General features: G+C 40.8%; 8 protein-coding genes across 10 annotated transcripts; 2 read left to right on the top strand and 6 right to left on the bottom strand.

Annotated features, from left to right (window-relative positions):
* Positions 1–18041: 18041 nt before the first annotated feature.
* On the bottom strand, positions 18042–21131 carry LOC147858667 (cytochrome P450 703A2-like). Its single transcript, XM_087326246.1, has 2 exons — positions 19998–21131; positions 18042–18849 (listed from the first exon to the last, which is right to left on the bottom strand). The coding sequence occupies exons 1-2, from the start codon at positions 21120–21122 to the stop codon at positions 18238–18240; spliced, it is 1737 nt and encodes a 578-aa protein (XP_087182372.1). The 5' UTR covers positions 21123–21131; the 3' UTR covers positions 18042–18237.
* Positions 21132–27240: 6109 nt separating this feature from the next.
* LOC147858666 (pentatricopeptide repeat-containing protein CRR2, chloroplastic-like) lies at positions 27241–29088 on the bottom strand. Its single transcript, XM_087326188.1, has 2 exons — positions 28602–29088; positions 27241–28427 (listed from the first exon to the last, which is right to left on the bottom strand). The coding sequence occupies exons 1-2, from the start codon at positions 29029–29031 to the stop codon at positions 27340–27342; spliced, it is 1518 nt and encodes a 505-aa protein (XP_087182314.1). The 5' UTR covers positions 29032–29088; the 3' UTR covers positions 27241–27339.
* A 1914-nt stretch (positions 29089–31002) lies between these two features.
* LOC147858665 (UBP1-associated protein 2C-like) lies at positions 31003–34293 on the bottom strand. Its single transcript, XM_087326172.1, has 6 exons — positions 34010–34293; positions 32798–32918; positions 32383–32526; positions 32068–32264; positions 31916–31991; positions 31003–31832 (listed from the first exon to the last, which is right to left on the bottom strand). The coding sequence occupies exons 1-6, from the start codon at positions 34186–34188 to the stop codon at positions 31410–31412; spliced, it is 1140 nt and encodes a 379-aa protein (XP_087182298.1). The 5' UTR covers positions 34189–34293; the 3' UTR covers positions 31003–31409.
* A 2824-nt stretch (positions 34294–37117) lies between these two features.
* LOC147858664 (Pyridoxal phosphate (PLP)-dependent transferases superfamily protein) lies at positions 37118–39643 on the bottom strand. Its single transcript, XM_087325915.1, has 2 exons — positions 39425–39643; positions 37118–38508 (listed from the first exon to the last, which is right to left on the bottom strand). The coding sequence occupies exons 1-2, from the start codon at positions 39569–39571 to the stop codon at positions 37345–37347; spliced, it is 1311 nt and encodes a 436-aa protein (XP_087182041.1). The 5' UTR covers positions 39572–39643; the 3' UTR covers positions 37118–37344.
* A 1816-nt stretch (positions 39644–41459) lies between these two features.
* Positions 41460–43817, top strand: LOC147858663 (uncharacterized). Of its 2 annotated transcripts, none has more exons than XM_087325251.1 (4): positions 41460–41610; positions 42025–42647; positions 42766–43000; positions 43155–43817. In XM_087325251.1, exons 2-4 carry the CDS (start codon positions 42102–42104, stop codon positions 43538–43540), a joined length of 1167 nt encoding a protein of 388 aa, XP_087181377.1. In that variant the 5' UTR covers positions 41460–41610; positions 42025–42101; the 3' UTR covers positions 43541–43817. The 2 variants fall into 2 exon arrangements, with proteins under 2 accessions (XP_087181377.1, XP_087181378.1); XM_087325252.1 differs by having other exon boundaries at positions 41470–41610; positions 42033–42647.
* A 1126-nt stretch (positions 43818–44943) lies between these two features.
* Positions 44944–48921, top strand: LOC147858662 (cytochrome P450 CYP72A616-like). Its single transcript, XM_087325560.1, has 5 exons — positions 44944–45323; positions 46039–46262; positions 46353–46597; positions 46719–47076; positions 48265–48921. The coding sequence occupies exons 1-5, from the start codon at positions 45032–45034 to the stop codon at positions 48688–48690; spliced, it is 1545 nt and encodes a 514-aa protein (XP_087181686.1). The 5' UTR covers positions 44944–45031; the 3' UTR covers positions 48691–48921.
* A 466-nt stretch (positions 48922–49387) lies between these two features.
* On the bottom strand, positions 49388–51754 carry LOC147858661 (putative xyloglucan 6-xylosyltransferase 3). 2 transcript variants are annotated; one of them, XM_087325561.1, is made up of 3 exons: positions 50956–51754; positions 50161–50732; positions 49388–50128 (listed from the first exon to the last, which is right to left on the bottom strand). In XM_087325561.1, the coding sequence occupies exons 1-3, from the start codon at positions 51733–51735 to the stop codon at positions 50098–50100; spliced, it is 1383 nt and encodes a 460-aa protein (XP_087181687.1). In that variant the 5' UTR covers positions 51736–51754; the 3' UTR covers positions 49388–50097. The 2 variants fall into 2 exon arrangements, with proteins under 2 accessions (XP_087181687.1, XP_087181688.1); XM_087325562.1 differs by having other exon boundaries at positions 49388–50732.
* A 7530-nt stretch (positions 51755–59284) lies between these two features.
* LOC147858660 (putative N-acetyltransferase HLS1) lies at positions 59285–61512 on the bottom strand. Its single transcript, XM_087326506.1, has 3 exons — positions 61055–61512; positions 60730–60917; positions 59285–60572 (listed from the first exon to the last, which is right to left on the bottom strand). Exons 1-3 carry the CDS (start codon positions 61484–61486, stop codon positions 59630–59632), a joined length of 1563 nt encoding a protein of 520 aa, XP_087182632.1. The 5' UTR covers positions 61487–61512; the 3' UTR covers positions 59285–59629.
* Between the last annotated feature and the right edge of the window lie 8579 nt (positions 61513–70091).

Raw genomic sequence — 70091 nt, 5'->3', positions numbered from 1 at the left:
GCCAGTATGGCAAACAAGCAGCCGCATCACACCCGACATCAGCACCAAGAGAAACGAGACCTCTCGATTTGGTCCACTCGGACGTCTGTGGCCCAATGCCGCATCAGTCTCTTGGCGGTGCCTCTTACTTCGTCAGTTTTATTGACGATTCGACTCGAAAGGTGTGGGCTTATCCAATTCGCACCAAAGATCGTGTCTTCTCGATCTTCACCGATTGGCTCGCTATGGTGGAAAATCAAACCGACCGAAAGCTGAAATGCTTTCGAACCGACAACGGGGGAGAGTTTAAATCCGAAGAATTCGTCAAATTCTGCCGACAACGCGGCATCCGACGTGAACTTACGGCACCACACAGTCCGGAGCAAAACGGGATTGCAGAACGAATGAATCGGACAATCCAAGAACGGACAGTTTCCATGCTCCAACACTCCGGACTGTCGGATGGCTTCTGGGCAGAGGCTCTACTCACGGCAGTACACATAATCAATATGTCGCCAAGTAGACCTCTAGGACTTCAAATTCCTCAGGAACTATGGATCGGCAGTAAGCCGAATTACGACAAGCTGAGGATCTTCGGATGCGAGGCGTACGCCCTCATTCCGAAAGATGATCGCCGAAAACTTGCACCTCGGTCCAGGAAATGCATTTTCCTCGGATATGGATCCGACGGCGAAATGGGATACTGACTCTGGGACCCCGAACGCAGACAAATCGTTCGAAGTTCGGACGTTGTGTTCAACGAGTCGGCTATGAATCCATCAGTCGAAAAACCGATCGAAGTCCGAAGGGTAACATTTTCCGATGTGCCGACCCTTCAAGAAGGCCCTGCTCTCAACACACGGTCAGCTTCACGGGTAGCTGAACCTTACACTACCGACTCGGCACAACAGAACAATCCGCTTTCGGACCATCCGGCCTTGATACCCGATGCGACCAGTCCAATCTTACCTCGCCGATCCGAGAGACTGTCGCAACCTCCGGAGAGGTATTCTCCTGGAATTTTCTTCACCGACGCCGGCGAACCGACGTCTTACGAAGAAGCATCGACATCTGTCGATTCCGCCACCTGGCATCTGGCGATGGAGTCGGAAATGCACTCCATTCGGGCAAACAAGACTTGGGATCTGGTCGAATTACCTAGGAACCGACGTGCTCTTCCTTGCAAGTGGGTTTATCGACTAAAAGAGACGTCTGATTCGACCACCCCAAAGTACAAGGCCAGATTAGTTGCGAAGGGCTTCCGACAAGAATATGGCGTCGACTTCGACGAGATTTTTTCACCAGTGGTGAAAATGACAACCCTTCGTTTTCTACTCGGCGTAGTGGCAGCTGACAACTTGGAGCTGATTCAGCTAGATGTCAAAACAGCATTCCTCCATGGTGATCTTGACGAGGAAATTTATATGGAGCAGCCAAAAGGCTTCGTGGCAACCGGCCAAGAACATCTAGTCTGCCGACTCAGGAAGAGTCTATACGGCCTCAAACAGGCACCACGACAATGGTACAAGAAGTTCGACGACTTCATCCAATCGATCGGCTTCTCAAAAAGCGATGAGGACCATTGTCTCTTTACCAACACAGCTCAAGATGGATCACCCATCTTCCTCATCATTTACGTGGACGACATGCTAATTTCTGGACGCCACGCGGGCGAACTTGCCGATCTCATTCGGCAACTGCGGTTGAAGTTTGCCATGAAGGACCTCGGTCCGGCACGACACATCCTTGGCATGAAAATTAGTCGGCATCGCGATAAACGACATCTTTTTTTGTCTCAGACCGACTATATCGGACGTGTCTTAGAACGCTTCAACATGCAATCAGCCAAATCTGCTTCAACCCCGCTCCCTATGAATCTTCGGCTCTCTCAGCGAGACTGCCCGACATCCGGTCCGGAGGGGGAAGATATGAAGTCGGTACCGTATGCACCGGCAGTCGGCTCCCTTATGTACCTGATGGTCGCGACACGGCCTGATATTTCTCACGCCGTAGGAGTCGTTAGCAGATTTATGCACAATCCTGGCCGATCGCATTGGAACGCAGTCAAGCATGTGTTCAGATATCTGGCTGGCACAAAAGACCACGGCATTCTTTTCGGTCCGAACCGAACCTCAGGCGTAGTCGGTTACACCGACTCGGACTTCGCCGGCTGTATAGACAGTCGGAAATCAACAACCGGATACTGCTTCAAATTCGGCAATGGAGCAATCTCGTGGAAGTCGAAACTTCAGGAGTGCACAGCGACCTCAACGACCGAAGCAGAATATGTAGCTGCGTCCGACGCAGCAAAAGAAGCTTTGTGGCTCGGTCGGCTGGCGCACACGTTTCGACAAGTCGACCATGACTCGGCCCCAGTTGTCTACAGCGACAGTCAAGGTGCTGTTGCCTTGTCAAAAAATCCGGTTCACCACAACGCCTCCAAACATATCGACGTTCGATATCACTTCGTTCGGGACTGCGTCATTTCAGGGAAAATCGGTCTAGAGAAAATATCCACAACCGACAATGTCGCAGATGGAATGACCAAGTGTCTTTCGGCAGACCGCTTTCGGTCTCTTCGGCATCAGATGGGCGTAACGACAAACCAGTCCGGTTAGAGCCGGACACAGCGCAGGATGGTTTCCGACAACCGACATCAGTTCCTTAATGATCGGCTTCAACTGTTCCGACCCGACCAGTTCGGTCTTCTGCCTTCGGACCCTGCCGACTCGAACAAAGCAGATATGTCCGAGAACCTAAGTCTATACCTGTAATCTTAGATAACCCATGTATACGCCCATTACGGGGGAGTGTCGAATACATGTGTATAATGGACGTATTCACACTATCCCGTTTTGGCCATTTATGTAATTAGCATAAAGGGTAGTTGCCCTAAGTCGGTCACTATATATAGTGACCTTGTAACCTTTTTGTAAGGTTGGATGCTGTATTATTACTTTATGAAATAAGAAACTCTTTTGTGTCCCTCTCTCTCTCTCTCACTCTCTCTCTGTGCAACGACATAGAAACAGTCATACGCAGGTATTCGACAGCACTCGAATGCCCCTTGATCTTCCGCACTGACGACTTTGTCTCCAACATCGACAACCCACGTTGTCTCGTCGCCGGCAAGGTTCAACTCACTCTCCTCGGTGATGAGCATCAACTCCTCTTCACTTGCCGTCGTTCCCTTCTGGTCTGGTCCCCTCCGGTCTTTACCGTTCCAGTCCGGTGACCGCTTTGAATTGGTACTATCGGTTTCCTTTCCTTTTCAAAAATGCCGAGAGTTCTTCTGGAAGTGTCCCGACTTGCCGCAATAGAAGCAAGTAGGCCTCATCCTTGACTTTGACTGTGTCCCCGACTTTTCCCGGTTCTGGGGACTACGATTCCTTTGTCTTCCTCGTTCCGATTCAGTACGGAGCGCTTTGGGGTCGGAGATCACCTCTTTGTCTTTCCGACGTGCCTCCTCATCTAGCAAGCTCAAATTGACTATTGCTAGGGACAGTTGTTTTCCTTCCGGCCCAGCGTTGCCCAAGGTGACAACTAACGTTGTCGAGATATCATGCAAGTGCGTGTGGAAACGAGGCGGGACCGCGGGGGTCTCGAACCAAAGAGCAAGCGAGGGAGGAGAAAGAGAGAGAACCTGCTGCGCAGGACCGGGGATACACAGGGACACGGCCCTTCAGCACGGAGAACGCAAACAAACACCGACACAGACAGATGCGAATGACTAAATATGTATATTAAGAAAATGGCCAACACGACTACAACCCTCGATGGGGCACAGGTTGGTTACAACCGAACAGGCCGGCGAACAGATGCCGATGCTTGTTCGCTTCGACGCACAAAAAGGGGGGGGGTAGCAGGTCGGAGGTGCTGCCGGAAGCACTCGGGCGTTCCTCGAAACAGCGCGAGCCTCCTCGGAACCCTGCACAGAAAGCTATGGAGCTCAAGAAGGAAGGAAACAGAGAGAGAAGCGTCCAGAAACGGTCCGACAGCACTTCGTCCTCTCTGCGCGAGATCCCTGCAACAGCTCTTTCCTGCTCCTTATATAGGCCGACGAGCAGGCCGTCATGTCAGCTTTATTCCCTGTCCCTTTTGGACAGGGATCCGCTCCGTCCTTCACGCATCCGCGTAGTTACGCCGCCGACTCGTACAGTTCCTTCGCTCGCGCGCGCGACCGAAAAGACTGTTCGCGCGGTCTTTGTCTCCACTTGTGTTAGGGCCCGTTCCTGCCGATTATCCTCCTAATTCGCTTCTATGTACAACTTGGAGCGTGCGCGCGTGAAGAACCGGTTCCCACGCCTTGGTGCGCTGATTCCGCCTACGGACGGTTTTCTTCACGACATCCGCCCCCACCTAACCGCGCATCCTCCGGTATGCGCCAAGAGAGTTGGGACGGAGAAAACCGGCCCGTCTTCATTCCTCGCCCGTCGGTTCTTCCTCGTTTTCGGATCGTTCGTCACTGCTGACTAGGAGAGCCGGGTCTGGCTCGTCGTCGTGTCGCTTCTTGAACGCTTTGATCCGCTTCCCTGCAACCGGTATCGCCATTCTCGTGTCGTCTAGTTCCGCCAGGTGATATGTCCCGTTGTCATTGGCGCTCCGAACCACGTAAGGCCCGAACCACCTTCGTGCGAACTTCCGTGTAGCTCGGTGCTGGTTGTCGAGGCTGCTGTCGTAGACGAGCACCCAGTCACCTTCGTCGATTTTCTTTGGTCGGAGCCGGTGCGTTCGGTCGAACCTGGCTTTGTTCTTTGTCCTCGCCACCCGGAGCTTCTCCGCAGCCAGTTCCACGTCCTCCGGTCTCCGCTCGAGCTGTCGTATACGCGCGGCCAACAACTCCTCCCGGCTCATCTCGTCCCTCCAGTCGACCGTTGCCCACGAGGAGATCGCCCGTTCTATCGGCATGATCGGCTTCTGGCCGAACATGAGCTCCGTCGGCATGTACCCGGTTACCGAACTGTGCGTGGTCCGGTCTGCCCACAAAGCATAAGGTAGCAGCCGAGGCCAGTTACCGACTTGGCCTCCGCATGCTCGAACCAGCGCCTTGACGATCGGTCCGTGTCCGCGCTCCACCTTTCCATTCGCCTCCGGATTATAGGCAGTGGTGAGCGAGAGCTTGACTCCCAGCCGGTCGAACAGCTCCGCGGCTTCTTCGGCGTCCAACTCCCCTCGGTCAGCCACGATCTTCCCCGACGCACCCGTACCGGCATATCACGTCCTCGACTAGGAACCGACATACGGCCGCGGTCGTTTTGTTCGGAAGGGCCCGGCCTTCCACCTGGTTCGTCAGATCCTCCCGCGCTACGACCAGGTACCGCATCTGTCCTACCCCCATTGGCATCGTCACCAGATCTACCATCCATTTGAAGTGGATGGTCGGAGGGTACGTAGGGTGAAGCTCGTCCCGGTGTCGGACCACGGAGTGCATCTGACAGCTCTCGCAAGTTGTCACTAATCGATGCACGTCCCGGTACAGTCCCGGCCACCAGTACTTCTCCTTTATCTTCTCGAACGTGGCCCAAGTTCCACGGTGTCCGGCCCAAGGGCTGTCGTGGTAGGCCGTCAGCAGCTCCTCCTGTTCTTCCTTCATCGCCACCACCCGGAGCGGAGCGCCGTCCCTCTTCTTCGGGTGCTTCCATAGATAGCCATCTCGGAGAAAGAACCGGTACGCTTTCTTCCGGATCCGGTTGGCCTCGTCTTTCGTCCATGACGCATCCGGCGCCATTGTCCTCAAGAACCCGCCGATCTGCAGCCACTCCCCGTCGTACTTGCTCGCGTCGAAGTCGTTAAGCGCCGGAGTGCTCGTCCCGCCGGTTGTTACGTATGTTGCCTCGAAGAAGTCCACGCCGACCTCTTCGTCCTCCGAAACCATGCCGCCCTCGTCATCGAATCTCGCCCTTGAAAGCATGTCGGCCATGGCGTTGTCTTTCCCGGAAATGTGTCGTATTTCCGGGTCCAGGGACTTGATGTACGCTATCCACCTGAGCATTGCCAGGTCCGGCGTCGCGCATCCGGAAACCATGCCGAGAATCGGCATGCAATCCGTCTCTATGATTACCTCTGTCCCGATCAGATAGTCCTTGTCGGCCTTCACCGCCGAAACGATACCCCAGAGTTCGCGTTTAACCTGGGCGTATCCTCGCTGCCGCTCACTGAGGACCTTCGCGCCGAATCGGATCGGGAACCGATTGCCGTCCTCGTCTTCTTGGTTGGCGACCCACCCGATTCCGGTCGGACTCGTGTCAACCGTTATGTACACTGGGGTGCCCTTCCTGTAGACGGCCTTTCGGAGCGCCGGTGCTGCCGAAAGAGCCTCCTTCAGCTTTCGGACCGACTCCGTGTGCTTGTCTAGCCATTCGAATCTTCGCCCTTTCTTCAATAATCCGTACAACGGCTCCGCGACGTGCGCGTAATGCGGGATCCATATGTAGTAGAAGGCGCATGCCCCCAAGAATCTTCGTACTTCCGTGACCGAGCTGCAATCAGGCTTCATCGCGGAGATGGCTTCTACCTTTGCCGGAGACGGTTTCCGGCCATATGGTCCACATAAATGTCCGACCACCATGATTTCCGACTGCCCGAAGGCTGATTTCTCCCCCGAGAAGGTGAGCCTCGCAGCCTCTAGCCTTTGCAGCACCTTCTCGCAGTCGTCGGTGTGCGTCGCCACGAATCGCCGGCACCCGTCCGGCCCGATCGTCTCGTCCTTTTCTGCTACCGGGCATCCCTTGATCGGGATGTCGTCTAGAAACGGCATGGTGATGTCCGGGATGCAGTCCCTCAGAACCTTGTTCATCGCATTCACCATGTGGGCCACCGAGTTGGTCCCTCCTTGTGGTAGCGTACACATCCGCACTAGGCCGAGGGGAGTTCGCATCGTCGTAATGTCTCTGCTCTCCACGGCTAGCTGGAACTGGTCGTACCCTGAGTATAGATCACCGACCGAGTAAATCGACCTTCCGGCGAAGGCCTCCGCGAACTCGTCTATGGTCGGTCCAATCCCTGCGTTCCGAATGGTCACCCTATTGACCGGTTGCAGGTCCTGAATGAAGCGCAATGATCCGTTTTTCTTTGGTACGGTAAACCATCGGTTTGAATACGGGGCGCTCGACGGCTCGAGAATGCCCATATCAACTTTCTGCTTCAACAGCTCCATCAACTTCGGGATGTGAGCTCTCGGAACCGGAATTGGCTTGAGATTCCACGGTACATGCGGTACCGTGAATATCACCATCGGCTCTACGATCGTCGGGTTTACGCACCCGATTTCCTCCGGTGAGAATGCGAAGGCTTTCCCGTGCCTTCCGAGCATTCTCCGAAACCGGTCTTCCTCCGCCGGTAGTAGGAACCCGCCCCCACCGATTTTGAGCTCCCGGAGCGTCTCGTTGGTGAAGGTGTGTCCTATACAGGCCGGATCTCGTAAACTGGGGTCCGATGCAACCCCTTTGATTCGCGACTCGCTGCCCTCCGGTAACGGTACCGCGACTGGCCTTACCTTCCGGTCCACAGTCTTGTACTTGGTGCTTACTCGGGCCGTCCGATCCGACTCGAGCCCCCGACCGAAATCCGCGATGACTTCGTACATTTCTTCGGAACATACCGGTATCGTCCGGTCTTCGTTAAGGTCCTCTTCGACTACCTTCCCCAGCATTCCCAAGGTGTCGTCGAAGGAGACCGCCTCCACGGCGCCACTGATTTCTTCGTCAGGGCCGAGAACTCCGCACGCTCGAAGTCTCCCCTCCGTCTTTGTTTTCTCTCGGCCGGCGATGCCGACCACCGTACATGCTCCGCTGTCGGAGAAGCAAAATTTCCTACCTATTGTACACGGTTTTATCGTACAGATGTGGGGTTTTCCCGGAGCATCCGGACTGTCGCGGCCCCACGCCTTGGCAGTCCTCTCTAAAAATCCTCTCGGTTTTCGGAACCGAGGGAGTCGCGGTTACGTTCGTGGTTCGGCCGTACCGTCAGAAACTGGACCGAATGGCGCCCGTCTTGGCTTTTGACCCTCGCGTAGGCCGAACCATTGTCCAGCACCTTGGTCTCCATTCGCGCCGCCGTGATGTACGGCTCTCCCAGTATGACCGGATGCGAAGACGTCTCCTGCACGAAGAAGTGCTGGTCAATCTCGACGTCGCCGATCTTGACTCGCACATTCGGACAGGCCCCGTGCAGTTCCTCGGTGGCGCGCGTTGCTGCCCTTATTTTCCACCCGTGCTTGGTGTTGATCGGCCATTTGCCCTTCTTATAGAAGTCCATGGACATCAAATTGATCTCCGATCCGTGGTCCACCAAAGCTATCACCGGTTCCTGGACATCGCCGATCTTCACCGGGGTTTCCGTGGTCGCTCGGGCCCAGTGTGGTCTCGAATAGTGGCTTTCCGCCCACTCGTCTCCCAGCGCCATGTCGTCTAGGTGCGTCGTCCGCACTTCCACCGGTCTTTCCGGTTCTGTCTCCGTCGACAGCCTCTTCCGTTTCACCAAGTCCACGATGGAGTCGTGGAACTCCTTCTTGGCGATTCCCAGCACCTCTCGTAACGACAGCTCCACCTTGCTGTCGAGGATCCGTTCCTCCAGGACCTTTCGTAAGTCCGTGGTCCTTTCTATCTCCGTCCCCAGACGGTACCCGCCCTTCTGGGGTTTATCTTGCGTACCGGCCCCGCCGGCTTCGTCCCGTCGTGGCCCGGACCGGGTCTCGTATCGTTGTGAGGGCCCGGTCGTCCCGGGTTTCCCCACCCGCTTCTCTTCTACCAGAGCCTCGTAGTTCTGGCAAGCGGCTTCCACGAAGCCCGTCCTTTCCTCGACCGGGTCGCTCCACCCGGTCATCTCCCGTACCCGTTTCTCCGCACGGTCCGATTCCTCCCCTTTAAGCCTTGCACCGGCAAGGCCTTCCAGCATCGTCGGCCAGAATCCGGCTTTGCTTTCCCTTCGGGCCTCGCCGCCCCCGACTCGAATGTCGGCCGACGCCGAGTAGTGGACGGTTTCCGCGTGTCGGGCCGCCGCCTCTTCCATCAACCTTTTCATACCACCTCGCCCGTCGTTTCGGCTCAGGGCCCTTCGGGTGTCGCTGGCATGCACCCGTCCTTCCCACAGGTACACCACCCTGTTCCTCAGCGCCTCCGCGAAGTCGCCGCAGTCCTTCCGAATGTGGCCGACTTCATCGCACCACATGCACCTGTTTCCTGCCGCCGGCCGTCGGTCACGAGCCGGTTCGCCTCCTTCCCTTCGGGCCTGCGCGATTTGGAGGTCCTTTATCGCCTTCGTCAATTCCTCCAGCGCCGCTCCTCCGGTTGAGCCTCTGACTACGCCGGTCGAAGCCGAACCGGTTTCCAACCACTCTCGGGTCTCTTCCTTTCGCACCTGTGGCGCTGGTTCGAGCTTCCTTGCTGCGACCGAGCCCGACCCGGTTGCCCCGTTATCCGCCCATTCTCGCCGTTTGTCGAAACGGCCACAGACCTTCTTGACAGCCGCCCAGTCGGTAGTGAGCCCGTCTTCGGTTTCCAGCAAGAGGCCCACTTGCTCCCGATCCCGCTCGTCGACCGACTTGACAAACAGCAAGACCCGGCTCGTGTCCAGGATGGTTCGGTCGAGCGCCGAAAGGCGCGCAAAGTTTTCCTTGAACTCCCGGAGGAGTGCCGACGCGTTTCTTCCCTTCCCCGGGGACTCCACCCATTCCATGAACCTTCGCTTCGAAAGCCGGAGCGCGTCGTCCAGCCCGTATTTCTCTAGGAGCCGACCTTCGAACTCCTCCCAGGTACGGCTCTCCGTCCGCACCTCGAGCACCTCCGCATGGATGCTCGGCATCGCCACTCGGGGAAATCCGGCAAGACGCCTTTCTTCCGGAATGTCCCGCATCAGCATCTCTGCACCGTAGGACGCCAAATACTTCGTGGCATCCTTCCCATCGAACCGGCCGATCGTGTCGACGACCGCCTCAATAGCTCTGTCGAGGGCATCGGTGCCCTCGCGCGCGTTTACAATCTGATCCACAGCCGAAGCCATGGCCTCTGCAAGATCCGACCCCCTCATCTTCTGCTCTTCTGCCGCCTCCTTCACGTCGGGTTCACCAAAGATGTCGAGATATCATGCAAGTGCGTGTGGAAACGAGGCGGGACCGCGGGGGTCTCGAACCAAAGAGCAAGCGAGGGAGGAGAAAGAGAGAGAACCTGCTGCGCAGGACCGGGGATACACAGGGACACGGCCCTTCAGCACGGAGAACGCGAACAAACACCGACACAGACAGATGCGAATGACTAAATATGTATATTAAGAAAATGGCTAACACGACTACAACCCTCGATGGGGCACAGGTTGGTTACAACCGAACAGGCCGGCGAACAGATGCCGATGCTTGTTCGCTTCGACGCACAAAAAGGGGGGGGGTAGCAGGTCGGAGGTGCTGCCGGAAGCACTCGGGCGTTCCTCGAAACAACGCGAGCCTCCTCGGAACCCTGCACAGAAAGCTATGGAGCTCAAGAAGGAAGGAAACAGAGAGAGAAGCGTCCAGAAACGGTCCGACAGCACTTCGTCCTCTCTGCGCGAGATCCCTGCAACAGCTCTTTCCTGCTCCATATATAGGCCGACGAGCAGGCCGTCATGTCAGCTTTATTCCCTGTCCCTTTTGGACAGGGATCCGCTCCGTCCTTCACGCATCCGCGTAGTTACGCCGCCGACTCGTACAGTTCCTTCGCTCGCGCGCGCGACCGAAAAGACTGTTCGCGCGGTCTTTGTCTCCACTTGTGTTAGGGCCCGTTCCTGCCGATTATCCTCCTAATTCGCTTCTATGTACAACTTGGAGCGTGCGCGCGTGAAGAACCGGTTCCCACGCCTTGGTGCGCCGATTCCGCCTACGGACGGTTTTCTTCACGACAACGTCTCTCAGCTATCCGAGAGGGAACCGAGCAGGAGTAATGCTAGTACCTCATCGACGAGAGGTACTTCCAACGATGTTGCCTGGTAAATCAGCCTCTGGAAGGCATTCATGTGCTCTGCCATACTAGAGCCATCTTGGTACCGAAGCCGCACTAGCTTCCGGAATACCAAAACCCAATTAACGGCATTCTTGTTCTGAAACATAATGTCGATCTTCTCCCAGCGGTCATGAGCCTTACTCTCTTCATTGAAGTTGTTGTACAAGCTCATGTCGATGAAGCACCATATGTACGCCATTGTCTTCATGTGCATCACCTCCCATATCGTGGCATCGATCTTGTCCGGTCTCTTGTCCCCGAACTGAACCGGCAACCCCAAGATCTTTAACCATGAGCATGTCCCTCATCTTCGACTTCCACACCGAGTAGTTGGAGCCGATGAGCTTGAACATGCCGCCAAATGAATCTTCCATTTTCTGTGTTGTTTCGCTCTAATACCATATTGACAAGAATATGCGGAATATTTCTCGGCCACAACCGAGTCTTAGAATCAACCACGCAGAAAGATGGGAATAGGAAGAGATGCACGTATACACAAACAATATGAGAGAGAGAGAGAGAAAGTACACAGTATGTTAACGTGGAAAACCCTAAGAGGGAAAAACCACGGGAGTCCACAAACTCCAACTATCACTATATCGAGAGGAATACAAAAGGGAGCACAGAGGCAACAACCTCTTGCTCTCAACCTTCGCCTGGCAGCGGCTACAACAGAGACTCTCTCTCTCTCTCTCTCTCTCTCTCTCTCTTTCCCTCTCCTCCACTCTGTACAGTAGTTACACCAATAACTATATACAACAAAATGACAACACTCAATGATATGCACAAATACTATTTGCCCTAGGTCATATTTATACTAATATGACTTTCGGGTTATTTACAGATATAGCCCCAATGGGCTCTCTGGAACATATTTATATATGTGTCCCTTCATCCGGTGAGAGGTTCTCACCAGGCCTGCGTCCTCCGGTTCTCACCGGGCCTTCCTTGCCGGGTACACATATCCCATCCAGAGGGACCGAAATCCTAACAATTTCGTGCATACTGCTTTTGCTCCTTTCATTGTCTCACTCCTTTGTGATGATGCAGCCTCCCATGGTGTCACCTCCTCCAACAATGACTATGCAAAACCAAGTGCTCTAAGAGGAAGAGTTTACACTGTGTGCACGTCTTTCTCTTTGTTAGAGTTCCATCTCCTTACCAAGGTCATATGTAGAGTTTGAATCATTATTTACCCTTTCATTGGTGAAACAGATGAGAGTGAACATCAAGCACTCTCAAGCTATTAACACTCATATATTATGATGTAAGTGAACTCTTCCTCTCCTCTCTTGAATAGCTTTTTAATTAACTAAGAAGTAAATTAGTGACATAAAGTGGCTTAATCGTTTACCCTAGCTAGTTAATGATAAACGAAGCACACCAAGTCAACACTATGCACTTTCAGTCTTGGAATGGATGCATAGGGAAGAGGGAATCAAAACTTGCTCTTTTTGTGGGTTTCATTTGGAATCAATGCAACGTGCGTTATGGAACTGTATGGTTGCATGTTCTATTTGGAAGCGTATGTTGCGCCTCATTGATGTTGCATATGGACCTAATGTAGGGAAATGTCTTTTGGATGGATGTAAATGTGTATAAGCATAATTATGAAAGACAAAAGATATTATTTACCCTTCAAGCAAGGTGAAGGTAAGTTAAGGACATACCATATTCAAGCTCAAATCGGTTGAATGTGGATGCCACAATATGGGCTACGATATCATCGGCGGTTCTGTTGAATATTTGGATAGATCGATGCAAAAATGTGTTTCAGCAAACAAAGCAAAATCTTGTTCATTGTGTGAAGGAAATTTGGTCAATGCTTATTTCAATTTTAAAAGGTCAATATGACTCCTTCACTGGTAATGAAGATACCATTTTTCCGAAACAACAATCCTTTAAAGCAAAATGGAAGGATGTGTTCATCTTTGTGTAGAAAAATGACAAAATGGTTTGGCAATATGTACCCCTCGATGGTTGTGTCCTCCATAGGTGGAGTTTGATTTCAATTATGACTTAGTGGGGGATATATCTTTCTCTGTTATCTTACCCTCCACTAGATTGTATCATTATATGCTTTGTATACACTTATTGGATTGGTAATGAAAACTATGGTATAGATTTGTTTAAGAAAAAAACAAAAGTCACTTTATGTTCATGAGTTGTGAAACCATTTTCCATGACTTCACATAGGGTTAGATGCATTCAAATCAATGAACTACATGTCATCGCGGAAGTAATGTTTGTCGACATAGATTTGCGTTGAGATGAACAAAAAAAATCCAACATAATCTTTATGGTCAAAGTTAAAAATTAGCAACAATTTAGTTTTAGTCAAACCAAACCTCAAACTTTGGGTTGATGGCTTAACAATTTAACCATTTTGTCTAAGTCTAGAAATTTGTATATTGTTTGGTTTGGGGTTCAAAGGTTTAGTTTGAGCCTTTATTGGTTTAACAACTTAACAATTTGGGGGGACATTCTAGATATGTTTATTAAATAGATAATTTAACTTTACAAATTACATAATACAAACTATCATTATGAAGTTTTACCTTTGAACCCTAATAGAAAGAACAAAAAATAGTTTGTTTTGCTTTTAGTTTTCTTTCTTGAAAATTTGAGTGTATCCTAATAATTCAATTTGACCCGAAAATGAATGGTTTCATGGTTTGTGGATATCTTGAGTTGTTTGGTTTGAGTTTGGAATTTCCTCAAACGTTTCGGTTGAAAGCTTTCATGGTTCTAATCAGCTTTAGTTTCAAAACTTTAAAACCGTTTTGGTTTGGAATTATTTGAGTTCGAGCCGCCCAAACCAAACCCACCCATTGTTGATTAATAGTTAAAGTTTAATGTATCAATACACTTGGATGCAAGTGGGCTTGCCTCAATACCAACATTTTGGTTTCATGCAAAGTTACTCCCTTTAAGCTTCCCAATATGGAGGGAGCCACCTTTTGCATGTTTGTCTTGTTGCTAATGATTCTTCTCTTCATCTTCCTTTGATTTTTTTAAAATACATAAAATGTGGTGGAATTCTTCAACATACAAGCTATATAACTACAATACGAAAGTAGCAATAAATGTGTGTGATTTGGTTCTTCAACAAACAAATGTCCTCAAGAATAACACATAAGCAATAAAGATGTTATGTTGACAAATAACCCTCCCATGGTATTATCATTTGAGAGAGAGAGAATATACCAAAAAAGACTTATAACAAAACCTGGAGGAACTTTCATAATAATAATATTTTCCAAATAAAATATAATAAATTGATAATAACTCTTGTTCAAGTTGTGTTGGAATTGGTCAGCCCAATAACTCTTTGGATTCTCTGGAAACAACGTTATAAATTGGTCTTCTCCAATCAAATCGTGCATCAAGCAATAGTATTGCAAGAGATATAGAGTGAAGTTGTAGCTACCCTAAAAAGCCAATACAATGGCCTCATGGGTAGGTCCGATGGAGTTGAAAGACAACGATTAGCCTTCATTCAACAATGCTTGTCCTATCCCTTTCTTTGAGTCAATTGGACCTCCACATAAGATGGAACTATCGCGTCCCTACTGGGATTTGTATATAACATTATCATCTGTAAAATTTTATAATAAATTGAAGGAGTTTTTCCCGGGAAAAAAAAACTCTTTATTTAGGGGAAGGGCTTGGTTTATATAGCACTCACTATCTTCTAAATGTTGTCGTGATAGAAGTCGGTGAGGTATGGGATACCATTTACATTGTAGATGAGATCGGTTTCTTATATATATAGTAGGGGCCGTTATACACTTATGACCAAAGTATAGAAATGGAGGTGGTCTTTAATGCACACATATGCCCCACACATGTGTGATCACATATGATGTGAACAGTTGAGCCTGTTATCTCATTGGGAAGCAAAGGTTGCTTTACCTTGTAAAGAATATGGGTCGTTTCCATAATTTACGTCTTTTGGATAGAAAACATAAAGATGAAATGAATATGTACATAGACTTAAACGACATGTGCGTTTCAAAATCGTATCACAAAATACTTTGACATTCAATCACTATAAAGTTTAAATAACCATTATAGCTAGTTGTATGTGGAATTGCCAATTACAAAATGAGTATCCTCCATGTACAAGAATAACTTAGCAAGACCTCATAATGTACTTTCATTTCCTCAAGTCTTCTTTGAAACAATTTCTCTATAATTGTCTCAATATTTCCAAAAGTCCTTTAAAGATAATTTAGCTATATTTTAGTGCTTTCCAGCACTTTCTGTTAAATCTGATGCTTGCCTAAGTTTTTACGCATGTCATCATCCCAAATATAAAAAATATTATTATGATGGAAATGACCGCGCTAATTAGCACTAGCGTCATACTTTGGTAGTTTTATAAGAATCGGTTTCATCCATAAGTTGTTATATATTTCTATGTCCTTGTTGTGATAAGACACTTCACTATTGTGTGTGCATTGTAAAACACCGACATACCCCTTATTCAATGACCATCGTATAATGAGTGTCTTATTTAAACACACACATACAACCTTAGGTGGTGTCGGCTATCTAATAATATTATTTTGCACAATCAATTTCCATGTTCCTTTATAATATTGAACAAATTATGGTATCAAGACAACCAGGGAGGTGAAGGGAGTGTCACCATTCAATGGTAGTTTAGAATTTGTTTCTCGTAAATAACCCAAGCACCCAAAACTCATATTCCATAAGTCAATGTAGAGAAGATCTACATATACAAATAGCAACCATATGGGTCAAAGAGGATTTACACTACATTAAATCGGCTAGAAGACATAAATGCTCTTCTCCAACAAACCATCTCGATTCTCACATTTCCAAAGACACACCCATTCAAGGCACCAAAAGACTAAACATTTTCTTTATTTTTGTACATCTATCCGCCATCATTTTGTGCATATGAGAAATCTTGGTAGATGGAAGTTAAATCGGTCCTTTGCTTTACCTATGTGTTTACGTGGGGAGAGATGAGACAAGTGTAAAACAAACAAGAGTCAATATGCTACGACAAGAGAAGAAACATGATTATTTTAAGGAAATATGTCTTATTAGCTCAATTGGACAAAAGATGGAATAATTTGAAATGATTACGGATTTGAAATCATTGTGGGATTACCAGATAATTTGTTTTTGTTTGCAACTTTTGAACTTTGTAAAACTCTATCACAAATATAGAGTCTTCCTTCATGGGCATATTGTACGACAAGGTTTTTACCCTATGATATGTAAATTCAACATGTTTGCCATTATGATGGAAGATAATCAGTAGTAGTATTAACTTTCAATTTTCAAGCATGCTTTGTATGTTAAGGCTCCTACAACCTACCCATCACATGCTACTTTATTTTGCCAACCATCATGCTTGCCACGCCTCCATGTAATTATGATCAATGACATGCGTTCTTTTTTTGAATCTGTTTGAAATGTTGTCTTGCTCCCATGTTCATATATTTAATCTATGTATTGAAAGGGTTTATTCTTTCATAATATGTGACATGTTACAAATGTATACTTGTTAGCATTCACAAGTAGGTCAAGTAACTTTTCTTTAATTGAGAAGAGGGTTCACATTTTTAAGCACCGCCCACATGTTAGATATATTTCACACATTCAATTGACGTAGAAATAAATAAAAACATACATGTAATGGATTTTATTGGCATGTTGGTTGGTGCCAATATGTTTTGTTGAAATTCAGTTATCTAGTCTTTTTCCCACAACTTGTCTCGATGAATCACGTTGAGTTAGATTTACGCTTCATTTCTTATTACAAATGCCACCTAGCTTTTGACAAAGTGTTCATATCTTTTGTTCAGTTTTAGAGCCCAATCTTTAAGCCATGAGAAACCCAAGGTAGATTCTCAATAGTTTACTTTTAATATACTCGAAGTGTCATGTCAATTCAAGTGATGTGTTGCAAGTTTCGCTCTCAAATGCACTAAAAGCAAACTCGAAAAGCTCGTATCGCATTTAAGTACCAATCAGTACAAAAACTGTAGGGTTTATAAATGCGGAATCTTAATGCGCGAGAATCCCTGCCCGAATTTTAAAATCGAGCATAGTGCAATAATCGTCTCCTTTAATGTTAAATAGAAAACATTTGAAGCATTAAAGGTACAATCATACAAACCAAATCATTTCCATATTAATGTATTAGCCTTGCGATATTTTACAATGGCCAAAGTGGTCCTCACATTTTTCTACAAATTGTAAGTTGTGGCGACTGTATGAGAGAGTAAGTGCTTTAGAAATATGTGTGTGTGTGTGTGTGTGTGTGTGTGTGTGTGTGTGTGAGAGAGAGAGAGAGAGAGAGAGAGTAAGTGAATGGAGTTACTCGCCAACTAATTACTTTAAACATGACATGAATGAGTAATATTTAACATAACAATATGGCATCCTAACGATAACCTATCCAGGTTATCCTAGAAGATTTCCATGGCATGGCTAAATAATGGGAGAGAATTATGTCATAAGATGCAAAGTGGAAAGTGAAACACATTATTTGTCATGAGCCTCTTGTTAACCATAATGATCTTACATGGAGTACATACACAAGATGTGGTGTTTTGATTACCCACACGGTGCACATGTAGGTTGCACTCTTACTCCTATTTATTTGCATGTGGTAGCAAATTCAATGATAGAAACCCATAAGACATGTACATTGATTCACAATAGTCTATAAGTCGCGATTAGCGCTGTAGATAACAAATGTCATGCAACCTTTATAAGCTAACATACAAGAACAATTTCTCCATCCTCAACCAATTGATCTTTAATGTTAGAATGTACTTCCTCGATAGTAAATGTACACATGCAACTTTCCATTGGGGAGAGGGAAAAAAGCCTAGGCCATGTTAAAAGCCTCATGATTACCTAGTGAAAGGACAGACAAGCAAATCAATTTACGTCCAAAATCACTTACAACATCACCAGACTCATTCTGACAAGCAATCATCACTTTACTAAAACTAATATGATCAATGCTGCCGATTTCTTTGTTCGGTTACGCTGTTGAAACCAATAACTCTAACCAAATTATTCCGGAAACATGGATGGTAGCAGTAAGTAGACAAAGCCCATTAAGATGATTTGCTTTGAAGACTTTACACGATCCAACTCAATAAAAAAAAATGATAAGAAATCAATAGTGTATGTATATATACACGAGAGGTATCGTGTTAACAATAATAAGGGGGAAAAAAATAGGGTTTATTTTCGAAAATCCACTAGTAGTAGTAATATGAGGTTTAAAATTTCCTTAGTAATAAAAATGGGAAGGTAATCTAGGGGTAGCATAGGCTTGGAGGGGATTCTCAAGCACCATGAGCCCATAAGCTTCTTTGAGCTCCTCGTTGGGCCGTAGTGGGGTCCACTCGAAACATTGGATGAGTCTCGCAAGCCCCAACAGCACCATACTAGTCCCTAAAGTTGCCCCCGGACACCCTCTCCTCCCTGCCCCGAACGGAACTATCCGGAACTCGGGATCGTTCAACTCAACACTCTCCCCCATGAAGCGCTCCGGCACAAACTCGTCAGGACGGTCCCAAACCTTGGGGTTCCTCCCTAGGGAGTAAGTGTTAATCAATGCCCTTGTTCCCTTGGGCACGAAGTAGCCCGCAACGTAGGTGTCCTCCAAGGAGACATGTGGTATGAGGAACGCACCGACGGGGTGCAACCGGAATATCTCTTTTACGACGGCCTTGAGGTAATGAAGGGCGGGCAAATCCTTCTCGTCGACGAGTCGGTCAAGGCCAACAACACGTTCGATCTCGTCCCGGACCTTGGTCATGACATCGGGGTGCCGCATGAGCTCCGCCATGGTCCATTCGCTAGTGATGGAGGAAGTGTCGGTGCCAGCAGCAACCAAGTCCTAGGGAGGGGGGATAGACAGCAAAACTATCAAGAATGAGAGTGTGATATACATCCACATGAAAAGAGCCTAGTTATATAATAAGCACACATTTTGGGAGCCTAGTTATTTATATATAAGCACACATTTTGGGATCCTAGGTATATATATAGATGAACACATATTTTGGGTGGATGAGAATGTGTGAGCAAGCAATACGGGGCGAGCATTTTAGTTTTCCCTACTTTTTGAAAGGCAAGCACACATTTTGGGATCCTAGGTATATATATAGATGAACACATATTTTGGGTGGATGAGAATGTGTGAGCAAGCAATACGGGGCGAGCATTTTAGTTTTCCCTACTTTTTGAAAGGCAAGGAGGCTATAATCGATGCTGCTCTCTCATCAGAGAGCATAGACCAAATTTTAATGTGAAGTATTGTGGCAAGTAACCGATGTAAGCCAATTGTGATACTCCTTATTGGCATTTTCGACCTCCCAAATGGTTGTTTCCCCCAGCGATCACATAGAATTTAAAATCTTGTAAAAATGGTTACACTAATGACATGAACATATGAATAGTATGGAAGGAGGATGTATGGATGGATGCCATGTATGTATGCATGTATGTACATAATGATGGTGCGGGCTGTTATGATGTTCTCATTATGTACTTGATGGTGACTGGAGATCTATAGAACGAAAGCAATGTATGTATGCGTATGAATGTAATGTATGTATGTATGTGCGAGTGTAAATGCAATGTATGTATGTATGTATGTATGTATGTATGTATGTATGTGCGAGTGTAAATGCAATGTATGTATGTATGTGCGTGTGTAAATGCACTGTATGTCTATGGCTGTATGTAAGGAGAAATGCAATGTACGTACGTACGTACGTATGTATGTGTGTGTGTAAATATGTACTTGATGATGATGAGAGCTGTTTTTTTATGTTCTCATTGAATGGCGAGAGAATGGGGAGGGGACAAAAAAGCAAATTCCAGGAACTATCACACCTCTCTCTCTATCTCTTTGAAAAATATCGTGTACCATTTCAAAAGTATTATATTTTAAATGGTTTTTTTAATTTTTTGCTGAACGCAGGTCTATTGTAGTCATAAATGCACTTGAATGAATGAATGAATGAAGGCCACATGACTTACAATCATGATGGCTTTCAGGGTGCTCCGATCGAGGAGCGCCGCCTCCTCCTCCTCTCCTTCGCTCTCCGCTCCGCCGTTTCCGCCGCCGCTCCGGCGGAGCGAGAGCAGTTGGTGAAGGAAGCTGCAGCTGGTGGAGGAGGAGGAGGCGGAGGAGGTGGAGGCATCCTCCTCCTCTTCCTTATTTGTCTTCTTCAACCTTTTCCCTTCCTCCTTGTACTCGTCGATGATGGCATCGTAGAGCGCATCCACCCGCGCCATGATCCGGCGCATGTCGCGCTCCCTGGCCTGCAGGTCCAGCCACCGCAGCATCGGCACGTAGTCCCCGACGTTGAAGGAATTGGTGAGCGCGAAGCCGGCGTAGATGAGCGCCTTGTGCTCCGCCGCCTCGGCGGCGCCGGCGCCGGAGGGCCCGAAGAAGCGCTTTCCCAGCACCATCCTGGTCAGCGTGTTGGACGACAGCCCACCGAAAGTGTCTCTCAGGTTCACTAGGACCGGACCACCCGCCTCCGCCGCCCGGCTGGCGATGTCCGCCACCATGCAGACCACCTCCTCCCGCCGGCCCTTGGAGAACTCCTCCAGGCGGCGCGGCGTGAGGAGCTCCATGAGGCAGAGGCGGCGCATGCTCCGCCAGTGGGCGCCGTACGGCGCGAAGGCGATGTCGCGCCCGCCGTACGTGAAGTGCTCGGAGGCGATGTTGGATGGGCGGGAGGCGAAGACGTGGTCGTGCTTCTTCAGGATGTCCCGGACGATGGACGGCTCGTCGGTGACGATGGCGTGGACGGAGGAGCCGAGGCGGAGGTAGACCAGGGGCCCGTAGGCGGCATTGAGGCGGCGCATGCCCAAGTGTGGGATGGGCCCCACGTGGGGGAGGTTTCCCACCACCGGCCATGGGGAGGGCCCAGGCGGAAGCTGCTGCTGCTGCTGCTGCTGCTGCTGCTTCTTCTTCATCGCCACCTTCATAATGTTGGTGGAGGAGGAGGAGGATGGGCGGCGCCGCCATCGCCATCGCCAGCTGAGGAGGAGGAGAGCCAGCAATGGGAGCTGAGCCGCCCAGAGGAGGCACTCGTAGAAGCCCCAACGTTGTTGTTGAATGACGGCTTCCCACACCATCTCCGCGCCTCGCATGCCTTTTCCTTCCTCTTACCTCTTTCTTCTTCTTCTTCTGCTTCTTCTTCTTTCTTCTGCTTCTGATGCCTCTTCTTCTTCACTACTCTGTTGTTAGTGGAAACTTGAAAGAGTGAGAGAGACTGAGAATAAGAATGAGAATCCCAAATATGTAAAAGAGTTGGTGAGATCGCATTAACTGCACCTCCCCCCTGTTCTCTCTCTCTCTCTCTCTCTCTCTTCATAACAGACAAAACCTCTTGTTTCCTCCCTCACAGTCCCTCTCTCTCTCTCTCTCTCTCTCTCTTCCAATTTTGGCCTTAGAAGACGTTAATATTTCTTTCTTTCTCTTCCTATGCATACATGTATGTATGTATATATGTTCACGTATAATGTAATTGTATATACGTATGTATGTATAACTTGTAAGTATTATGAATATGTGTATACATAAATAACACTGTATGTATGTACATGATAATATTTTATGTGGATATGTCCCTTTCCTTTTATAGTTATTATTACCCTTTCTCCTCTTTGGGCTAGTGTGTTTTTTTTTTTTTTTTAACTATCCTTTTCCCATTGTCGCCCACAGTTCTCTCTCAGTTGGAGCCAGCCAGTCAGCCAGCACGCATAGAAACAACATCTTCCTCCTCAATGCTCATCACATCATATATGTATGTATGTATGTATGTATGTATGTATGTATGTATGTATGTATGTATGTATGTATGCTCCCAAACACCCCTTCCTCCCCAGGGAGCTAGCGAGCTCATATTCCATCCCATGCCTCACTCTCTCTCTCTCTCACTTCACGTGTTCGCTCGATGGACAACAAAAGAAATTCCCAACATTCTCACTCACTCAAGGTTGAATGCATTGTGGTGTCGCTTAGCTTGTTTTCTCTTTAGGAAATGCTAAACTTTTTGTCCATTCATTCCTTGACTTGCATAACCAACATTGTAGACATTATGCCCACCTTTGGCACCAACTACATTGCCACTAGTGTCATGTATTGGACTTTCTATCTGAATTAGCTTTTTCACTTATTGACCGTAGTCATTATGATATGTCATTTTCACAGTTTACTATTGTTACTCAACAAACCCTATTCTATTCATCAAACCATTTTTTGGAATTGCGATATTGCAATTCAATACCATTGTATGAGGGGCTTGTGATTTTTGAAATATATGATGTTACTAGATGTAATGCACCAATCCATCATTTTTTTTCTATCAAATGGTTCTACTTCAGTGGATTTCCATTGAGGAACTAATGTGAATCATGATATTATCTCTAGGCATAAAGGCCAATCTGTGTGTGTGTGTGTGTGTGATCGAGGGAGTACTTTGTCTTACAATTCCTTGGACAACCTTGTTCAATGATCCTGGATCATTGAGGGCTTTTGGCATCATCATGTTATTCTAATAAATAAGCTACTTTCTCTATGTAGAGGCTTGAAATTGTTCTCAAGTGAGAAACTCTAAATTTGGTAATTCATGCCTTAGCAAGGAAACCAACAATGTTAAATTGACTTGGAAAGGCAAATACAACCATGGACGAAGATGTGGGCAAGAAAAGAAAATACGACCATGGATGAAGTTGTTGGCAAATATGTGAAAAGACATGGAATCAAAGTTCTTTGAATCATGGATCACCATTGGCAATTAAAATGGCACCATTATTGCATGAAATAGGCAATTCGAAATGAGAAGAAAGACGATCAACATATGCATGCACTGGAATAGAACTGGAACAAGATCAGCTAGTTCGATGCAAATGGAGAGTATTCACTAGATTCCTTTTTCTAACTTATTTCATTTCTAAAAAGTAGCATGTGGATATTATGCACAAGCACACTATTTCTAACAAATTTGAAAGAGAATTTAATTTATTGGGAGAGGAAACTAATAATTTAGTGTGTTGGAAAACAGCTTCAAATATTCACATGATTTAGAATCAAAGTTGTACAAGAATGTATTTTTGATAGCTGGAAAGATTTGAGCTTTGTTGAGAGTACGTCCAACTTTAATCCTTGCTGATTGGCAATGTACAAAATACTAGCTTGTCATCTATTTTAACTAATCAAACCAAGCTCCATAGCCCCACACAATTTTTAGATTCACTTTGCACAAAATATTGAACATCTTCATGGCTCGTCTATTACACATAGATCAACAAATGCTTTTCTCTTCACCGTGGCACTAAGCATTAAGCTATAGTTATCGTATACCTTTGAATATCACAATTCGGGCATATCTATAATTTGTTCATCAACATTGTAGTTTTATGTGAGATCAACAAATGGCATACAATAACTATAGCATCACATTCATGTTGCTCAATTCTAAAGTTTAGATGATCAAATTTAGTGCACGATATTTTGGCAACCAAATTCACATTTGCAAACTTTCACAAAAGAGGATGATTGAGTGTTCAAACATCGCTCTCTATTGAACACTACCTCCTCAAACATTTTTGAGGAGAGCCTTCTAAAATAAATCATTTTGAAATGTCCTTAGGGTTATTGCTATGTTGGGCGCATCAAAATTTGCTTTGAATTTTGATGAGGCTTTTAGCAATTTCTAAGAGTTGCTTTCAATGACTTGTGTCCCCATACACATATAGACCTTTGAGATTTTTTTAACTAGCTTTTTTGGCGGTTTTTATGATATATGGATGCTTTTATTAAGCTAGGTTTTGTACTTCATAATTTACCTTTGGTATCAACGATGTTTTGAGAAAAAGCATAAAAGGAGAGCCCATACTATTGTAGCTTTGTGGGTAAGCATGTTTTTAGAAAAAGCATAAAAAGATACCCCATACTATTGTAGCTGTGTGGGTAAGGTTTGTCTAGTGAAGATCAAAAGTTCACGTGTTCAAACCTTGAATTTTTTTGTGCTACAATAAGTTTCGAACCCAAGTGCATGGGTTACAACGAAGAGCTTTACAGAGTGGTATGATAAGTAGTGTTTTGAGCTTGAGTGTTGGTCCATGGGTTAGTAAGAGAGATAATAAGAGACTTTCGATACACATCCTTGACTCGAGGCAAACTATAAAATAAATCCCTAATGTCTTATAAAACATTAGAGATCATCACATAGTTTGTAGATTCAAGATTTCTAATACTTTTGATTTTTGTTTTTCAAATATATATCTTTCTCTTGTTGAGATGGGTAATGCATCTAACACAATATTCTTATTTTTTTATTTGTATTTAGCATTTTAAGACGGATATCATTTTTGTCTCAGCCTTTTTAGAGACATAAATGCACTCCATCTTATTCAATGTCTTCTTTAGAAGCAACATTTGAAGACATAATCTCTTGTTCGGTCTTAAAGGCCATTTTGGCCTCTTAAAAGGCATTGCCTTAGAGTACTATCATAAAGGTTGGTTGGTTTTGGTCATATTCCTTGGGGGAAAATATCATAAAAGGTTCCCTTCTTTCAGTATTCAGTGAAGCTTGGAAGGGTCATTACTAATGTGTATGAATGTAGTGGTGCCATCAGCTCAAAAACATTGGACTAATTGGGGTGTTTCAACTTTGCAGTTGAAAACCTATTGGAGATGGATCTGGTCTTTCAAGGGGCCCACTAAATTTATTCTTTTTAGATGGCTATTAGTGCATGCAGCATTACCAGTTGGCCAGTCATTGAAAGGGAATATAACACCTAATCTCAAGCAATGTGGCTTTTGTTGTGCAACTCAGAAGACTACTAAGCATGTCCTCTGGCCTTGTCCCTTGGATAAGCAAGTATGGAATAAAGTTCTTTCTTTATTTTTAACGATCAATGTTGTTGCTTGTTCTCATGGGGACCGAGATTTGATATATTGGAAACATTGCTGACAATAGTCTGTGGGCAGTTTGATAATATGTATGGTTCTCTAGAAAATGTTCGTAAGAGAAGGACAAAGCTTATTCACTTATGGAGGAAGTTGCCCCTCTTTGTAGTGTCAGATCAAGTGCCTCAATGGAACTTATCAACTTCCATGGACCCTTTCTTGAATATTAGTACATCATTAAATGTATCATATCAAGGTTCAACACCCCTTTATAAGTTGTTTTTGTATGTATAGGTTTTGGTGTACATACAATGTCTTTTATTCTATATGTTGTAAGCCTTTGGGCAGATAACTTCAACTTGTATGTAGTCTTCAAACATTTTTTAATACTATTGAAGAAAATCTTTAAAGGAAAAAAAAAAGCATCGCCTCTCTCTCTCTCTATTGGTCTCATAGGTCATATTTGACCTCCGAAGATGATAATATAATCTACCTACCTACCTATCTATCTCTATGTCTATGGAGTTCCTTATTAATTGATAATACACAAACCTGGTTGACATAACAACATTTTGATCCTAAAATTGCCTTGTTAATATCTTACTATTAGTTGTCACAATTGTCTACATATTTAGACGTGCACACATCATATCATACTACTATTGATGAGAAATATATCAAATCTCTATCCTTATGTATACAAGGATATTTGTCCCATATAAATTGCACATAGAGCTGAAACTATTCTATTCCCTTAAAAATAACGAATCTGATGAAAGTACGATGGATTCAAACTACATAGTCAAAGATTGTGTGTCTCGAAAAGGCAAGTGGTTCATATGAAATGATACCCACATGATAGTGCCTTACCAAATGTAACTGAAAAAGAATCTACATCTAGTTATTGTTCACATGATAATATGTTGTAAGAGTTTTGTCTTATCATGAGACGTTGCCTTATCTATTGGACTGGGACCAACATGCGACGACACCGAGGTAACTACAAACGATTGCACACTCACCATTGTAAATGATGTTCACTTTTTATATATATTTGAAGTATGAGACAACCATCTTCTTTTTGTTTATGCTCACTTAGATTGAAGATGCAAGTTCATGAAATTGTTATTAATATTGAAATTTGCAAAATTTTGTTTACACGAATGCCCCTAGTTTTAATTATAAATATTTCTCTATAACTAAATCCATGGTTACTTTAACTCTTGCGGTTGCCATTTAAAAAATGCTTTATTTCTTTTACGGCTTATGACAAAAGGGAGGACCAATAGGATGGGGTCAACGAAAACAAGTTATAGTTTCCATTTCCCCTTAATTACGCTTCAAACCCACAATGTGTGATCTTTAAGCAACTTACAAATGGAAGAATGGACTAAACATTTTTATTTGTAGTTCAAACTTTTAATTGAGTTTTATGTTTCACATGGTTTAGGACAAGAGCTCAATTCAGGTTCAATTATGTTATAAGTTTTAACTCCCCTCTGTTATCTTATTCACAAAGAATAAGACAATTTGATCCTTTCTCTCCACGGCTTCACAAACCTCTATTAGCATATGGTGTTTATTTACATGTTACAAATTTGGATTAGATTTTCAATATTAAGATTTCTAGTTCATTCCTTCAAGCTCATACTTATAATTATCTCATAACTTAACTCCTCTTTCTAATAATCCACCCACCACTACGTTGCATGCATATGAATGTCACAATGTGCGATTGGAATGGTTTCTAATGTCGCGCAACAACTTGACTGGATCTCATATGGGACACGTTAATAAACCTTAATGGCGCATAAAACACATATTGTACATGCTAACAAACCCTAACAACACAAGACACAGATGACAAAACTCCAATTCACATACCCCAATATGAACTATACTTGCATAGTGGAGAGTAGCACGTGGATAAGAAGGTTAAAGAGAAATCAACATGAAGAACATGATGTAATATGCACTTTTAACTTCTAGCATTAAGCTTCCATCACAACAACTTCCTAGCTTGGCTTGTTGCATGAACTCATGTATCTCGCAACTTTTCTGCACCATGATTGTAACTTTGAAAAAGTATAACCTTAGAACAATCCTATCCTTTCAAATTTTCTAGTTTAGCATCCCTTATACACCTTCTATCCTTAAGATTGCGTGATGTGATAATCAAGATGATCCTTCATTCAAATTTTTATGGTACCATAGACTGATGTTACCTATCGTATCTTCTTTAATCTCATTGAGGTATCACTTTTCTTAGGTTGTGAGCATACACATTAATAAGGCAATATGATTGTATAACATTATGGATTTTGTCCATCAATTCTTAACGCAAGACTAGACTTTTAATGAAAATTAGGCACCATATGGTGTATTGTGGTGACACGAAAGATATTTGGAGTATATGCACGCAACACAACAATTAGTGGTAGATATTTCTCTCTACCCATGAATTGCATCGTCTAATAACCCACCATTTGCATACATATTGGACATTACAATATATGCTGTATCCTGCTTGGGTTTTAGATACACAGCATGATCAAACGCTTTCCTTGCTAGTTCTATATTGCCATGTGCACGACAAGCACCAAGCAGACACAACCAAATACTCAAATCGGCAACAATTGGCATTCCTTTCAATATACTTTCTATCATTTCAAAGTGTCCTGCTCGACCTACAAGATCAAGTATGCTACCATAATGTTTTACGTCAGGATTAAGACCATACCATTTGTTCATAGACTGAAAGTACCCTAGTCCTTCAGCTACATGTCCAGAATGACTGCACGCCGAGATAACTGAGTTAAAAGTTACTCCATCGGGAAAGATGCCCACAAGCTGTAACTTCTCAAACATATAAAAACATGAAAAAGGATCTTGATCACCTACATGACCCGCAATGCATGCATTCCATAACACAATCGTGGGTTCGGAAATCCCATCGAAAATAGCCTGCCCGTCTGCCATGTTGGCACAGCTCCCATATGCATGAATTAAAGTAGATGCTACCGGGGATATATCTTCGTAATTTGCATACACAATGCCAAAATGAAGTTGTTTACATGTTTCTAAGCTTCCAGTGGCACTACATGCTTGTAGAATACAGGTAAGTGTTACATGATCCCAAGTCATGTTCATATTTTCCAAGTGATGATACAACTGCAATACCTTGGTGGGGTACCCGAGATCAATGTAAGCTGAGAGCATAGCCGTCCAAGACACCAGGGTGGGCTCAGGAAGAAACAAAAACACATGCTCCGCCTCTTGAATGACACCACATTTACCATACATGTTCACAAGGGCGCTACCGATGAGCTCATTGGATTCAAACCCATTTCTGCGAGCATAAGCATGTAGGCCCCGCCCGATCTCTAGCAAAATTTCCTTATCCTTCCATTTCTCCGCGATAAAGGTACAAGCTTGAAGAATGATCACAATCGTCAAATAGTACGGCAACAACCCATCTTCATCTTGCATTTCTACAAACAACTGAAAAGCTTTTTCAGCATACCCTCCCTCAAGGTAAGCTGAAAGCATAGCATTCCAACAAACAACATTACGCACATGATTTGGGCATCGCAGAAACACATCCTCAGCTTCAGGGATCGCATCACACTTACCATACATATTAATCAAACTACTAACAACAAACACATCTAGGGTAAAAGCTCGACAAATTGCGTCCGAGTGCAAATCCATACCTTGGATAAGGTCTGAGGTGATTCCGCAAGACTTAAGAAGGGCGACAAAGGTATATCGATCGGGTTGAATTCCATCCCGTTGCATAAGACGATAGATTTGGAGGGCATCGAGACCGAGGCTATCATCAGAATATGAAGAAATGATGGCAGTCCATGAGAATACAGTTCGGAAGGGCAATTTATATGATGTGAGGAGGGCTTCTTCAGGGTCGCCGCATCGTGCAAGAGTGACGACTAGGTAATCGCCCAAAAGTCCTGATAAAGGGACATGATTGTTGGTAAGGTGGGTTTTAATCTGTTTTACCTGATGAAGAGATTTGGCTTGACTGCAGTCCTTGAGGAGGGAGATGTATGCTTTCGTGGAGAGAGGCTGTTCAATGGCAGAGAGTAGATGGAGGGATCCCTTCTGGATACAGAGCTTCTCTACCATTCCCTCTCATGGTCTACTCCCCTCCATAAGTCTCTCCGTAGGAGGAGAAAGAGAACAAAGGTGGACACAATGGAGTCACTAGGAGTCGGCAACGGCTCGGTTCAAGCCTAAACCGAGCCATTAAACCGTTTTGACTGAACCCGTAAGTTTGGTTCGGACAAGACCAAACTGGCTAAGCCGAAACCGAACCGTTGCCGATTCCTGAAGGGACCTCTACATTCATGGCTTTCTCCATTTGCAGCCAATTCACACGGTCATAGTTTTGGGGCATTAAGAGTTCATTTGATGAGTTAGATGGTTGAGGTAAAACATGTTGACACAATTTTTGTGGATTACGAATCTTCAAGAAGAGTTTTGCAACATCGTCACTTACTCATGAACTAGATCATTTGATATTTTTACGTTCAAGAAATAAGGGTCTTGCTCCCTCCTTTCTAGATTTGACAAAACTTATGGTGAATAGTGGAAATGTTAAGTTCCACCAAAAGGGAGAGGTTGCTTGTATATGATTAATGCAATGTGCTAGATTTCTTGTAGAGTGGCATGGCAAACTTGTTTCATATCCCTCCTTTCTAGATTTGACAAAACTTATGGTGAATAGTGGAAATGTTAAGTTCCACCAAAAGGTAGAGGTTGCTTGTATATGATTAATGCAATGTGCTAGATTTCTTGTAGAGTGGCATGGCAAACTTGTTTCATATCGAACAAGCTCGATAAGAAAGGAATAACTCGTTATGTACTAGTATCTACTTCTGTCAAGTTCATTGTGAACTCCAAGGAAATCATGGTCTTTCAATTTAATGAGGTTTCTATTATTTGTCAATACAATCTCTATTATAGTTGGAATTATTGCCACGTTAAGACCATGATTAAGTTGTGCATATGTTCATTTAGTTTGAGTACAAATTAGGAGGTCTTCCTGTTGAACAAGGATTTTATTATGTCAATACAACCTCTATTATTGCAGGAATTATGACCATTTTATGAGCATGAAGAACTTGCAATTAAGTTTCTTTCCTTTGGATATTCTACCAATACAACTTGCTCATGTGTAGATTATCTTCTTCAAGTATGACATGCTAGAACTTGTTTGCATTGTACACGAGTTTTGTTTTGTAAGGTTTGAGGCTTGATTGTTAGAATAATCCTTGGCACTACTTCAAATAATTTAAGTTGTCATATTTTAAGCAACTTTGTTGTGCATGGTAAATCATTCCAATTTCCATTGTGTGGAAGTTCACGATGCTAAATATTAAACACTTATAATCATCTCTCACATGCCATGTTAAGTGGCACATGACATGTCAAAGCTCCTAAGCATGAATTTATAAGCATCAATGAACATTTGACAACATCCTTCATCTAACATTCTATTCACAGCTTCAACCACCTTTCCTCTAACCATCTAACATTCTGTTCCACTGTTGTAGCAAAAATATCACATGCATGAACACATTCTGATATTTGGGGTCAATTACGCCTCACATCAGTAAAGCATAAACAAATGGTCCTAAAGTAGAAATATCATTGATCATGTTGCTGGAATAAATTCACTGGTTGGTTCTGAGATTATGAAAATGTTTCTAGTACGCAAGCATCTCCATTTGGACTGGTTTGTATGATTGGATTTGCACATACCACATTAAAAAAATTCTAGAATATAAGCTCAATGCTTCTTGTGATTTTCCCAAATGGAGACCCAAAACATATTCAAAGACTCTCTTCTCTGTCTAGCAACCAATAAACATCACTTCAAGCATACAAACATGGTGGTGTTAGTCCAGTTTCATTGTTCAGTGAAATGACAGTCTGCCTACCTAGGTAGGCACAAAGGGTAAAAGCTCTAGAATGACAAGTTTATTGGTGTGATTACATTTCCAAGGATCTGACATTCATCACATGAATCAGATCAAGTTTTACATGATAATGGGCGGACCTAGCATCTTCTATTTCATAAGATTAGACAAAGGAAAAGAGGAACCTGAAATATATAATTAAATCATCACTTCAGTTCGTTTACGAAACTATGAAAGAGCTAATTGATAAACTGTGGAAGGTTAAACTAATGTTGATCATCTAGAAGTCTTAAAACTACAATTAGAGGGTACTTCTTGTCACAATCGCCAGAAGCTCCTAAAATTTATTACGATGACAACAAAACCATAATGAAGTTCCTAAACCTTCTCAATGAATGTATAGCATCTCTTACAAAAGAAGTGATCATCCTAAACCCTACTCAAGAAGAAATAAATCTAGTAACAGAGGCATCTGAATCACCTGTACAATTCACCAAATGTGGTAACATATGAAGATTGTTTCTTCTACATCAGCCTCACCTTGCGAAAACAATAGAAACTAATGCAATAATAAACCTTTGACTAAGGACCGGATCCATAGTAGCCAGGGAGCATGCCAGTTAGCGAGGAACCAGAGTGAAGCCCTGGTTGAGCTGATTGAGATCCTAATCCTCCTCCCATTCCCCCACCTCCATAATGAGGATGTGAAGAAGAGCTATATGCTCCACCACCACCACCGACATACTGATTTCCAGCCAAACCTGCATAGGATGTTGAACTTGCATATGCTGATGCTAAGTTAGCTGGATAACCAGCTAAACCAACCGATTGGCCTGCATTAGGTTGAATTGCCGTCCTTGTATAGGCTCCTATGTTAGGATTCGCTGTATATCTTTGTTGAATTTGAGGAGCAAAACCTCCTCCTGCATGTGTTGTGGCAACTTGTGGTTGTTGTGGTTTCTCCTTCTGCCCCTCCATAGCAAGTTTTATTATCACATTTCGACCCTAAACATGAAAAATGACCATCTAATTTATGACCTACATTTATAATGCATATCCCCAAAAAAGTTGGAAGAGAAAATACATGCCTCAATGGTTTTATTGGGATCTGCTAGAGCTTTCCGAGCTGCTTCGACAGTTTTGTAGGTCATAAAAGCAAAACCTCTGGGTTTCACCATTTTATAAGATTTCAGCATTGGTATATATTACAAACGTTATAAGTAAGCCATTAATTACTCACCTTGACTTGTTTGCCGCCTTATCATAAGCAACAGAACCTTCCTCTATTTCTCCATATTGGGAGAATATATTGATTAATGTCTCTGTTGTAGTTTCATACGACAACCCACCAATGAAAAGCTTTCTTTGTGCTTGGTCACTGCTACCTACTGGAGAATAGGTTCCAGTGACAGCTAGATTACATACAGCAAGCCTTCCCTAAAGAGGAAGGGAATCTTGAATATCAACCACAGTTTACATGCAATAATATAGCTCTCCTTTTGTTTTCTGAGCAAAACAGGTCTATGTATTAACCACACAAAATAGGGCCACTCACATCTATTGACTTGCTTGGCTCTTTCAGAGCCCTCTGGGCCGAGTCCATATGTTTATAGGTTATAAACCCAAATCCACGAGACTTTCCAGTCGATTTGTCAATAATAACTGCACCTTCTTCAATTTCTCCGTATTTCTCAAAAACCTATGACAAAACACAGGAATCAACCACAATACAATGAGATAGTGGTGTTAATTTCACAAATTTCTCATAGCTTCTCTAGCGGAGCTACATAAAATATATTTTCCTTCATTAACAAATCTCAGTTCTTTGTTGCAAGAAAAGGAGTTTGACAATGTATGCCTCACAGAAACACGATCATCACAAGTTGCAATTTCAGATCATTCGGATGGGCAAACAGACAATCTTCAATCACACTGACACAACAAGCAAATCACACCATCCATGCACTCACATCACGGAGAGCCTCTGAAGACGTCTCCCAAGCCAGACCACGCACAAACAGCTTCCGATGGGCAGGATCTTTGCTTGCAATACCCCTAATATCATCGGCAATCGCAGGGTATTGAGAACCTCTGCATTATATAGCAACCATAACAGGACCAATCAATCAATCCACACACACAAAATGCGCGCAATCATTTACTATACTTCCCTGAGCTCTGCCATTAAACTCAAGGGCTTTTTAGCACAACTTCCATGGGGTGAAAGTATGGTAAGTTGTAACTGAACAAAAAATGGTTGCTTGAAATATGTTTAAGAAGGCATACACTTAAATGATCATGAATCAATATGATGGAGAGACAGAAAGGCATATGTATGCAAGCTTGTAATTTTCAACATCCAAAAACTTAAGCACAACAATACTCAGATTAAGCTTCTTCAGCAGTGTGAGAAGCCAAAGGAAAGATATTGAGCTAGAAGACTAAGAATGACAATCCGTTGAGTATGGTAATACTCATGCTTTGCTATCACAGGACCATTATCTTGTGCTCAAAATAAGAAAATTAGAAATGCATACACGCTGCACTCTAGATAACACCGAGAATGAAAACTCATTGTATTTGGTGGCAATGCTGGCACAATATCATTGCGTTGTGCTTCATTATATGGTATTTACATGCAATGCTCGGCAGAGGACTATTATACTGCATATATCTATAAGCCGATAAACCGAATAGACAAAGCATTATGATCCACTTAGTACGTTTGTTCATAGTTTCATAACATATGGAATGTTCACACATACACATATATAGCTATAGGACAAGTAGCAGAAGGCAATATATGATATAACTCTAACCCCAAACTGACATAGTGCGGTTGGCATTCTTTCCTCAAACTGTTTTGCGAGTTTTGCATTCAGAAAAATAAAAACCTCAACGGATTCCAAATTAACATAAAGGAAAAATAAAATCCAGTTTCCTTTATATTAATCTGGAATCTACCAGATAAAGGACATATATCGTTATAGCTCTGCACAAAATCACTGTTGGACCTACTTCTAAAGAGACTAATCTGTGTATGTTTAAAATTTTCAACATTAGAAAGAATGTCTATGGAACTGCCTATATTCAAGGCTAGGTCAAGACGATTTATTAACAGAGTTCATTTTTACTTTTTCAAGGGTAGATATGAACGAAATAGATGATAATGAGATGCTTACGCGTCTGCGAGAAGGCTCACGAGCTGTTCCTTGCTAAGAGGTTCAAGAAGCGATTTCATCTCATCTTTGGACAGAGACAGAGCTGAAGAAGAAGAAGAGACCACCCTCTCTCCTTCGACTTCTTCAAATTCTTCCTCACCGAACTTCCTTTTCTTCGTGTCTTCGGCGATCTGGTCCATGCTGTGTTCTGCTCTGTTCTTCTGCTCAGTCAGAAAACCCTAACCCTAACCCTAAAACCGCCCCTGCTGCAGAAAATAGATAAGTTTCACTGAACCCCTTTTCACATTTGTCCGGACAAAGTTTTACACATGCCAACTAGGACCATTTTCCCGGTAGTAATCCATCGTCCAATATCAAATGCATCTTCCAATATCGCGGTCATAAATCCTCATATATTTTTTTGCACCATTCGGGTCACATTGTCCGAAAACCATTGGGACATGTGGTTACAGTGTATATATTTAACACATATGATACATAAAACATAACTTGCTTGTCCCAACACTTTGGATTTTATGGTGTTGCGAGACAATACGATATTTAAGGCAACTCCTTATCATGAGAACCATCAAATCAATTGTCCTTTCAACCTAATGTGATGGTCGTTGTTGCCTACTGGTAAACAAGAAGCCAAGTCTCGTACTCGAATTGAACCATGTAAGTATTTTAGTTATTGGGGTTCATGAATCCAGACTATTTGTTGCTTCTCGACTTAAAAAGAAAACTTTTTATGTGATGATCCATGAGCATAACTAGAGATGCATGGAAGAACTTGAAGTACCAAGTGAATTTATGTTTGCAATTTCTCAAAACTATGGAACATAGTATGTTGTATGAGTATTGGAGCTGAAATTTCAAAAATTTAACTAACACTATGGGCGTAAAGCAGGGTTGCCCACTCTCACAAACTCTCTTTGGTTGATGTAGTATCAAATTGGAGCAAATAGTCCTTGACATGTTTATAAAGCAAGAAGGCATTGAAGAACTTAATTGCATTATGTAGAATAATGAGCCACTTGAAACCGTAGAAAGCTTCAGATACATTGGGCTTGAGGTGGAAAAGTTTTGAATTCATAACAAGTCATGTCATGAGCTCCCAAATGAAGGTTATGCTTGTGAAGACCCAAAATGAGGATAAACCATGCATTGTGTATAATAACGAGCCACTTAAATTTGTAGAATGCTTTAGATACCTTGGGCTTGAGGTTCTTCTAATCATACATAGAATGAATATGGTACTTATTGCTCATAAGCAGGAAAGAGAGCTCCTATTATGCATTTGAGAGCATATGTAGTGAATGAGAAATGAAGCATTAGTTTTTGAGAAATACCTTGTTGGTACCTTGTTGACATCAATGATTAAGGAAAGAGTTGTAGAGTGTATGCTTAAGGTTAAAAAACCCACACTTTGACTATTGAGAATCATATGGGACACAAGCAAACAAGTTCAAATGACATGTGAAAACGAAAATTTGCGTTTTGGATGCATGCAACATTTGGAAAAATGGTTTTCATGATGGGTTGCATTACATTGGCTTCATGATGTGTTACTAGGTTCCTCTATAAATGAGGTTTTTTCTATACATAATGTAAACGATTACAACTTAGGAAAGATGTGGAGGCTTGTGCTCCACACATTATATTGTATATGTTGCACTAAACCACAAAACTATCTCCTTCTCAAAATGAGGAAACCACATTATTTTGATACATGCTAAAGCTCATCACTTTGATTGCTATATACACCATTGCTTCCATATAATGACTTAGTTCACATTCTTTTCCATACAAGATGGGGCATTGAAGCACATGTGAGGATGCTAATTGACTTATACGTATTTTATCATTAACAAGCTTGTGAGTTTGAGTATCACACTTAGATAAAATGAAGCCTAACATAATATTCAAGTTTGTTTTCCACAAATTATCAATCCTAGAAACATTACTCCCCTAGCCACAATGTGCACCCTCAATTGCAATGTTCATAAATAAAATCCTTGAATATATAGTCATTACATGATCTCACATACTACATGAAAATATTTCACTTTTAATCTCAAGGTCATATTTGATCTCTAAGGATGATTATAAAAACTGTCTCTATCTACCTTTCTATCTAGTTAACAAGGCTGACATGTCGTTATATTATCAAGGTGTGTGTACGAGTCTAATGAATTTCTTGGTCAACAACCTATATGTCGCCTCACTTAAACATGTGCAATCTTCTTTCTCTATTTGACATGTGTTTGATGATTTAATACCACTAATCTAATTAGGTAAGATAACTCTAATTCATTAAATCCATTATGATCATACTTGTAACGCATAAAAGAGTTGTACTAAAATTGCTTCTTACACCATTAGATCGATTTCACTTTTTAGTGTTCTCACTATTCAAGTGAATTTTTGCCTATCTCATTGCTTGCGTATATTCTTGTTCCTTCAAATGTCTTAGTTGTATGGCATATTAAGCAGTGTCATTCCCACAAAATATATAGGTTTCTTAAATGATGTGTTTTATGCCTCATAAATCTATTTAAAGTATGATAGTGATGATTGTTAGTTTTGTGAAATCAAAGCCTTGCCATTTTTGCTTGAAAATAAATTAATAGTCATGGTCATCATAACCACCAACATGATCTTCAAGGAAATACTCATCATTTTTGAAATCCTCAACATTGCTGCAAAATTATAGGCTTCATTATAAGCTAAAACTATAGCCTTATCGACAACCTAGAATCTTTTGTGAGATAATTTCAAATTCACATTGACAACCTAGAATTTATGTTGACAATCTAGAAGCTTTTGGGTAATTTAAATCAAATTGTGCCAAATAAACAATACCAAAATATTTAGAAGCATATATGAAAGCATGTTAAACCAAATACTTGTATGACCAATATATCATTCTATACATGGCGAGATAACCTTTGAAAAAAGGCACCATTATTCCAAGTAGGTATAAATTGTCGACTAATCCTTCAATGGTTGCCTACATAATTGTTATCACTTCTCATATAAGGACTTACACTTGTGAATTGGGCAAGGAGATAAAATTTTCATCACAATGTGGAACATCAAAAGAAAAATGAAATAGCAGAAAACAACTTGTAGAACAGGATGTCAATTTATTGAAATCTCAATCACAGATAACTGTTAGCAACAAAACAGCCAGAAATTTATTGGCACCTGTAACTTTGGCATGTGGTAAAGCATCCACATAGTGAAGATCAATCCATCAAAATGTTTTGAGGCTGTTCCCATGTACTTTCAAGAAGCATTAACATCAAAACTTCTATTACTCATGAAAATTCTTTGCCATTTACATTTAATGACTATGACACATATATCTTTTTCTTCAGCTTTAACTTCATTCTTTCTACTGCTGTCTTCAGAGTATCTTCATCTTTGCAAAATGCAAAGCGAACAAGGTTCTTGCCATCATCCGGATTGGTATAGAAAACACTAGGAGGGATGGCAACGACACCAACTTCCTCAATCAGGTATTTGCAAAACTCAATGTCATTTTCATGTCCAAATGGAGTATGATCCGCCATGACAAAAAACGAACCTTTTGGTTCAAAAACCCTAAACCCAACTTCAGTGAGACCTTTAACTAGAATATCTTTCTTTGCAGTATAATCGGCAACAAGGTCAGTATAGAAACTCTCAGGTGCATTTAAGGCAGCCACAGCAGCCGACTGAAATGGGGTTGCAGTTGCAAATGTTAGAAATGCATGTGCTTGCCGTAATCCCCATGTTAAGTTTGGTGGTGCAATTGCCCATCCAATCTTCCACCCTGTCAGAGAGAAAGTTTTTCCGAGTGAATTCATTGTAACCGTGCGTTCATACATCCCTTCCAAAGAGGCCAATGAAATGTGCTCAGCTTCATATGTAAGCCTATGGTAAACCTCATCAGTAAATGCTAGAGCATTGTGCTTCTTGCACAGTGATGCGATGAATTCGAGCTCTTGTCGAGAGAATACTTTTCCAGTTGGGTTATGAGGAGTGTTAACCACGATTGCCCTTGTTTTGTTTGAAAATGCCTTTTCCAGTTCTTCCTTTGGAACCGCAAAATCTGGTGGCTGCAATGTCACTGTCTTCACTTTGGCATCCACCATTGATAGAGTTGCTAAATATGAGTCATAGAAAGGGGCAAATAAGATGACCTCATCCCCTGGATTAACCAAGCCTATCATTGATGAGGCTATGGCTTCTGTGCACCCTGATGTTACAGTGACCTCTGTCTCTGGATTCACAGTGAGGCCAGTGTCTTTGAAAAACCGAGATGCAATGGCTACATTTAGCTCAGGAATTCCATATCCTCTTGCGTACTGATTTTTTCCTTCCTTGATTGCTTCAATAGCAGCATTTTTTACAAAGTCAGGGCCATCAAAATTAGGGAAACCCTGACCTAGGTTTATGGCTTGATGCTTGATAGCAAGAATGCTCATTTGGGTGAATATTGTTGTCTTGAAGTTTTCTAATCTGCGGGAAATCTGGTAAAAGAAACAAAGTAACTAGTTTTAATGAAAATTATATAACGATACCATTCATTGCAGGAAAGAATTCAAATGTAGTTCAAGGTTCACAACTAACATAATTTCCTTTCATGTTGACGTGTCAGACCCTAAAACAACTTTCTTTCACTCCAATACACACTTCATTTGACATGTGAGACTCTAAAAGAATTACTTTTACTCTTTGGCACGCATAACTTGTCATGATGAACTCTAAAATACTTTTGGCTTTTACTCATATACTTATCAATTGGCATGTTAGACACTAGAAACCTTTGATTCACTTCTTTATAAATGCATAATTTCGCATCCACACTCTTAAGAAATTATTTAGACTCTAAAAAATTGCTAAACACATCATTTCCCACATGTTTACTTTCACTAATTGTTTGGCATGATAAAAAAGAATGAATCTTTACTTTGCTCAGCACATTAGACACTGCAACAAGATGAGTTTCCAAGGAAAACTCCCAACTCTAACAAGGGATTGAGAATGCAGTTGACTTCCTTAAACCCCACAATGTCTGCATATTTAAAAGTACACATATATATACCACACTCACACGGGGGAAAAAACCCAAAATACTCCTAATTTGTTGGACACTTCAACAAGAATACCCCTAAACTTTCCAAAAACCACCAGGATACCTCTATGTAATAATAAGTTTGATCAGATCCATAAAATCAGACGAATTTCAGGAATTTGAAGAGAGTAATTCTAGTAAGATTTGGAAACAAAACTTGGGGAGGGGAAGTTTTGTTTCCAGTAAATATCCGAAACATTGGCTGGGGATTGGGTATTCTGCTAGTTTTGTTTTTCCTATACACAAGACTGCTGCATCAAGAAGCATGAATTATGAAACAAAAAGCTCCCGCTGGGGGGGGGGGGATGTACCTGAGAAGGAGCAGAGGAGGCATCATGATTAGTGGCCATACGGATCGGAGGAGAAGAAGAAACCTTTCTTTTTGATAAGAGAGCACGATGGAAGATTCGGAATCGATCTGTGGGCAGCAAAACGGAAGAACTCCTCAATAAGACCATCGCCCCTACCCTCCCAAAGTCATAGATAGATATGTCTGTCTACATACAGTGAACATGAGATAGATAGGGTCCCTCAGACCTCTTCTTCGATCAGTACCATTTCTATTCCTATTATGTCTTCATTCCCCTGTCATCGAACTAACAATCGGCAACGGTTCGGCCTGAACCGGACCGAACCCAGAAACCATGGCTTAAAGGCTTAACGGTTTCAACAGACCGGTTCGGTTTCAATCAGAAACCGCGGTTTAAACAGTTTAAAGGTTTTTATTTTATCTATTTTTTAAATTTAAAAAAATTTGTTTTTAAACAATCATTTCATTTTTATAGACCTTATTCTCACATTTTAAGAACATTTTACAAATTTTAAAAATTTTAAAAAAGGAAATACTATCAATTTAAAAATAAAAAAATAAAATTTTGACTTAAGTTGAAAACCGAAACCGCGGTTTTAACAGTTCGGTTTGACGGTTTCATGGTTCGGTTCAGGTTTCAAATTTTAAACGGTTCAGTTTTGACCCTCTTCAAACTGAACCGAACTGTTGCCGATTGTTACTACGAACCAAACTGATTGGCCCCTCATACACACACACACACATAACATACATATACAAGTTACAAATACGAGGTTCAAGCTACGATATTTGTGGTAGAATATCGTTCAAGGTACTTTCACCCTCCTATCTTGAGTTATATGGAGAGTGGGAAGATTCTTGGATAATTTTAACCCAACAAACTTTCAAGCATCTTGATTCTCGACACGTTGTGTTTGTTAGTGTTGTTGGGTCAACACCATAGGCAATGGTTCTCTTCTCCTTAGGTCATTGCAAACGCCAAGCAAAGCATGCAACCTGTTGAGATGGCCTTTGACCATTCCTTAACAATATACAAAGGTTGTTTGTAGGACCCAATGATTGGGAGATTCCCTGTTAAGCAAGCTTAGTGTACATACCCAAACTCGTGCCAACAATAGAGAAAGGTCATCAACAATTATGAAATTCTACAAAAGGATAGGTTTCAAGATTAGGGGCAAAAATGTTTTCAAATACACTAAATACAATGTTTTATAAAACTTTCAAGACTAGATCAACTTTGCCACCAAAGGTTGAAGCAATACCAACGCACCAAGCTGGTTGGTCTAGTAATTCATGGAACACAATAGGAAACATACAAACATGTTCATATTTCTTCTTTTTGTTTTCACTTTCCGAGTAGCTCTCCATAAATAGCTCTAGAAGCCCATGTTTATAGACGAAAACAATTTCTTTTATGATTTCTCCTAGTCAAGTCATGTATGCAATTGATGCATGTACTCATTCCAAGCATATTAAATGGATTAATTCAATGGTTACCCCACAACAAGGAAGAAATGGATGCATGATCATGGCGATTTGCGTGTGAACAAACTTAATTAAGGGATGATAAAATGCCCTAAGCATAAATGGTAGGAATGAACCCGATCGTGGTAAGTCGAATGATGGTATAAGCTACAAATTTCTTATTCTTTTACACTTGTCGATAAGAAATTTTTACCTTATAAGATTAAAACGCTGAATGAGCACGAGACACAAGACATGGTCGACGATGATGGACATAAGGTCCCTGATAAATAAAAGGGATCACCCATCGAACATTGAGATGGCGGGCAAAATCGATGATAAAAGGAAGATATATGGGCCGTAGATAAAAAGAGAGAGAGAGAGACCATAGATATGATGAGTAGTATATTCCGTCGAAGGAGGATATTCTTTCACAGGCGATTGGTAGATTCCTAAGGTAAGAAAAATACTAAAGATATAGTCTCCACTTTTAGATTATTTATGGAAATGTCCTCCATTTATTAATAAAAGGAGAAATTAGCAAACCCATCCTCCAAGTTAACTACAGAGCAAGACAGAAAGAGAGAGAGAGAGAGAGAGGGCGACCAGAATGATCTACGTACAAAATAATATGAAGCCTTTTAATTAGTTTTTTGATGAATGGATTAATGCAATTAACCCTGTGTTAAAGCCGAAGGCTAATCTTCTTCTCCTGATCAACAGGTGGGCCTTTTTATAACTATGTTGGTCATCATATGTTCATTATTTACCTTAGATTAAGCTGATGGTCTTATAAGAATGTTTTGTCTTTAATGCTTGCACATCATTATTATCATTATATCGTCCTTTTATACATATATGCGATGCTTGTGCTCTGTGCAAGAATCATATGATCCTAGGTTTATGATCAAGTATATGTGTGTATGGTATAAATATATGGTATGGTATGCATGCATGTACATGCATGTATGTATGTATGCATACCATACCATATATTTATTCCATACACACATATACTTGATCATATATTTGCACATGTGTGGTGTTCATGCTATTAGATATATATAGATATTTGATTCCTTTGGTCCAAATGTCGAATTCTAATTATGATTATCTTTCTTGTTATGATCACACTAGAGTTTCAGATCCAAGTATAATTGTTCTCCAGTTACACCTAATATCAAGTACACAACCAACAAAACCTCAACATAATCATGCAGACTTTCAAGCCGAGCAATTTGCAGCCAAGCAGCAGCCCCACGCCCGGGCACCACCGCATTATGATGAATCATCACGAGCCATGCCATGCCAGCCTCCGCACAACTAAACCGACTCATGCTCATCATGTCCATCATCGACAAATGAATGTTAATACTGTTCTTCAACGAGTAAACAATGGCGTGGAATTGCTTTCCTTGGAATATGAACCAAAAACTGCATTGCACCCGATCCCAATAGGTACTCATTTACCCATAAGTCAATCCAGGACAATGGTAGCAAAACCATGTAATGAGAAGGGTAGTCTTGTTGCCGGTGAGTCTAAACAATTGGCAGCCTTGATACACAATGCTTCAACCCAATTTATGCCCTTGAATGTTGATGTTAACAAACATGAGTTTGAGTTCTCGGCCCTCGTCCGTGATTTCATGGAAACAAATGGTGACATACGGCTTGTGCATTCGATGGCCATTAGTGATGAGAACACTATTAACAAAAGTCAAACACACAACCCATCGAATCGGGCTAAAAAGACTCTTCAGGTACACTCGTTAATTTCAATTAACTTTAGATACTTTGGTTGCATAACATTGTGACATGAATGCAAGTGCAATAATATGTTTGTGAAAATTATGATCCCTTTTTAATGCATGTTTTCAGGAGATTTTATCCACCTCTACATTAGTGGAAAAGGACATAATATTGCTTGTTACAAATTTCCTTTCTTCGGTAGATGATGATGATGATGTGTCGGCAATCCACGATGGCATCCAACCTTGTCAACATTTCCGGGAACAATGTATCTATAGTAACCTCTTGCAACACCTTAGAATTTCAGGGTATGATGCTGCTATTTGCAATTCAAAGTGGCCAAAATCTGGATCAATTCCAGGAGGTACATACATTTAAACTAAGATAACTTTGCAATGTAAAATTATCTAATAGCTTGTACACATTATTATAGTTTGAAAATTTATAAATCTCAATAAGATCTGGCATAATTTGTATAAATATTATTGATTATGATGTATTGGTATTATATAACGCAGGGGAACATCAATATATTGATGTCATCTTTGACGATACAATGCACATGGAAAAACATCTAGATCGTCGTTTCATCATTGATATCGATTTCCGTAGCCAATTTCAAATTGCTAGGCCTACACTTTCTTATGTTAATACATTGAAGGCTCTTCCCTCTGCCTTTATCGGATCATTTGGAAAGCTTATGGAAATCATTTCGATCATGGCGGAGGCAACAAAGTTGTCAATGAAAAACAATGGCATGCCGCTTCCACCTTGGAGGACTTATGATTATATGACTTGCAAATGGAAGACTCCTTGTGAGAGAATTTGTCGTGAGTTGGCAAGCGGTAGAGATGAGCTCATCACTAGAGATTCAAGAAGGCACAAAAGCTCGTACAATGTGTAGCCAGATTGCCTAAGTTGAAATCAACCAAGTACATAGCCAAAATGAATGTAATGGGCATGTTCGTCATACTTTTTCCTCAAGAAAATCCCACCTCAATTGAAATATCGTTCCTCAAGTTGAGGAAAAGTGTATCCTTATTAGTGCAAAACAAACAATATATGGAATGAGTAAGGGCACATAAGGGATGGGGCTGGCTTAGAAGCAAACAATGAACTTGAGAAATTAAACCTTGGAGATATTACCGCATAGACTTTTTCTTACTAATTCTTATTCATGTTTTACAACCTTGAAGATATTACCGCATAGACTTTTTCTTACTAATTCTTATTCATGTTTTACAACCTTACTTTAGCACATTTCAAATGTATACTTGCCCATGGCCAACATTAGATTGCTATAAGCCCAAAATTGGTCCCAATCCTCAAGCCACTTATGTTTGTCCATAATGGAAATTGTTTTTTCATTTGCAAACCATTTAAATTTTTATAACAACTTCACTTGGATAAGCCTACAAAACAAACATTTTTATGTTGTGGATGGTTGAGTTCTATATTTCTTTGTTAGTAGTGAAAGCAATCTTTGTGGCTCTAAGGATATGGCAGCAATCAAATTTTTTTGTAGCTCTAAGGATATGGCGTAATATTTTGAAATTAATAACGTAATGTTGGCTATACAACTTACCCCCATAATTGCGTAATATTTTGAAATTAATAACGTAATGTTGGCTATACAATTTACCCCCATAATTGTATACAATTTATGATGCTTTATTAATTTGAAGATTTTGATATATGCTCTTGAGGGTTTTGTCACAAGTTACAACTTACAACTTACAACAATGAAAAGTGTTGTTTAAACATGATTACACTTTGACAAGGCAATGATTGCATATGATGGGACACCATTGTACTTATAAAAATGTATGGGGACATTTCTATAAGTAGACATTTTTCTATAAGAAAAACATGACAATACAAACATTTGATAATTTCGGAAGAAATACCCCCAACTATAGATTTGCCTGACATTTCATGAACAATAATAGATCATCTCTTTGAGGTCATAGAAATAAAAAAATTTATCGTCCAAGTGTAGATTGTGGTTATGCGGATGCCCTTGAATTGTCTCCATACACATACTCGGAACTTGGTCAATTGTTTCTCAATACATATTCATGGTTGGGACTTGGCCATCTATACTCACAATTGGGAAAAAAAGATTTGGTAAATCATTAGTATACTGTAGATTCATATTCATCAATGATTTAGATGGTTCTTTTTCACACTAAATGTAAGCAATTGTTTTGCTTTGCTTTCGAGAATATCACATTGGAAGTCCATTCATTGGAAACAGGGCATTTCCTCTGCTGGCCGTGCTTTAGCAAGAAGAATACATCGCAGATTGAAGAAACAGGGGTTGGAAAGGTTTCTCTCTCCTCAGAACAGAGTAACAACACATATCGGAACTACTCGATCTACTTCTTATCACTCTATGGAGATCGATACATCTGTTGTCGTAGCTTTAGCAGTGCTGTTGGTGGTTATATCTAAAATAGGGAAGATTGTGAAAAATGTGGTATGGGATCCTTACATGACCTGTAGACATTTTTGGAAGCAAGGCGTGCCATATATTCCTTACAGTCCACTTGTTGGGAGCGTGCCAGAGATCGGACGGATCACAGCCGATGTCCGTTCGAAACCTCTTCCCTTCCCGGCTGCCCATCAGGCTGACCATGTCGCCTCCTACGTCTTGCCACACTATCACCACTGGAAGAATATCCATGGTAATCCCCTAACTCCATCCAATTTCATCATTGCATAATTCAATATTATCAAGCATTCTCATTCTCTATTAGTAAATATATAAGGGTAGCTTGATATAACCTACATGATCGGTCACAATTGGGAACTATCCATTGTATGGACATAGAACTAGGATTAGCTCTTATTTATAGGGTTAACCAACATCCTGTCTGGTCGGCCAATACAATCCAAATAGTATTGTTCTGACAAGATCTATGATTAATCCAATACAAGGCCAGCTAGATATAACCTACATGATCAGTCACAATTGGGTTATCCATTATATGGACATAGACCTAAGATTAGCTCCTGGTTATAGGAATGATTATGTGCCTATGCTAATCTTGTTACCTAAGGTATGGAGATATACCTAGGGTTAACCAACATCCTGTCTGGTCAGCCAATAGAATCCAAATAGTATTGTTGTGACAAGATCTATGATTAATTGCTATATATCGGGCTAAGTTTCGTCCAGTCAGCTATAAAGGTCAAGATCATCTAACATTCCATGGACAGCATACAGGAAATTAGGCAACAGACAGACTCATTAGCTTGTGAATGGTAACAATCTAGATAACTATGGTTTGCACACAGACTTAGGGTTAACTGGTATATATAGGGCTTGCAGACAATCTAGAACAATCTATGAAATGCTTTATACGTTGGATCTCTCTGACATTGATATTGACTTTGTAGGTGACCCTTTTGTATTTTGGCTTGGTCCTAGAGCCATTCTCACTGTCCCTAATCCTGAAATGGTCAAAGAAATTCTCTCGAACAAGTTCGGCCACTTCACATTGATTGATTTGAATCCGGAAGCAAAAGCTCTAATAGGTGGATCCATAGCATCATTAAATGGGGAAAGATGGGCTCAACACCGTCGGATCGTTTCTCCTGCATTTTTTCTCGAGAAAATAAAGGTAAGAGATTTGCTGTGGCTATTCTCTTTCTACCTTCTGTTTTTGAGCTGTTTAGGATTGTTGCTTTGAGCAATGTTTTGGTAAATTTAGGTCATGACTCCAACCATGGTATCTTGTATCAACGAAATGTTAGACAAGTGGGAAAAACAATTGAATGGTAAACAGAGCATCGAGCTGGATATAAGTGAAGAATTCAAGGTTCTTACGGCTGATATCATAGCTAAAACTGCATTCGGTAGCAATTATAAAGAAGGAAAACGTGTGTTTGAGATACAACATGAGCAACTATCTCTTCTTGCTGAGTTCGGACACTCCTTTAATATTCCTGGATCAAGGTTATGACTTGATCTTTAGATGCTTATTTGATACCATAGTTCTTGTTGGATTTAAGTCATGTGAAAGCATAGTGACTTTCTTATCATTAGAAAAAAGTGATATAAATTTTTGTTGCTCTAGATTTGTGCCCACATCTCACAACCGACGTTTATGGAGGCTTCAGAAGGAGATACAAACAAAACTCCGAGAAATTATCAGGACTCATGGAGATGCCACCAATGATTTGCTTGGAATTTTGCTTGCCGCAAACCGGAAGGAGCTCTCAGGGTCACAAAAAAATCTGAGCTTGACCACTCAAGAGATAGTGGACAATTGCAAGATGTTTTACCTTGCCGGGTATGAGACTACTGCAACCTTGCTTACTTGGATAACCATGCTTCTTGCCGTGAACCCCGAATGGCAAGAAAGAACCCGTGAGGAAGCAATCCAAGCATGCGACGAATCTTCATCTTATGAGTCTTTTCACAAACTAAAACTTGTAAGTTGCGTTTTTTTGAGTCTGATCTGGTTATTGTTTTGTGATGTTTTGCATGACTTTTTTATAGAGAAAATGGACTCAAAAACACCCTTCAAATGTTATTATCGTAGAGTTTAGAGTATGGAATTGCTCTTCATGTATTTTCAAATACCATTTATGCTCTTATTCGACATGAGAGATATGTCCTCAATTATAATTTCCTACAAATTGGGTTTTATATTGAAAAATGCTCTTCAGTTTCTGAAATATCAGATATATCCTTGGTTTATAATCATAAAATAAGTATTTCTCTCCATTCTTCTCTCTTAGGTCATATAAATCAGCCACATTGGAAGCCCTTCCACATGAAACGAAGAATAACACAACATCTATCTATTTTAGCTGCATTAAAACTCAATAGTATTGGGAAGTCACTGAGGTGCCTGGTCTGATACCCAACCTTATATTATCGAAACATGTGCATACACCCCACACATCAAAAAATAGAAGCTAGGGTTTGGATAAATATTGAGCAGAAAAAGGGAGGATATGTGACCTAGGGCACCTCAATGTACGAGAAACAGAAGATCTTGTCTATTTATAGAGCCTCCCTCACATATGAGGACAATTAGGCATGAATGTCAAGAATTCCCACAAGGCTGTACTAGCAATCAAGAACTCCAAATGAGGATGGAGCCATCATTTATGACACTATGCAGGCTCTTTGCTTGTCTACTTAACTACAGAACTGTGTGGCTTATGGAAGATCAAAACAATGAAATTCAGCAACTAGCATAGTTTTCCATTTTCAGCATTTACGAATTTTCTTTTTTAGTTCTATCATTTTAATGAAGAATTATTTGTACCGATGGTTGTTTCCATGGGTCATATTGGGTCCCATGTGGATATTTAAAATTTGTATTCCTCCGTCTTCAATTGGTGACTAACCCTTCTATACATAGAAAGATTGAAGACAATCAAGAAGAAGAATTGGAAGAGAAGGAAATGAGGAATGCTTACTTTATGATTATGCTTGATAACCTGCAATGGTTTAGCCGTGATTCGAGAGATATATGATATTTCAGAAACATAAGTCCCTATCTGATTATTAATCCTGAAAATTTGGTTCCTTTAGATGTATAAATAGACAAGGATGTTCACTGCTCTTCAGTGCATGACTCATGGGTTTTGTTGTTTGTTTCATTTCAGGCAGGCATGGTGATCAATGAAGCATTGAGGATGTATCCACCTGCCCCTTTGATAATGAGGCAAACCGTAAAGAAGATGAAACTAGGGAAGATTGTGGTACCCAGTAAAACGATGCTTTTCATCCCTGTCGTAAGCATCCATCACGATCCAGCATTCTGGGGTTCGGATGCATCTGAGTTCAATCCACAACGTTTTGCCGATGGTATCAGCAATGCTTCCACAACACCTTCCGCTTATTTTCCTTTCTCGATGGGCCCACGAACGTGTCTCGGGCAAAGTTTTGCATTGCTAGAGGCTCGGGCAGCTCTAGGAATGATGCTCCAGAGATTCCGATTCTCTCTTTCACCGGGCTACAAGCATGCACCATTGTCGGTCATAACAATTCAACCTCAATATGGGATGCAAATAATCCTCGAGAAACTATAGGGGGGAAAGGTCGCAATGATGGATGAAGAAGTTTTACTAGCCAATCTAATGTCTTTGTGAAGGGTGGTTCACAATATAAACCTTGTAATAATATATTGAACCCTATTGATTGTTGAACACAGGCAATCCCAAAGTAGTTCGTACGACATGATTATAATATCTGTAAGGAAGTGAATGAGCGATATATGCCAGGCTTATAGATTTGAAAGGAAAAAGGGCTTTTACATGCAATACACAAGCATTGCTTATGGAAATTAGAAGGATCAAATAGGATGAACGCATCGTTTGCATATCTTATTAGTAGTACAATGCAACATCATGTCAATGAGTAGGTGGATTCTGTGGTTCACTTGAGTGTGAAGTTAGGGGTGGAGTTCGATTGGCTAATTCTGAGATAACTATGATCTATCATGGATCAAAATTTTGAACGTTTTAGCGAAAGCCTTAGTTACTCAATTGTTTAAGACTGTGAAAGGTCGCTTGGCATCCGAGTATTTTGAGCATATAAAGAAAAACTTTGGGGTATTTTGGAGTTTTTCCCATTTATAATTTGGGTATGGAATGAAGAAATCTATGAAACTTCTACATAGAGTAAACGTTAAAAAAAATCAACCACACTGATGAAAACCATAGTCCAGACCACCTTGTATTCATGTGGGTGGACACGATCAATGACCCCTTTGAATTAGACTCCATGTTGAGAACCTTAGGAGGATTGATATCCTTTAGTTTATAATGATCTAGATTCTACACATGACTAAATTTCCATCTTTCTAAGACATGAAGGAGTTTAGAGCTTGGTAGACTCACAAATGCATACATTTTTTCTACAAAGGAGATTGGAAACTATCTACTTTTTGTTTGTTTTGTTTATTGAGTTAAGAGTTACAATAGAGAGGGGCATGTGTCTATTTGCTTGATGTAGATTAATGAACTCATAACTTTAGGTTAGGACCCATAAATGGGTTAGATGGAAGCCCCCCTAACTCCGACTCAACACAAATTCGGAACTTCAAGCTAGAACCTAGAAGTTGGTGTGCTTGAATCTAGTCCTAGCCTAAAGTTCCAAGTTTGGTCTTCATTGAGTCCATAGACAGAAGTGGGCGTGCTTGACTCTAGTCCTAGCCTAAAGTTCTAAGTTTGGCCTTCACATTTGTTTTTCCATTTAGGCCCAAATTTCCTCACTAAGTAATGACAACTCAACGGTCAAAAGAAGTGAAATGGGATGCTAGAGACTGACTACAATTCATATTTTTATACCACAATGCATGCCAAGCATCCATGGCCTATACAAAAAGGAAAGAAGGCCAAATGTTTTGAAATAATATTGTGGAGAGGAAGGCCACCAACTGCCCCCTCCCCCCCTCCTATACAATGTATAAGTGCAATGTCAAATGAGTGTTGTCTCTAGTTCACTACTTGAGAAACACAAAACATTGTTAAGACAACTAGAGGATGAAAGACGAAGAGGAGGAGGAGGAGATGGTGGCGGCACCGGCGGAACTTTCCGGAAGAGGAACGAGCAAGGAGGTATTGAAGTTTGGATGATAGAGTCGGACGCCTATCGCCTTTAAGAATTGGTTATTGCCGAAATTATAGGCCCGACGGAATCCAATGTGGCATCGAGCATTGAAAGACGGAGTGTTCGCGGCTGTGCAAAAACTGCATCCACAAAAATGGGTGGTAAAGGGCCATTGCTCATCGTCTCGGCTCTCTTCGCGACCTTTGGCCACCATCTCCTCATACCGATCCACCATGTATTGCCAGTAGCCATGGAGGTAATATGCCGCCTCCATGTGGACACGCGTTTCCGTCACGTTCCGCGTCTTGCGGAGGAGGTATACTAGCGCACTCTGGTCATCGGCTCGCAATGATGGCGGACGGTTTATAATGTCATGGTTGAACGCGCGGCGCGCCTCCGTCCGCATCTCCGGTGTCCCGAGGACGCGCCACATCTTCAAGAACTCGTACGACCACTCGCAATTCCGGATGAGGAAAATGCCCGCGTTAAGCCCGAACCAATTCCCCTTCTTGCCATACAGCTACAAAAAGAGAAGAAGACAGGGAAATTTTACTCATTATACTTAATGCTCCACTGGCCCCTAAGTGGCAACACATGTCAAGATTTGTTAATAAAGGGCATAATTATTGTGTTTCCATCTAAAAGAGGTTAACAACCACACCTTACTTAGCCCTATCATTATACTATATTCACTGTAGTACATATATCAGATCAAGTTATATTAGATGTCATGTTGGACCTACCAAGTGGTGGAAGCCATGTGCAATGAAGTTCTTATTCCACTCTTCATATTGTTTGAAGGGGATGGTGAAGTTGAAATCTGTGAAAATGGCATCAGCATCCATCCACATGAACCATGGGACGGACGGTAGGGATTGCATGAGGCGGAGCAATGCGGGGTACCGCGCCCACACACCCGTGAAACCCTCCTCCCATGTCTCCAGCATATACCATACCTTGCAGCCATGTAAGCTACAATAATCCACCTTGTTTTTGTAAGATTGGAGCAGCAAGTGTGCCCCGGTACGCGATTTGCATGGCGAGGCCCGCTCGCCAGTGACTAGCAAAAATGGGAGGTTGGCATTATGGTTGGCATTATTGTTGACAAGGCCATCTCGGAGGATTTGCACGGATGGGCGGCCGGACGTCCATGTGTCGGCGAGTATTCGGTCAGGAGACACCTGGTGACGGTTGTAGCGTGGACGTAGTGTGAAACGGGCCAATGACACGAAGTCGTGGAGCTCACCGTCCGTCGATGTTATGAAAGGAGCGGTTTTAGTTGCGTCTTTCGCCACTGCCGTGGCCGCCATGGACATATCATGACCGGAAGCTGGTGATGTTACTGCCGACAAGGTCGAAATGGGCGGCATGTGGTGCTCATTGTGAGAATTGTCTCCGATTCTTCTTCGGGGCCATTGGTACAAGAGCATGAGAGTGAAGAGGACACATAGAGTTATCATTAATTTTTGGATCATCTTGGTGTGCTTGGTTATTGTTGTTGATGATGATGAGTAGGTCTTCATGAATCTTCAATATTATGCACACAAAGGAGAGGGGAGCTTATACAAGTCTTTTTTTGTTCCTTGGGATCACCACCTTTTGTCTAGGACGTGCTTCGACGTGCAATGGCTATGCACACTCTCTTTTCGCTCACTCCCTCGAGTAATGTGAAACCATGCACATGCGTCCATGCTTCGGGAGTAAAGAGTTTTCTTTACTGCTTTTGATGTCTTCCCATTTTTATCACAACGTTATCATTGGAACCTCAAAGGAAATATCTCCATTGGAATTTCCCTCCCATGTAAACAATTAATTTTCCCTGTCCACATCACATGGTTAGGTCATACCTGACTCTTTTCAATAGGTTCCCATTGGTAGCATCCTGGTCGATGCAACAATAATTTATAGCATGTAAATAATTTAATATCCATTTATTCAAAGCCATCCTTGGCCATCCTTGGCCATCCTTCATGGAATATGACAATTGTTATTACGGTTAGTTAGGCCCAAACAAGTCCTTAGAAGATCAAACTCTTATAAGATTGAAAATTCTTTTATAAGGGTTAGGCTTGGGAACTATAAGAACTAGTTTGGTTTTTATAGTGGGCATTGGGGGTCCTATAAAAACAAATTAGTTGTCCATTTGTTTATCGTTGTACTGATTTTTACAACTTGTTCTTCTATGCTTGGTTTTATTTCGTGCACCTATCTATACATGACAAGGCATTTGTCATATGATACAATGGATAATGAGTGCCAAAAGAGAGAGGTTCAATCTTGTTATAAACTCTTGAGTCCTAACACAATGCTATTGCATTTGGGTTTTGTTTTTGGGAAGATGAGTTGTTTTTTGTGGCTTTAGGATATCATCAAATGATTTCTCATGTTTCTTTGTTCCTAATACAAATTGTAATTGTTTCTTTTCTAAAGGTCAATGATTGCAAAATATACACATGGTCTCTTACTTTTCTCTTACTCAATGACCATCAAGGTTGAAAGTTCCATAGTATGAACCACACGTACAATACGTGCATTCGCATTCGAGAATGTTTCAATCATTTGAGTATGGTAAACACCCTACAAGTATGGTAAATACCATACTTTTGTATTCATTATTTATTATAAGGTAATTCTTTTTAAGGTAAAAAGTGTAAAAAAAAAAACATAAGAATGTTTTGATACCATATGAATTTGTTTGCATTCGTATGAAAAAGAATGTTTGCCAATGCATTCGAGTATATTACGTGTACGTGGTATGGAACTTGAAACCACAAGGGATATTTGCTACAAGAAACAAGCAATCTTTTTTCATGATCACATATGGTTATCGTATTCAGTAGTCAACTAGCAACAAATATCTTCGTCATTTCCTTGATGCTACTTTTGGTAGCCTCCCTCACAAATAACCGGATTCACACCACCCTCGTGCTCCTAATGACCATTACGAAATTGCTTAGGCAAGGTCAATCATTTACCTCTACTTTCCTCTTGAAGAAGCTTTCCACAAACACAAAAAGATTCATAATTGAAGTACACTCTATATAAGATACCAAAGCAAATAAGAAACTAAAAAGATGAACATATGGCCAGAATTCAACTCCATGATAGGTTTGGCTTCTCGCATCTTTCTCAATTTGAATCCCTTGGACCAAAGTTTGTATCAAGGAATTGTCTTGTCCCAACTAAATGAATTTAGTTTCTAATAAAGTATACGATATGGCAGCATAGGGCTTCTTCGAGGTCTTTGTAGTTTCTTCTTTAATGGTTCAAGTCATCACACAATATACATCATCACACAAACCCCAATCATCAATCTATTGGAAAACTTCTATCATCTCTCATTGCTTGGGGATAGAGGTCACAAACCATCTTCATCAATTCATTGATAAGAGTTCCTTCTACATGCCCTTCAACTATGTTCCTCATGGGGCTTGACCCCACATTTAGTTGGGACCAAGTACTTCTAGATTATGATTAAGCGGTTATAGTTTTTTACAATCTAAAATTTGTTTGATGGAAAGACATCATTTAAACATTAACTCTAAATTTTACCATAAATAAACCCTTTTAACATGATGAACGAAAAAGACAAATAATTATAGTTAAGAATGCTAGGATAGATTTAGGAAAAATCCTTGAGTTTCAGTCAACTCACAACCAATGACCATGTCGCCTTTTGTTGTTCTTTCCCTAAATTTTAACCTCCAAGAAGAAAAGCTCCCTTCTCCACAATACTCCAAAAGAAAATAATTTGGCACCCAAAATGGGCGTAAGTAAAATTTCACCTTATTGTTTATTTTTCCAAAATAGAACCCTTGCCCTTTTCGTTCACATGCAAAACCCATTGCATTTGAACTACACCTTATTGTTATTAGTGCTATTATTTCTTAATTTTTATCCAATTAATACTTTCCTAAATACCTAAATTCCTTATTAATATTTTTATTTAATTGTAATTCTAGCTATAGACTTGTTGCATTCATTCAGACAATGTTGAACCAGAATGGTTCATCAATAACTAGAGAACCTAATCATATAGTGATTGGATAGTTCATGTTGTTGGCGAAGAACTTCAAACCTATTTGATGGTGCAACACAATGAGGATGCTAGATATCATTGGCGAATCGGGATCAAGCTCACCACTAGCACTAAGTTAGCTTGAAGTCTAGGCTGATGAGGACAATTGATTGTTTTCTTCTTGAGCCACTACAATATAGACATAGATGATTTGCTAGGCATCATAGCTTTTAGCTTCCATCAAGGGCCCTCGATGGCATCCAATATCAATCTCCATTAGGGTGGAGCCACCTATCAGGGTAGAGATAGGACATATGCATTTTTGCCACCTCACATCTATACACAATCACTACATGAGTTTCATGCTAACATGCTATTGGTGATGATGCATTAGTGTTGCGTAAAAACATGAGTATGTGTGCTACTCAAGCAGGACCATGGGGACCTGCACCAAGGAGAATGTTCGCCAAGTGAGAATATTCTTTTGACCCCTTCGTTTTTCTCCTTGCGTGGCAACAACACGAACATAGGCAATAATGTGAACATAGCGGATGGCACGAACAAAGGAGTTGACATGAACAATGGAATCAACGTGAATGTATGCGACAACACAAATGAAGCTTAGGAGTCATTGTGAACGAAGTAGTCAACGTGAATGAAAGATGATAACATTAACGTAGGATTCAAGGTAAACAATGGTACAAGTCTTGAGAAGATGATGATGAACCCTAAATACTCACGAAGAAGAGGTAACATCCCCAAAAACCTCAAGTATGTTGATAAGAAGAAGAAGAAAGAAGAACTAAGAAGTGAAGAAGAGGAAACAAAAAATCCTAATGGTACACTCCCTAACTACAAAATGAGGGATTCTGAAATAAGGCCTCTTTCCTTTTTCTTCCCTTTTCTTTATAGAGAAAGAGGCATCTAATTTTTACATGTTTTTTCTTTTTTGTCCCCTCCCCTTTTTTTGAGGCGCATATTTTTTACATGTTTTTTATTTTCCATACTTTTTTTCTCGATTTTTGCTTCGAAATTGCAAAAAAGCGTATATTTATGCACATAGAGAGGATCGGAAATTGTCTGTCTCGTTTATTCCTTCATGCTTAATTTATAGCTCATATAGAGATACTTGTTTGGGTTGGTTTGACTGCGAACTAAGTTTGGTGTGCTTGCTAATCTTCAGGAAGCTACTAAAGGTGGCACAAATGTAGGTCAATTAGGTCGATCATGGTAACACCACAATATAGATTTTTTTTTAAAAGGTTTGGTTCTATATCTATCTCATATCGCAAGGTTCTGTACCGACAATTTTTTTTACACGTCAACAACAAATGTATGACTTCATTGATTTGCGCTAATATTTTTTTAAATGCATTAGATAACTTTATGCTTTTTGGAGGGAGGGGAATAGAAACTCTTGATTGGTTAATGATCCTTTGAATCGTGGAGAAGACAACCAATGACAAATGGCAATGCCCAGAGTTGATCATGTGATGAGCCCCATGATGATTTGCCAGCTCCATTTGTTATAATAGTTATTATTAGTTGTAAATATTAACTTGTTGGTCAAAACTTTAATATTTATGATGGAGGTCAAGGGTTCAAATCTCCTTATAACTTTTGCGAGAACATGATCATTATGGTAGATTGTAGTATATATAAGTTTTTGGTATCTTTTAAAGATATTTATGACATGAAAACAACCAAGATGGTTGAGCACCTATAAGTTCACGAAGAGGATTGGTAACAATGTGGGTCCAACCTCATTGTTTCGGGGTAGTGAACATATAATTGATGGTAGACTAAAACATAAACTTGTTGATCAACACTACCTTCTTGGTAGTAAATTGTAATGATAGAAAAACGAGTGGGGTGGTAGCTCAAACATATTCTACTACTAGCAGGTTGGTTCCAGATGAACTTTATACATGTTGGTTACAATTCACAATTAACTACATTATCTTAGAATATGTCGAAAGATCACAAAACTACCTTAGCATTGACTTCCATTTCATGCACATCCTCATCAAGACATTCTTTTGCATCATTCTTTTCTATGTTCATCTCCTCTATACATGATGTAATATCAAAACAAGATAAAAGCAATTCTTACGCAATAAGAGAGAAAACAAAAAATTCTCGGATCAATCTTGGAGATGTAGACATTCCAAGATATACTGTCAAAATTTTCCTTCCCTTGTTCCTTCAAAGATAAACAAAGTTAAGAGGTACTTTTTTGTATTTATGTAAAGCCAATATCAAAAGATGTAGAAATGTAGCGTCTTATATCCTTCTCCGAAACAATAGATTCAAACACTCATTGGTTTGACAAGAATAAATCGATGAAGAATATGATGTGAGGCAGTGTTCTCTCTCTCTCTCTCTCTATGTTTGATCCTCCACTATATTTCTATACACTTGTTGCATCGGATCGTTTATTTCTTCTTTCTTTTGTAGTATTTGTTCTCCCCGATTTCTTCAATAATTTGTCTATGATCCTTACAACCTAATTTGATAACCTAGACTTATTGTTAATATTTCGGGTGAGGAGAGTTTGTTCAAGTTCCTACCTTTTGTGGCATAAACCTTAACGTGCTTTCTATGTTCATATGTTCCCTTTCCCTATTTCTGATTTCCCCTTTTCCCTTTTCACGTTTTTTTTAACTTGTTTTTTTCTGGGGTTTATCTTTGTTGTGTGTATGTATGTGTCGAGTGAAGGAGGGATGTGTTCCTAGAGGTCTCCTAACTTCTAAGTCTCTAGTAATAGATGTGCTACATATAGTTATTGTTCTATTTAATCATAAAAGTTAAATTATGTTGCTAATAAAATTGATTGTACACAATTTGTTGATTGTTGAGAATGTGACATTTATTATATCTTGACAACGGAATAAACATTGTGTATTATGGTTGCCATTGAAAATGACATTTTGTCTATGTTTACAGTAATAAAGTATTTACGCACATGAACATAACTTGCATAGAGAAATAAAATAATATGGTCTTTGATTACAAATGTTCTATGGAAAAATTTCTTTTTTTAAAAATGGGTTTTGTATTAAGTTTTCGTTCACAGAAGTTTAATGTCACCCCTTCAATATGCAAATTGGTTTTTATGATTTATGTTCATTCCATATTGATGCTCCCTCCCTCTCTTCTAAAGTGGGTATGGCCATCTCTAATCACGTGGATTATTCAATTCTGGAGTAAAACCCATGGGATCATAAAATTGAGAGAACCCAAATTCGGCATTTGCAAAGAACTTCACCCATCTTATTGATTATGACTGATTTCCCGTGGACATTAAAAAGATATCTATCTTGGGGTATGATGGATTCATGGTATATTAGGATGGTGCATTGAGAATATCGGTGTTCGAGTTACATGGGAAAAAATGAATATTACAAATTGATGCCTTGAAATGTTTTCTGCTAAAGCTTGATAGAGTGTTGCATTCACCATAGAGGAAACCTTAGTCGAAATGGTCAATGCATGAATATTCATTTATTGAGATTGCAAGAAGCATTGTTTATATTAATTGAATAACTTGATTCTCGATTCTTGGTCGCTTCCAATGGACATTTCAATGGGTCGAATAAGACATCAAAATGCAATTGAGATTTCTTATAAAATTGTTGTCCACTTGCATTTTAATGTTATCTCTTTGTGTTTTGTTGTATGGGTCTTCCTCTCTCTATTTTGAAAACCAAGTGTGCATATTATTCTTCTCTATCTACTTTGTCTTTTCATTTTCTATATATAATGATTGGCAAGAACAATCAACAACCAACTCATGGTTAGCTCACTGTTAATTCAACTCATGGTTAGAATAGGAATGGCTACACATAAGGACGACAATGAAAATAAAATGGCATAGTTGGATAGAAGCCTCACAACTCAAAAGCTTTCAAATAATCCAATTAGTACATATGGAGATGATGGAGATTGAGGAGACATAATAGTGAAATGAATTTATAGGATTTAATCATGAGTTATTCCATGATGCATAGGGTAAGCCCTTGATTCAAAAGTAGCTTTGGAGTGTTATTGGTCGGTGGCCTTTTTGTCACTCGCGAAACAAAATGGACCTTAAGCCCCCATGTTTGTATGGCTTTTGCTTTCAAACCCGACATCACTAGCTTTGGGGTGACATTGGTCGGTATCCTTTTTCTCATTCAATAAACAAAATGGACCTTAACCCCTCATGTTTGTACAGCTTTCGCTTTCAAACCTGACATCAATTCATTCTACATTGTGTATCATGTAGGTAGAGAAAGAGAGATTCCATAATAAACCATGACTAGGTTTACTAGTTTTGTTTGTCTTCCGAGCTAAACATGTGGGTGAGGGATAAAAAAGGAAAGCACCATTTGATTTATACTTTGGTGGGTTTTTTAACTTGCCATCTTAACCACCTATTTTGTTTGTATAGTTTTTCTTTTCGAACATCGCACGTGTGTGTGTGTGTGTGTGGAGAGACAAAAAGGAAGTGGCTTCAAACAAGAACTACCTATTTTGCTTGTATAGTTTTTCTTTTCGAACATCACATGTTGAGAGTGCAAGTGACAGAACTTCCGAAGGAAAGCACCAATAGATTCATTGGTACTAATAATATGATGAGTCATATTCAGCATGCCATGGAAAGAACTTCCTAAGTTAATGCACCAATTGATTTTTTTATCCCAATAGTATAATGAGTCTATGACTCAAATTTGATCATTGCAATGCCAATTTTTGCCATGTGAAATGTGAGGATGATAGGGATAGACGCTCACCTAAACAAGCTTTTTTCAAAATTGCAATGGGATTCCACAATGAAGCATTATCATACCAAACAATGTGTCCAGTGTGTCAATGCATCCATCCTTAAATTCGTTGTTCTCATGTAAGTGTATGAATGTACATTGTAATGCATATAACACATTTCCATGTGGCCAAGTCCTGAGCCAAGTTCTTTTTTACATTAATAAACAAGTTGATTCAAATTATTAACTCTTCAGGACAATGGACAATCCGATCTTACAGTTATGAGATTGAGATTGTTGTTGGCACACGAGTACCTTGGGGGCATGTACACATAAAAGATGCATTAGGTATGGGATGTACACATGACATGTAGACACAACAATCGATATTGTAGGTCGAGGGAGGTGGAGAGACTCCATGTTCGGAATCCCCGACGAGAGGAAGAATTCGCGAGTTGGGAGCTATGATTTTGCCAATTATCAAACCACCGCATGTGAGAAAGGGACGGGAGGAGGACCACAGGGACTTAAGTATACACAAATATATACCTTTGGTGTGGATGTACAAATGACGGAAGCTTGGGTCAAAAAGAAGCTCGGGATGATGTGTACCGAAGGCACAAAAGCAGGGGACACACACGCCTCCCCCGGAGTTTAGAAATCGCGGGGGTCTAGGAAGAATGAGCAAGGTGGGGGTGAGGATGTCCACGGGTCGGCCAATGTTGGGCTTGGGCCGAGGCGCTTGAGGCACCAGAGGTCGTGGTGCTCGGACAAGTGTGGAAGCGAGGAGCGGATGGGGTCCTGGCCACCCGTCTCTACGACCAGGGCTTTGGAGCCCTCGGACACGGCCGAGTTGTGGGCCTCCCGCCACAGACGGTCGAGCAAGGTTTTGCGGTCGTGATCGCGGCCCGCCACGTGGACGCCGTAGACGAGCTGGACTCCGAAGCCGTCCGGGGAATGGTCGGGGCCACATGGCGGCTCCGGATTGGCCAGTCTCCTGGGCTTGCTCGAGGACGTGGCGGCGGCAGCACAACACGGAGCTTTCATTTCGAAGCGAATGAGTTTGTCGTAGCGCCATAGGCTAAGCATAGCCCAGCTCCTAGTCAAGGATCCATGGCTCCTCAACAGACCTAGAACATCACCATCACCATCACCATAACTGCCCTGCTTCTTCTGCTTCTTGGATTTGTGGTCACCATCGCCATGATTCCTTCTGCTGCTTCTTCTGCAGTAAGCAAGCCATGTGCCAGCATTCAATGGGCTCCTCAAGATGGCGTCGATGTCTCTCGGGAAGAACTCCTTCCCTCCCATCTCACCTCTGTACAGTGCCTCTGCTTCCCTGGCACTAATCTTCACTACCCTAACCCTAACCCTAACCCTAACCCTAGCCCCACATCCCATGTCCTTAGCCTGCTTATATGTAACTGGCTGCACTAGTATCGACGGCGTCCTGAACTTCCTGTAGTTTAGCTTCCGCGTGAACAGATTCACCGATGCTTCGTTCTCGTTCTCTGTCGCCAGATAACTATACTCTGCCCCTCTCATCTCGCACCATGCTTCGATCTCTCTCATCAATCTCTGCGCTACCCCGACGCGTCTGCCAAAATCCATTATTAGGTCACAGTCAAATCATCATCAGTCACTATCAAATTTAGCATAGATTGATTGCAGAGAGCAATGCATTGATTAGCATTAAATCATCTCTCCGGTAGGTTAATTAAGAGCGGGGGGGGGGGGGGGGGGTAATCCATTACCTGTAGCCATGGGCCACTCGCAAACCAGAGATGTAGGCCATAGTTATGTACGAGTCGTTCTTGTCATCAGAGAAGGAATGGTTCCCACAACAATCATGATCGTTCCGGATTACCTCCTTTAGGCCGGCTCTGACGATGCCCACGATTGTAGACTGGTTATTATCATGGCTATAATTAGCTTCCGCTACCTGCGGATTTTCAAATTTGCACAAAAATGGTAAGTAATCACAAACAGATGACAATTCAAGATGTTGTCAGGCCCCCCCTGACAATCTTGAAAACCCGATGAAAAATCGAACAATTAAGTTAGAACAAGAAGAATCACCATCATGCAGAAACGAGGGTAAGTGCAGACTCGGGCGAGGGGGTCTCCGAGGGGAGAGGTAGCCAATAGGAAGAGGCTGTCAGAAGGGTTAGGGTTGGAACTAGGATTAGGATTAGAACTGGAGATAATAGGATTGCTAGCAGGGCTAAAGCTAGGATTGAGGGTAGGGTTAGGGTTGAGGCTGGGGGTGAAATTAGGGTTAGGGCGGTTGCTGGTGGGGCTGAAACTAGGATTAGGGTTAGGGTTAGGGTTAGGGTTAGGGATGTAATCTGCACAGCTCCTTTCGAGCTCCTGCACTTGCTCAATGTCCGTTTCTTTCCGGTACTCGCGGATGCGGAGGTGCGGAAACGGGGCGGCGCCGGCGGAAACGGCGGCGGAAACGGCGGCGCGCCGCTGGCTGCAGCGGAGCTCGCGAATCGGCGCCGCCTCCATACTCTCAAAAATGAAAGGAAAATAGAACGCAAAGCAAAGAGAAGAAATAGAATGAAACGCAAAATTTTATTAATTAATAGAATTTTTTTATTTCTATATTAATATTTTTATTTATTCTTCCCCCCCCCCCATTCTAATTTGATTTTATGTGGATACACGGAGAAGCAAAATAAAAAAGAGAATTAAATCATCAATAATTAATTAATTTTGTTATTTACAGAAATTAATAATTTATTTCACCCCCCCCCCCCCCCCCCCCCCCCTTTCTAAATTGGTTTCATAATGCTAAAGTAAAACAAATTTATGGGAAATTAATTAATCCATCAATAACTATTTATTTATAACCCATTAATTAAATTAACTATTAACTATGGCGAGGGGCATCGTATGAGATTTCGAAAATATCTGGAGCGTTTTCAATATTTACGATCAAATGCCCCTCGCTTTTTCCCTTCTATTTTTGGAGGCGGATTTTTGGTTTCACACGACGTGGACGAATATCGCTTTGTGGTGTGAGCTTTTTGGTCCCATTTTCTCGGGCGGTGGGGCCAGACGTTTGTCCTCCACTCAACCAATCTCTTTGTTCTTTTGTGTTTAGAAAGCATAAGTATTAATAAAGAAGAGGACACCGTAAAAAGATAAAATGTGGTCCCATCTCACTTTCCTCCTTGGCCTTTTGGCTTCTTGGCTTTTCTTTTAACATTCTCTGGCTGGCTCGGGAGGTGGGCATGCATCTCTCCTCTTACGTGTGAACCTCTCCGTACTTTGCACGCGAGCGTGTGTAATGTGCGTGTGTGTGAGAGAGAGAGAGAGAAAGACAAAGATGAAGAGGAGTGTTTGTGTATATATGTATGTATGATCGATATGTGCATGTATGCTCGTATGTGTGAAAGACAAAGACAAAGGGGTTGGTATGTGTATGTTTGTCTTTATGTGATGTCCTCAAAGGTCTAGAAACAACACCTATCAGAGAGAGAGAGAGAGAGAGAGAGAGAGAAAGAGACAAAACAATTGCACGTGTGTGTGTGTGTATGTGTGTTTAGGTGCCATGTGTGTGTGCGTGTGTGCACGCGTGTTTACTTGTGTGTGTGTGAGTGTGTTTTAGAAGAGAGAGAGATATATAGATAGATAGATTCGACATTGATTGATTAAAATATGTCGACTACAAAAAATATATCTACATCCACGTGTCATTTCCGCATACTTGTTAAGAAGTTAAGAGACATGAATATTTCGAAAAGCCCCCGTCCCACCTCTTTGTTTCTCTCATGCTTTGTCCCTTCATAGCCCTTTTGTGTGCTTTATGCGCTTGACCATGTTCATTAGGTGCTTGCAATAATGCAATGGTCTCATTTAGATTCTTATGATATTGAATGCAAGTAGCAAAATCCCATTGAGTCGAGTTGAGCTATACTACCACAAAATACACCATTCCTCCACTAGCTAATGTGCCTACATTCTATGCAAAGGACACGATGTAATGACATCATCTAGGTCCTTACCTTATTGGTTTGGTTTGCGGATAAATACAACATCACACAAGGTTATGTGCCTACTTTTCTAACCCACTTGAAATTTCTTTGCATGTTAATACTTAATCTGTCATTATCTTACAATTATGTTTCGTTCTAATTATATTGAATTAAGTAATGCAACCCAATTGACTTGAATTGATTTGCTAAAACATACAACACGAGGTAAGCCAGCTTGCCAATAAATACACCATGCCTACTAGATGTGGTCTTACATTTTAATTGAGGTAAGATTCCATCCATAAAGGTCGATAAATAGATTTTGATATCCTTCAGAGACTAATACAACATAGAGGATGAGACTACTAAGCCCATGGCGAGGAGAGAATACTTTGAATCACCAAGCAAAGGTATAATGATAAACCATGGTTTGATAATGATGCATGGCATGTGAAAAAGTGATTAGTATGGTAGACATGGAAGGTTTCATTGCCTCTTAATGAGCGGCTATTTCTTTGGCAATGTTTACTACCTCACCTACACATGTGTATGTTGCTACAATGGTGGAAATGTTTTTTGGCCACTTGTTCGAGATGTGGACAAGCAAATGAAACCATTCTCCATCTACTTTGGACTTGTCCTCATATAGTACTTTTCTTGCAACAAATTACCCATGGTCTAGAGTAGTGTTTCCTTTCTCATCAATTTTCAAAGTTCCTTGATCTTTCCCTTTTTACTAGGGGGCCTTCTCTAATACGTGATGGGCTCTACGGAACCTCTAGACTATTCGTAATGAGCAGAGTCTTACACAAATCAACTTATGATCCATATTGGTTATTTAGGTTTTCTCTCACACCATCCTCATATGTGTGTTATGTTTCATGCCATATATTTTTGAATGATTCTTAAATGACATGCAAATATTCCTTGTGGGTTTCCACCTCAGTTTGAGGTTTCCCACCAATAATCAAATCTATTGGTAAAGAAAATGTGTGTGTGTGTGTGTGTGTGAGAGAGAGAGCGATTCCGCTTAACATTTAAACACAACAAAGCAATTAAGTTGTTCATAAGTGGAATTAAAAAAATGTTGAAACTAGAACAACAATAGAGCATGATACTTGATATCGATAGTGTGTCATTATGTTGTCTGAAATTGAAGAAGATTAGAAATGTAATGGAATCAAAGGATGGTACGTTGATAGCGACATTCAATGTTATGTGTTTAAATTATTAGTCCAAGCTTAAATGTGTGATGCACATTAGTTTATTAGAGTATAAATCTTGAACAACCACATGAGCTGGACCACACAAATGCTATGTGTACATACATACATACATACATACATACATACATACATACATACATACATACATACATACATACATATATATATACACACTACATTTTCATTTTTGTTTACTTTGCCATATGATAATCACGGTGACACATTGTGCATAGAATCATTATCACATATTCAAATAAACAAATCCATGTGCCTTCTTTTTAATATTTTCACCCACTATAAGGACCACACTTTGGGTCCAAACCAATCTCATCTCGCCACTTCAGTAGCACTTTTGTTTTTATTTCCATGCATAGAGGACCACAATCTAGCACTATAACAATTGAAGTCTTGGAATAATCACAATGGGTTATAATATGGTAGGAACCCTCCTACAACACATTAATTAGGGACAGGCTCAATCAAGGCCATGGCGTCATCGTTGAGCTTATAGGTCAATCATTTTTGTTTGCAATCTTTGTGTCATTTATCATGTGTCAGTGTCCCTTCTAATGTATCGTTTAATACCTCATTTATGCCCATGTACACTGAACATTATGGGAATCCACTGGATATAGTTGTATATAAGAAACTACTTAGGACCACAAACAAGCACATATTATCCAACAAAATCTATCTTAAAACTTAAAGATTAAAATCTAAATGTAAGAAGCATAATTATGATATAAAAATGGCTAAGCTTGCATTGCAATCAAATTATGGAAATTGCAAAAGTTTCCCAAATTCTACGAAGGGCTAACAAACCCACTTGAAAACTTAACCAAAGTACAAAAACTTGTATTTATATGGATAAGCCACAATAAATGGCAAGGAATTCTACTGTCATTGATATGTTTATAAAGGTGACAAACATCTTCCCTAGTTGAACCATCCATTTGATGATCTACAAGATTGAATACCTTGAGGGAATACTTTCACATGAAATGGTTCCAAATAAAGCAATTGTTAAGACGATGTTTTGACTCATAGCATATATAAGAAAATCCATTCCTGTATGCATAACATGTTTCAATGGAAGACTAGTCTCAAACTAAGGCTCCAATTGAGAATCCATTTGCTCTACAAATCAGCCCAACCAATCACTTATGGATAAAGGAGTATACTTGGTCTACTTAACTTGTGGAACAATGTGTTATGTTACGAAAAGGAAGTGTGCCAATTCATAGTCATACAAGTTGTGTCTTTTCTAAAGTTCACTGGAGGCAATAAAAATTTGTTTGAAATAACGTATGTGCACGAAAGCCAATACATGAGTTCCTATTTATTGAAGATAGTTGCAAGTGTTTCCTCCACCATTGCATACATATATTGGTATATAATATTCTTACTTAGACCCTAATGATCCACTTAAGTGATCAAATATAGGCAAATAAAGTCATTTCCCAAATTAGACTAGCATTGTGACTCCAACCCTTCATTATATCCTCTAGAAATTCATCCCAATTGAGCCATCATAGTTTGATTTGGAGCTCTTCCATTGGACTTCCCTATTGTAACAATGTAGCATGTTTGATGTTTTGTGTATATTTGAATATTAATTATATCCCAAGGATATGATTCTTGATTGGCCTATCTGAGTTCAATTCATAACTCTTCCACTGATTCATTATCTCAATTAGTTAAGGGACATGAACTACATAAATAGATAAGAGTTTTAATTAGCATGATGTTCTAAACAAAAAGGGAATTAATAACTATTTCCCAAACCCTACTCTAGATGTTTAGGTTTCTCCTTGGATTCAAAATCCCTCCACCAGATTTGGTATTGATAGTTTCATCTCAAATTGTAACCCTTTGCATTGCCATGTTCTCGAGATAACTAGGTATGTCATAATCAGGTAATTTATGTAATCATTCAAGCATATTCCATTCAAATTGTTCATTTCAAAGTTTGTTCCAAAGTTTTGTTTTAACTCATTTTTTTGCCAAACTCGTTGCATGCTTAAAACACCGAATCTTGCACACCAAATCACATCGAATCGTGCATAGCCCCAAGCTTTTTATTCCATCCAATTAGTATTGAAATAATCGTTGTGATTCAAATGTATCAAGAGTCCAATGATAGAGGATACTAGAGCCTTTCTCACGATTGCGAAGTGGTCCATAAGAATTGACACCTCCAAAAGTCCCGATAGATCGTACATTTGGGTCATTTAAGGTTCGTAAGCAAGTCTCTAAAAGTTTGGCCATTTGACAATTGACTTCCAAACAAAAGTGCTCAAAAAGTTATGCAATCTCCTTCATTATAGAGGCTAAAGCAAACCGTATGAATAGCTTGATATCTTTATGAAAACGAATCTATCTTTCACTAAGAAAACATTGACTATGTAACCTAGTGGCATTGCCTTTTTGAGCAAGCCCAAAAACATATCATTGAACCTACAGTCAGCTTGATTATAGCTACTAAAGGAGAAGGGGATATTTATTTCAAATCACTTCATTGGAAACCAATAACCATGCAAAAACCCTATCTAAGAACATGCCAATTGTTGGAATAGGCCAATCAAAATTGCCACCAATGATTTTTATTTTAAATTCAAAAAGCACAATACATGCTCCAAAACAATTATGGGGCCATGATAGTGACGTTGGGAAACACATTTTGATTCTTAAAAAAACAACTCAAAAGTCTGTCAAGTGATGAGTGGTGGATTTGTCCATGTGTTTATGCACTAGGACTACAACAACCAACAATTAACACTCTTCAAATGTAAAGATATCATTGACACTTGTTTAGATTGATACTCATCAACTTGAGCTTAATCCATATTACTTAAGGGCAACATCATGATAATATATTATGGAGCAAAATAATTCCTTATGAACACAAAGCTAGAAATAGTGATGATGACATGAATCCTTAGCCATCTTCATCCACACATACAGAGTCGTAGAGCTCAATATAGGTGGTATAAACATTTTTGTCAATTTTTTATGCATTATGTTTGAGAATCATATACTTTCAATGTGGAGGATGAATGTGGATAGCCAAGAGTTGGCACTTTGTGGATGGTGATCATTTCCCTTATCGTATGATCTAGAATCTAAGCGTTGTTTTTTCCATCTTTTACACTTGTTTATTCTCTTATACCCTACATATATCTACATGTGTTATTATGGTTTCATACTATTCTAGAGAACATACTCCTTTTGAATACATGATAGAAAGAGATACACAATCCATGTCAAAACCTCACTCTCATTAAGAAAAACAAGAGTTACAAATAATTAGCCACTTATGTATTATTGTAAATTGGATCAAATGGTTAAAGCATTGAAGGACATATATATGTTAATAAATCTTCATTGGAATCCCTTGATTCCACTAGTCCCATGTTTGTACCCATGATCCTTTTCAAGTGATAGTAACCATGACCCTTTTGACATTGCAATATTAAAAAGATATTTATAACTTTTTATTAGGATTGAAGATTGTTGTAACGTATGATCAAATCAAATTTTGCTTCTCTAAAGTCACTAGATCGTAACACACAAAATCTTTTGATGTCTCACATGATAAATGAACTTTTACAATCATAATGAGAAGAGTCACAAAGGATGATATTTTGTAAAAGCCTTGTCATGTTGTCGTGTTGCTCCAAGAATCTTGGTGGATATTTTTTCATGGCATATATATGAAACAAAAACCCCAAAACTTGACATAAAAACATCTAGTTTTCTTTTTAAATCTACAATACATTGTGAAGAAATTTATGCTTATTGAATTTGACCAACATCACCATATGCAATGCCAAGATTCGATGTCGACCCCAGGAGGTGTCTCGTACTAGCCATCACTGAAGGGCACCGTTTTTAGCTATAGGTACTTACATTAAGTAGTCAGTCCGAAAGGCGATGTAACTAGTCTCCTTTTCTTGAACCTGATCGGAGGGAGATTCCCCGTTCTATGTATAAGCCTCCTTGTACAGTCTCTTTGTAATAATCCTTCCTAACTAATGGGAAAGTAGCTTCATTTTGGAACAAAAAAGAAAGAAAAAGAACTAACATTATATACCACATGAAAAACGAAACACAATGCCCGAGAAGATACACTTAAAGAGGTGTTGAAAGAAATGAGAAAATCTACTAGAAACGAAATCAAAAGTTGCATGACAGACACAATTATATCCACACCAAAAAACATAGACACATTTGTTAATTGTTAAGATTTTGAAATTAAAAAACCAGATTAAGAGGATTACTAATAAAAATTGTGGGAATTTGGGAACATTAAAATGGCTTATTATGTTACTAGAAATTTATTTGTGAACACTAACAACATTGACCTTAATAGCTCAAACAACTATAAGTACATTGATAAAAAGCTTTGACAAAATAATAATAATAACCATGAGATTTGACAATATTCAAGTTACAACCCACACATACAAACACGTTTATAGACAAATATCTTCCTTAAGACTAGGTTTCTTACCGATTTTACTATATACAAGTTTGAAACCTTTTGGTACACTCACTTTCTAATGTTTAGAAGCACTTGTTTTTTATGCATGTCTTGGTTGCATGTTTCGAAATAAAAGTTGATCAGCCCCTTAAATGAACTACATTCAATCTTTGACACTGTCAAGATCACATTGTCATACATGGAAAGTTAACACATGACAATGTGTTAGATTCTCCAATAAGTAGATAATGTTGTTAGAATTACACCTTCACCCTACTATGGTCAAGGCCACATCTTAACACATAGAAGTAACACATTACAATGTATTTTTAATCCATCAGAAAAGTAAATAATGTTGAGATAACAAGATCAGCCGTTCACATTACATATGTGAACAAATGTATGATAGGCCACATGTGTTCATTGAAGACCATCCCCTTGTCATAAGAAAATGATCATCCTTGTCGTGTATAAAACAACATAACCATTATATTCAATGTAAAGAATGTCTAATATTCCACCCATTCTTTTATGACAAGTAATGAGATGATAAAACAAGCCTCCCTCGTTGAAATAGTACATGCAATATCTCACTCATTGTCATCATGATAATCAGTGAGAAGGTATAGTTATATAATCTTAGCCTTCCCTCCTCTTGTATAGAGTGTTAATTACATAGTTTATTATAGATTGATTCGTAATATTCTTATTATTGAAATATTCCCCCATTTATCTATACAAGTTTTTACCTTTAGTATATATTCTCTTTTTTTCGGTGAAAACACACAATTATATTAATAATGTGTGGAAAAACACTCTTACAATGGGTGTCACAATGGAGTATGGTCACCCACTAACTAGATGGGCAACAAAACATGTTGAATTGTCAATAAGCAAGACAAACACTCCACTAAGGAAAGAATTTCCACTTGCTCCAATAAAGAAAATTGTCACATTAATACTTCCTTCAACTTTTGTAGATACCACCAAATATCTATTATATCCTTATCATATGCTTACATTAGGATCTAGCTCTAACACCTCAGGAATAGGAAAACGATCTCCATCTCTAATTTTGGGTCGACTTGACATGTGAATTATGCAAACACCCACAGTCTCGGCATCAAATAACATCATGACAAACTTGCCAAATTTGCGAAATGTAACTCCAAATCTTACAAACAATCAAACATTGTACGAAACAATGAGTACTATTTTCCACTTAAACAATGCAAAAGAAGCAATTCCATATTGCTAGTCCGCATTGGTTTAGAGCTAATCCCAAAGACAAACCCTCAATCAAAACTCTCCATAACACTCCTAACATCATAATACAATAGCTTATGAGCTCATTGCTTTATTGCTTTAATTGAGATATATACCTTAAGAGGTAATGTCCTTTAGGATATCAATACTAGTCATGG

This window comes from Azolla caroliniana, unplaced genomic scaffold (genome assembly GCF_043228905.1).
Source record: "Azolla caroliniana isolate FFs.n. ecotype wild unplaced genomic scaffold, voAzoCaro1.0.p SCAF_10, whole genome shotgun sequence".
NCBI lineage: Eukaryota > Viridiplantae > Streptophyta > Polypodiopsida > Salviniales > Salviniaceae > Azolla > Azolla caroliniana.
Note: the sequence above shows the minus strand (reverse complement) of the source record. Positions and strands in the feature narration are given on the sequence as shown.

What these genes read in the sequence shown, in the direction of transcription:
- LOC147858667 (XM_087326246.1), bottom strand. Translation starts at nt 21,122, where the DNA reads ATGCGAGGCGCGGAGATGGTGTGGGAAGCCGTCATTCAACAACAACGT. An exon ending in CCCTGAAAGCCATCATGATT is followed by an intron (nt 18,850 to 19,997) that starts GTAAGTCATGTG and finishes CCCCCTCCCTAG; the next exon opens with GACTTGGTTGCTGCTGGCAC.
- LOC147858666 (XM_087326188.1), bottom strand. Translation starts at nt 29,031, where the DNA reads ATGGTAGAGAAGCTCTGTATCCAGAAGGGATCCCTCCATCTACTCTCT. An exon ending in CACCTCAGACCTTATCCAAG is followed by an intron (nt 28,428 to 28,601) that starts GTATGGATTTGC and finishes CTATGCTTTCAG; the next exon opens with CTTACCTTGAGGGAGGGTAT.
- LOC147858665 (XM_087326172.1), bottom strand. Translation starts at nt 34,188, where the DNA reads ATGGACCAGATCGCCGAAGACACGAAGAAAAGGAAGTTCGGTGAGGAA. An exon ending in GTGAGCCTTCTCGCAGACGC is followed by an intron (nt 32,919 to 34,009) that starts GTAAGCATCTCA and finishes TATATAATGCAG; the next exon opens with AGGTTCTCAATACCCTGCGA. An exon ending in CTTCAGAGGCTCTCCGTGAT is followed by an intron (nt 32,527 to 32,797) that starts GTGAGTGCATGG and finishes GTTTTGTCATAG; the next exon opens with GTTTTTGAGAAATACGGAGA.
- LOC147858664 (XM_087325915.1), bottom strand. Translation starts at nt 39,571, where the DNA reads ATGGTCTTATTGAGGAGTTCTTCCGTTTTGCTGCCCACAGATCGATTC. An exon ending in CCTCCTCTGCTCCTTCTCAG is followed by an intron (nt 38,509 to 39,424) that starts GTACATCCCCCC and finishes TTCTTTTACCAG; the next exon opens with ATTTCCCGCAGATTAGAAAA.
- LOC147858663 (XM_087325251.1), top strand. Translation starts at nt 42,102, where the DNA reads ATGCAGACTTTCAAGCCGAGCAATTTGCAGCCAAGCAGCAGCCCCACG. An exon ending in GGGCTAAAAAGACTCTTCAG is followed by an intron (nt 42,648 to 42,765) that starts GTACACTCGTTA and finishes GCATGTTTTCAG; the next exon opens with GAGATTTTATCCACCTCTAC. An exon ending in ATCTGGATCAATTCCAGGAG is followed by an intron (nt 43,001 to 43,154) that starts GTACATACATTT and finishes TATATAACGCAG; the next exon opens with GGGAACATCAATATATTGAT.
- LOC147858662 (XM_087325560.1), top strand. Translation starts at nt 45,032, where the DNA reads ATGGAGATCGATACATCTGTTGTCGTAGCTTTAGCAGTGCTGTTGGTG. An exon ending in CCACTGGAAGAATATCCATG is followed by an intron (nt 45,324 to 46,038) that starts GTAATCCCCTAA and finishes TTGACTTTGTAG; the next exon opens with GTGACCCTTTTGTATTTTGG. An exon ending in CTTTTCACAAACTAAAACTT is followed by an intron (nt 47,077 to 48,264) that starts GTAAGTTGCGTT and finishes GTTTCATTTCAG; the next exon opens with GCAGGCATGGTGATCAATGA.
- LOC147858661 (XM_087325561.1), bottom strand. Translation starts at nt 51,735, where the DNA reads ATGAAGACCTACTCATCATCATCAACAACAATAACCAAGCACACCAAG. An exon ending in CACATGGCTTCCACCACTTG is followed by an intron (nt 50,733 to 50,955) that starts GTAGGTCCAACA and finishes CTCTTTTTGTAG; the next exon opens with CTGTATGGCAAGAAGGGGAA. An exon ending in GCCACCATCTCCTCCTCCTC is followed by an intron (nt 50,129 to 50,160) that starts CTCTTCGTCTTT and finishes AGTTGTCTTAAC; the next exon opens with AATGTTTTGTGTTTCTCAAG.
- LOC147858660 (XM_087326506.1), bottom strand. Translation starts at nt 61,486, where the DNA reads ATGGAGGCGGCGCCGATTCGCGAGCTCCGCTGCAGCCAGCGGCGCGCC. An exon ending in ACCCTCGTTTCTGCATGATG is followed by an intron (nt 60,918 to 61,054) that starts GTGATTCTTCTT and finishes GAAAATCCGCAG; the next exon opens with GTAGCGGAAGCTAATTATAG. An exon ending in CGAGTGGCCCATGGCTACAG is followed by an intron (nt 60,573 to 60,729) that starts GTAATGGATTAC and finishes GGATTTTGGCAG; the next exon opens with ACGCGTCGGGGTAGCGCAGA.